Raw genomic sequence first — 72,089 nt, forward strand, 5'->3', positions numbered from 1 at the left:
CAATTTGTATTAACGCTCATATATTTAACAGGGGGTACAGGTCGGATATGAGTTTTATAAATAATGAACTCGAGTATAGTTTTGGTGTGTTGGATCAAAGTGGTCCATCCGGGAGCTATCACCTACATGAAAATGTCCATCATGGAATTTCATCACATTACGACTTGTAAGTGAAGTGATACGGCTATATGAAAAGTATTTTATAAATTTAGCATCTTATTAATTTGTTAATTGTGCAGTGAAAAGGAGCAAGTTGAAGCAAATGTACTCACTCAATTGCCCGAAGACGATGTATTAAATCGGGATCTGGAAAATGCACAGAGTGGGGAAGAGAACAGTGATTACGACAACAATGCTGATGAATCTGGAGACGATACACCCTTTCATCGTGAGGATGGTGATGAGGAGGATGAGAAGGAAGGACCTGATTTGACGAGAGAGTATGCTCCACCGCCCAGACGAAGAGTGCATGAGTCCCAAGTGTCGTTTCATTCAAGAGAGGTTCCTTACCTTGATAACTTGCCAAACATGCCGGATGTGGAAGCTCTAACAAGGGATTTTGATGAAATTCGGACAGCAATGTGGGATGAGTCTAGACCAACGGTGCTGACAAAGGGCATGCTTTTTCCTGATAAAGCGCGCCTAAGCAGGGCTTGTAAAATGCACAACGTAAAAGAGTGTCGTGAGATGACAATATGGGAGTCAAGTCCGGTTGTATACAAGGTTGTTTGTTGTAGGTGGTTTGGCCATGTCATTGGATGTTGCATGCGATGAAGAAGAAGACAGGTCTTTGGAAAGTGGGTAAATACATTCCCACCACACATGCGAAATGGACACATTCAACGGGAATCATTTCAACTTGGATATTGACTTGATTTCTCTTGTTCTTATTCCACACATCAAAGCAACCATAAGGTATAAAATCAAAGAGTGCATTACAGTAGTCCACCAGGAACATGGCCATACAATTACTAAAAGAAAGGCATATCTCGGGCGGAAAAGAGCGTATGAAATAGTCTATTGTAACTGGGATAGGTCATTTGCAGATCTCCCTAGGTACATGGCTGCACTGCAGCAGTTTAACCCCGGGACAGTTATTGAATGGAAGCTTGAGCGTATTCCAGGTAAACCAGAATATATGTTCAATTACATTTGTTAGGCGTTTAAACCAGCAGTTGATGGTTTTTCGCATTGTCAGCCCTTAATATCCATAGATGACACTCATGTATATGAAAAGTACGATATCAAACCGTTGATAGTCGTGGCAGTAGATGCTAATGGACATATATTTCCTCTATCTTTTGCTATTTATGCCAATGAAAGCCAAGAGACGTGGACGCTGTTTTTGAACCACTTGAAAGAGCACGTTGTGAAACAGCGTTTCGGTATTTGTCTAATATCCGATCGGCACGGTGGTATCTTAAGTTCTATGGAGAACTTGCCTGCATGGCAAGAACCTAATGCCTATCATCTTTATTATGTTAGGCACTTTAAAGCTAATTTTCAGAAGGCATATCCCAACAAGGATCTCCATGATTTGATGTGGATGGCAGCAACAGACCACCAACAACATAAATTCCGGAGGCATATGGATTCTATCAGGCAAGAAGACGAGGCAGCCTATCGTTGGTTAATGCGACATGACCCTGAAAAGTGGACGTTGCATGCGGATGGTGGCAGACGATGGGGAACTCTGACTACAAATGTGTCAGAGTCTTTCAACGGGTTATTGAAGTCTGCAAGAGGATTGCCTGTCAAAGCCATGGTGCGGTTGTCGTTCAAGCAAATGGCGAAGAGGTTTGTTGAAAGGTCTGCAGCTGCAACATCATTGATGGAAAAGGGTGTTGAATTTATGTCAGTGCCTATGAAAAGATTTGAGAAATATAGACAGTGAGCGCATTGGCATTCATTTTGCAGTATGATAACGAAAGAAATATTTTTGAAGTTGGCACCGCTATCCATCAAAATCGAGGTAATAATGTACATACTGTAAATGAATCTTCAAGGTTATGCTCTTGTGGAAAATGGTCCATCTACCACATGCCTTGCTCACATGCCATCAAGTGCTTTCAACAAGTTGGTTTGGGTGTAACCAACTATGTTGATCAACAATATAGTGTTGCGAAGTACCTAAACACATATAGTGGGCAGTTGCAGCCAGTGGGTGCTGAGCATTATTGGCCGTCTGAACCATTTAAAATGGTGTGTAACAAGTCCTATTTGCGTCGAATACAGGTGTAGAAGAGAACGCGTATACGGAACCAAATGGATGTTAGTGGAATCGTGTATGCGGCAAATGTGGTATATGCTCACAAACAGGATACGACCATAGAAAATGTCCTTTGGGTGGCAACAGTAATCAAGCTCGGGGTGGGTGTTCTTCTAGTGTACCTAACTATCCATGAGTTGATGTTGTAATAATTAGTTGTTATGCCCATGTTGCAAGATTTATGAAATAAAATTATGCTTGTTAATTATGATTTGTATTTTTCTATTTTACCTATTTAAATAATAATTTAATTTAAAATTGTCTTGTCAACATCATGACATAAAGTTGACAAGACATAAAGTTGTCTGAAATAAAGTTAACGAGACATAAAGTTGTCTGAAATAAAGTTAACGAGACATAAAGTTGTCTGAAATAAAGTTGACGAGACATAAAGTTGTCTGAAATAAAGTTGACAAGATATAAAGTTGTTTTGTCAATATCATGATATTTAACACGCAAAATATAGTGCTATTACATAGTACGTTATGTATTTAGCACGGTTGAACACTACGTTATGTGTGTGTTGTCTCGCCTATAAATAACGGGTTCATTGTAGCTATTTTGTGTGCTCAAAATTTACTAAAAGCAAAAACTTCATTAAAAGTAAGGTTTTTTTTTTTTTTTACTAAAAGCAAATATTTCCCAAATGGCTCAACCTCTTCGTCCACCAAAGTGCAATTGTGAAAAAGCATGCTTGATGCAAAACTGTTGGGACGGTGGTGAGGTTGGACGCCGCTACTGGCACTATATGAATCAGTTTTACAAGGTCCCCGGCGAACCTATTTGTGATTTTGAGGAATGGGTTGATGAACCATGTTATCAGGATTGTTACAGACAACAACTGCAGTTTCTTCATAATATGTGTTTAAGACAACGGGAAGTACAAAAAGAAAGCGATAGAATTATTGCAGACTTGAGGGCGAAACTGAAGGAGGTGGGAGAAGAAAAATGGAAAACACAATGGAATTGTGATGCACAAAAGGAGCATAAAGAAAAATATAAACGGGAACTTGCGGAGGTGAAGGCGAAACTAAAAGAGGTAGAAGAAGAAAAAGAACAACTAGAAGAACGATTTAAGTGGTTGGAGCGGAGAATAAATGGCAACCAGGTGTAAACATTGGCATGTATGTATTTAGTGTAATTTTCATATTTCTTGTATTTTTATTATATTGGCCGGCTATGTTTGCGTTTGTGCTAGTATTTGTGCTATGTGTTTAGTAATGAACTTTTCTTTCAGCCATTGTAATGGAATTTTACTTCTTTACGACTTGTGTTTTTATTGCAGTACGAAACTAGCTACTTAACGGAGAAATCAAAAAGTAATTCACATATTATATAAAAGTTGTTTTAAATATACATATAATGCCAAATAAAAATGAATAAAATCAGTATGTCCCGCATCCCGTGCCTCAATGCAGCCGCTGGCCTGAGGCGCATCGCATCCCGCCTGGGGATGCTATCAGGATCGTCCTCATCAAATCGCCGCCTTATAGCCGGATGCGCCGCTACATGATCATCAGTGGTGCTGACAGGATCAGTAGAAGAGGCCGTCAGTCCAGTAGAAACCTACATAAGAGTCAAAAGCTCAGAATAGTAAAGTATATAATTCGTCAGAATAATTTGAATTGTCATACCACTATTTCCTCGGGCTCCTGAATGTAATCATCAGTGGCAACCATGTCAACATCACGTTCAGCCTTAAAAAGGAAATTAACAAAGTTATGGAAAAAAAAAGACAAATTATAATTCAATACGCTATGAAAATCATACCTGCGAACGTGATGATGAACCATAACTCAGTCGGCGCCTACCACTTAAATCTTGGGTCGGCCGGTTCTCAGCAATGGTAAAAGGGCCTAGAAAGTATGTATCCCAATCCACTCCAGAAAGCTGCGTGCCCATGATCAATAATTGACCTGACGGGGTCACCTGCGAAGTACCTAGAGTGAGATCCGTCCCAAGGCCACCCGGCATATCGGTAGGAACATAATCAGCAGGGGCCTCAACTCCCCCTTGCTGGGGACCACCTCCTCTCCGCCCACCACCACGTCATCCGGCACCCCCGCCTTGTCGGACACCACCACCTCGTGCCACACCAGGACCTCGCTCGTACTGATCTGGCTCCATATAATCAGGCATGTGAGCCAAACGCTGATCCTTCCGGGCTCGCTGCAGTGTTCGGGCAGCCAACTCTACAAATTGACGGCTATAATCCTGCAAGGCATCCGCAAGATCTCCGATATAATCCTGCATCTGCAGTCCCATCTGGTAGACTGTGTGTAGTCCAATAGCCTGCACAATGTATAAAATATAAACTACGTATATTGCACTAAAATACTGTTATATGATGAATAATAATAGAAAACATACCAGGGCCTCATGTCGCCCGGCATATGGAACGTACCGACTGCGAGCCTGATGAATAGGGTTCCCGATAAAAAGTCGGGTGACGTGCTGGTACCAGGACATATACCTCTGAATATCGACCTCCTGGTCCCAAGTATGTGGGGCTGGAATCATCTCCTCTCGATGGTCCCAACTCTGGATCTGCCCGGCTAACAATGCCATAAATGCATCATCCACCCGGCTACGATCATCCCTCTGATAATGCGTAGGCTCCCATATAGGCCCCCTCGGTATATACTGTGGGCGGCCAAACTGCCGAAGTACCCGCTCCGAGGCATGATGCTCCACAATATCAAGACATATGAGTGGGGCAGAAGTGCTCCAAATATGTCGACCAGCCGAGCAATAAGGTGGCAGAGAAGCTATCAAATCCTCGTTGTATGGCGTCTAGATGAACTATCAAATAAGAACATGAAACGTGAGTATGCGCAACACTAAGTTAATCCACACAAAGTAAGTTTAGGTACATATTTTCCTGTGCGCCCTCCAGCATATCCAACACATCCCTGCAGAGGGGGAGATTATGATGAGCATCATACTCTCGTAATAGTCTACGATGGAGAACCCACCTCCTGGCTAGAGGGAGAAATGGAGGTGCTACGGTAGGAGGTAATTGTGGTCGTGGTGGCTGAAACTGCAAGAACCACTCCCAGGACCAAACCTAACATACAAAGTTGACGTAATGGTTAAGATAAAGTCTAACTAAGTAGAGTTGGAAATGATGAACACTTTATTGGAATATGTTGTCATCTGTAGAAGCGGCATAAAACCACAAAAATCTCTCTAAGTGGCCATGCTCGCCCGGCACATCTGCCTATACATGTAGCCGAGAACAGTAACACCCCAGTTGTAATAGGGTAACTCATCCAGTAGCTAAAGATGATGCAAAAATCTAAGGCTGACGAGGTTTCCCGAAGTATCAGGGAACAAGACCCCTCCAAATAGAAGAAGCAACAACAACCTTGTATAATGGGTGATATGTTCCTCCTCTTTATCGTCAGTGATATGGGGGTGGAGTAGCTCCAGGTGCTGTCTAATAGGGGTCAAAGCCAACCGACTAGCACCAGACGATGCAACCTCATCCTGAGGCCTGAAACCAGTGAGCTGATGCAGCATGTCCAAATAATGATCACGCGACATATATCTCATAGCAATAGGCAGTGAAACGGCCATGCCATCAGCGGGCAGGCCATATAAAACCTCAACGTCCTTTAGCATGACGGTAGCCTCACCAATGGGCAAATGAAAAGTTTGTGTCTCTGGTCGCCACCGCTCAATCAACGTCGTGATCAACGCCCAGTCAACCTGTATCCGGTCGATCTCAATAATCCTATAAAATCTCGTAGCCTGGAGGCGATGGACTACACGCTCGTGGAGAACTCTGTCATGAAGAAAATCCCACAGGTCATCCACTCTCCTAGCGCGGAGAGTTTGGGAAAGTAACTCTTCATCCCATATATGGGCGGACCTATGATCGCCCTGAAGCACTAATAGCTCACGAGGGTAAGGGCCGGGATGTATAGGCGCGTCCATGTCGTCAACTGTATATTAAACAACATTAATTGTATGTTAATTATTAAATTGTACAAAGTATATGTAACAATTTGGGTCCAGGCTCGATATTTTAGGCCCAGTAGCACCAAATTTTCATGAATATTTATGTGTGTCAATTTCAATTTTTTTATAATTTTGTGTGTGTTTGTTTTATAATTTAAATTCTATATTTTTTAGAGATTTAATTGTACAAAGTATATGTAACAATTTGGGTCCATGCTCGATATTTTAGGCCCAGTAGCACCAAATTTACATGAATATTTATGTGTGTCAAATTCAATTTTTTGATAATTTTATGTGTGTTGTTTTATAATTTAAATTCTAAATTTTTATTTATTAAATTGTACAAAGTATATGTAACAATTTGGATCCAGGCTCGATATTTTAGGCCCAGTAGCACCAAATTTTCATGAATAATTATGTGTGTCAATTTCAATTTTTTAATAATTTTGTGTGTGTTTATTTTATAATTTAAATTCTAAATTTTTTTAGAGATTTAATTGTACAAAGTGTATGTAACAATTGGGTTCCATGCTCGATATTTAGGGCCTAGTAGCACCAAATTATCGTGAATATTTATGTATGTCAAATTTAATTTTTCGATTATTTTGTGTGTGTTTGTTTTATAATTTAAATTCTAAATTTGTACAAAGTATATATTTTCATCTACCATTCTAAAATTACTTAAACTAGAAGGATTCTACGCTAAAATACTATACAGTTTACTACGCTAAAAGTTTCTACATTTTACTACGCTAATAAATAAACTAAATATAAACAACATATATATTTTAATCACGTAACATTAAAAATATAGCTACAACAATACTAGTTTCGCAAATAAAAAATACATAATGACATAGAAATACTAATATTTAAATACTTATATTAACATAAAAAATAAATCTAAATTTTACACTAATATCTAAGTCCAGATAAATATAACATACTAGTTTTGCAAATACAACACAAAAGGACATGGAAACACATTCAATAGGCAGTGATATACATTATTATACAAGTTTGGACATAAAATAAATTGAAATACCTCGATGTTGTGTGTGTATTGCGTGAAAATTTGAAGACGAAGGAGATAAACCACGAGTCCAGAATGCTCTACTACGATGGAGGACCTACGTTCCTGACCTTTTGTGTGACGAGAGGGGCCCACAATTTTTTTTTAAATGGTCGAGTAGTTGGGGTGGGGGACCAGAAGGAGAAGGGAGGGTTTGTAAAAAATTGGGGGAGGGTTCTGTCGAGGAAGAAAACGATTTCAAATTAAACGCTATATATAGCGTATGATTTGAAAACGCTATATATAGCGTTTAATTTGAACACGCTATATGAGAAGTCAAATCGTCTGACACATATAGCGTGTAACAACAACACGCTATACTTAACGGCAGACGTTACCGTTAATATATAGCATGTTGTTGTTGCATGCTATATATAGAAATGTCGTTTATTTAATGCACTTATTTGTGTGTTTTGAGTCCAAACACACATTATTTAGGTTCCGGACTCTACCTCAGGACGAGGCTCCCAAATTAGGACGCGATTTACATTCTTGCACTATGTATTTAAATATCGCAACACTTTCTTCACTGACTTGTTACCTTTTTATTTTTAATTTTTGTTTATTTACTCCCCTCCCCAAAGGTTAGTTCGTGCACTCTGGTATCGTCATCATATTCCACAAGATCAAAGGGCCCTCCACCCACTCCTCCTCCTAGTCCTATCAGAAGCAGGAACAAAGGAAAGATGGAAGATTTGAACAATACCAGAAAGGAAAACTCAACTGAACGGGTAGAGGTCACTCATGGTGCTTAGGTCTCCAAAGAAAGTGTGTCCCAACTCAAGCAGAAACTGGTAAAATTTCAGGAGGAACTTGATCAGGTTCGGAATCTGGCAAAATTTTCATTTTCCCTCACCACTCCAGATATCAATTTTCTAAACGCTCAGAACCCCACGCCTCCACAAAACATCCCAAAACTACAAAATCATCCCGCTCCTCACCACCACTACAATACTTGCCACACTCCACTACTCATCCCAGAACCTCTGAATTCCACAAATGACCATTTCCACCATAATAACCCATCTATGTGGAAACCATGCCACCCTCCACCCAACTTGTCTCAAGCACACCCGAGTCTGATGATAAAGACTCACTCGTCAGGAACATGGCTGCGGAACTCAAGAGATTGACTAGTCGAATTCAGGGTGTCGAAGGAAGTAGGGGGATTGAAGGGTTGAACTACGAAGATCTTTGCATACAACCGGATGTCGAACTGCCCAAGGGGTACAAACATCCTAAGTTCGAGATGTTTGATGGTACAAGGGATCCGAGAGTGCACTTGAGAACATACTACGACAAGCTGGTCGGAGTAGGAAAAGACAAAAGGATTCGCATGAAGCTTTTCATGAGGAGTCTGAAGGGAGATGCTCTATCTTGGTACATTAGCCAAGACCCGAAGAAATGGTCGAACTGGGTGAGTATGGTGTCCGACTTTATGGACAGGTTCAGGTTCAACACAGAAAATGCACTAGATGTGTTCTACATCCAAAACTTAAATAAGAAGCCCGTGGAAACATTTCGCGAGTATGCCACTCGCTGAAGATTAGAAGCTACTAAGGTTAGACCTGCTTTAGAAGAAGAACAAATGAACAAGTTTTTCGTCCGGGCTCAAGACCCGCAGTACTATGAAAGACTGATGTTGATTGAGAGCCAGAAATTTTTCGACATTATCAAGCTGGGAGAAAGGATTGAAAAGGGCATCAAAAGTGGTATGGTTACAAACGTTGAAGCTTTGTAAGCTACCAATAAGGCTTTATAGTCTGGTGGTACGTCCAAGAAAAGGGACGTAGGTGCTGTAATGGTTGCACAAAGAGCCAAATCCCCTATCAAATACCAAGCCTATATGATACCTCTACTCACATATCAGCCTACCCCGAATTACCAAGCACCCTCACCCTCTTACCAAGCTCTGTCACCTACTTACCAATAACCCCCACCTCCTACATATCAACCTACTTCACCTAGATATTCCCAACCCGCACATGTCTACCAAGCTTACAATGCTCAGCCATCCCACTATCAATCACCTCCCACACATCAAAACTTTCCTAGACCTCGACCAAATTTTGACCGCAGACCCCCCAAACAGTATACTGCCATTGCTGAACCGATTGACCAACTGTACGAAAGGCTCAAAGCTGCTGGTTATGTTACCCCTATCCCTGCTATAACCCCTGAAAACCCTTCTCAGTGGGTCAATCCAAATAAATCTTGTGCATACCATTCCGGCATGAAGGGACATATCATTGATGAATGTTTCTCTCTAAAAGATAAGATCCAGACTTTGATCGATAACAAGATCATTGTAGCAAAGGAGCCTACTCTAAATGTCTGCAACAACCCTCTGCCAGACCATAAGGGTGGAGGTGTTCACATGATTGAAATAGAAGATGATTGGGATCCCAAAGGATCGATCAGTTTAATCATAGAAGGTGACGAACCAAAGAAGTCGATAGTCACCCTCAATCCGATCGTAGTCCAGACTCATCCTTCTGGGGATGCCGAGGTAAACAGGTTTGTACCACTTGAACTTGAAGTACCACCCCCTACAAAGATGCCAACACCAATTAAAGTCGAGTTTGGGTCTCCGGTAAACGCACCCGCACCATTTGAAGTTGCAGTTTTACTCTCCAAAATGCATGCTTCGTTCGGAGTAAAGGTGCCCATCCCAGTAACAATGTCGGCCGTAACACTGTTCCATACAAATACCATACCTTGGGGTTACACAGCCGAGGCGAGAAGGAAAGGGAAAGCTAAATTTGGGGAAACAGTTACGGCATAGGGTATGACAAGAACCGGTAGGGTTTATACTCCAGAGCATTTAGCTTAGTCGAGTAAGCAGGCTGAAACCGAGCCCGATGATCTCTGGAGAAAGATACAAGCCAAGGAATACTCAGTCATTGATCAGCTGAACAAAACACCAGCACAAATTTGTATCCTAGCTTTGTTGCAAAGTTCCGACAGACATAAGAATGCCTTGTTGAAGGTGCTGAGTGAGGCATATGTACCAAGAAAAATCACCAGATGAGAAATGGAAAACATGGTAGGTCACGTATTGGAAAGTCACAAGATCACTTTTCATGAAGATGAGTTGCCACCAGAAGGGTTGAGTCACAACAAGGCGTTACACATCACCGTGCAATGCGAAGATTATTTTATCACCAAAATCCTGATTGATGTAGGATTCAGCCTCAACATTTGTCCGTTGGTAACACTCAGGACATTAGGAAAGGGTCTGCATGAGATCAAGGATGGGGCCATCAATGTCAAAGCTTTCGACGGTTCCCAAAGGTCCACCATTGGGGAAATCAGCCTGTGTTTGCAAATGGGGCCTACTTGGTTCGATGTGGATTTTCAAGTTATAGATGTGCCGACACCCTACAATTTGTTGTTGGGACGACCGTGGAGTCATGCCGCTGGGGCCCTAGCGTCAACACCGCATCAGGCGGTAAAATTTGAGTGGAACCACCAGGAGGTGATCATTCACGACGACGGTAGCAATCCCATATACAGTCGCCAGACCATCCCAACAATCGGAGGCATAAGAAAGATAGGTGGAGAGACCTATCACCACATCAAGTGAGTCAATGCCATCGACAAAGACAAGTTGTGGGACTAAATTGGTGCGTATATGAACCTGGCAAGGGACTTGGCAAGAACCTCCAAGGAATTGCCAAGCCTATCAAACTGAAGAAACATGGCACCACTTTTGGTCTGGGATATGATTATACTTGGGAGGAATTCAACAACTGGTCGCCACTATGGCGCGGTCCATACTACCCGCTGGAGCAGCCAATACCATATTTGGAGCAGACTTTCCAGCCGGCCGATGTTATCTATGTGTCGGAAGAAGAGGAAGTACTGGTAGCAGTAAGGAATTTGTTCTTAAAAGATAATGACATGGATTGTTGTGTCATTTTCCAGGAGAAGGGGGAGGAAGGCCCTTCCATACAGGCCGTAAGCCGAGGAGCATGCCTCAATAATTGGACCATCAGAACCACCAGAGCTCGGAAAGCCTCGGGGTAGCAAGGCTGAACAAAGCATCATGCACTTTCTTTTATTTTACTAGTTGATTTTCCTTTCACATTTTTGAGTTTTCGCAATAAGAACTTCCAATGTTCAAAACAGTTATGAAATTTATCAAAGCATTTCGGTTTCCTTATAAATCTTACTCTTATTATTTTCTCTCATTACTTTACTTATACAGCATTACTATTACCTATCTTGATGAACCAATGGTTGTGACATGCAACGAGACAACGCAACAAACAGACATAGATTCAGAGAAAGATTATATACCGGAAGAGATTGTTAAAGAGGTTGAAAATTTTGAGAATAGAACTAAGTCCAACCTAGACGAGACCGAGATTGTTAACCTGGGATATGCAAAAAATATCAAAGAAACTCGGATCAGCGTTCATTTGTCACCGTCAGAAAAGGAAGAATACACAGAATTTCTGAAGAAATATGAGGACATATTTGCCTGGTCATATGATGACATGACTGGTTTGAGCATATCTATTATGGCCCACAAACTGCCAACTGATCTGACATGTCCACCGGTAAAACAGAAGCTCAGAAAGTTTAAACCCGACTTGAGTCTGAAAATCAAGGAAGAAGTCGTTAAGCAGGTCAAAGCTAAGGTCCTCAGGGTAGTAGTATATCTGACATGGTTAGCCAATATTGTGCCGATGCCGAAGAAGGATGGGAAGGTCAGAGTCTGTATCGACTACCGGGATCTCAATCGGGCCATTCCAAAGGACGACTTCCCCTTGCCGAACATACACATCCTGATCGACAATTGCGCTAAGCATGAGTTGCAATCATTTGTAGATTGCTTTGCTAGATATCATCAGATCTGGTTGGACGAAGAAGATGCTGAGAAAATGGATTTCATTACGCCGTGGGGGATGTACTGCTACAAGATGATGTCATTCGGGTTAAAGAATGCAGGGGTCACCTACATGAGGGACATGACTACTATCTTCCATGATATGATACACAAGGAGATTGAGGTATATGTAGATGATGTCATCATAAAGTCCAAGAAAGCCAATGACCACATGGAAGATTTGAGGAAGTTCTTCAACAGACTGAGAAGATACAATCTGAAACTGAATCCCGCAAAATGTGCATTTGGGTTCCTACCGGAAAACTACTTGGGTTCATTGTGAGTCGCCGAGGGATAAAAATGGATCCATCTAAGGTCAAAGCTATTCAAGAACTGCCACCGCCAAAGAACAAGAAGGACGTAATGAGCTTCTTGGGAAGACTTAATTACATCAGCCGGTTCATAGCACAATCTACGGTCATATGTGAACCGCTCTTTAAGATGTTAAAGAAGGACGCTACTACCACATGGACTAATGATTGCCAAAATGCTTTCGACAAAATCAAGGAGTACCTATCAACACTACCAGTCTTAGTTTCGCCTGAGCCGGGTAGACCTTTATTACTCTACCTTACAGTATTGGATGGAGCGTTCGGTTATGTTCTAGGGCAGCGTGATGAAACAGGGAGGAAGGAGCATGCCTTCTATTACCTCAGTAAGAAGTTCACCCCGTACGAGGCTCGGTATTCTCTGTTAGAGCGCACCTATTGTGCTTTGACTTAGGTAGCTCAGAAGTTGAGGCACTACTTATGTGCCTATACTACATATCTCATATCAAGAATGGATCCCTTGAAGTACATCTTTCAGAAGCCCATGCCCACCGAAAAGCTAGCCAAGTGGCAAATCCTGTTGAGTGAATTTGACATTGTCTATGTAACTCAGAAGGCAATCAAAGGACAGGCACTAGCAGATCACCTTGCTGAAAATCCCGTAGACGGAGAATACGAACCCCTGAAAATGTATTTTCCTGACGAAGAGGTATCATTCATAGGAGAAGACATTGCAGAATCCTATGACGGTTGGAGAATGTTTTTCGATGGAGCATCAAATTTCAAAGGAGTTGGCATAAGAGCAGTCCTAGTATCAGAAACCAGTCAACATTATCCAGTATCTGCCAAGCTCAGGTTCCCGTGCACCAAGAACATGGCCGAGTACGAAGCCTACATCTTAGGGCTTAAGATGGTCATTGACATGAACATCCAAGAGTTGCTAGTAATTGGGGATTCAGACTTGCTTATACATCAGGTCCGAGAAGAATGGGCAACCAAGAATGCCAATATACTCCCTTATCTGCATCATGTACAGGAGTTGAGAAAGAGGTTCACAAAGACAGAATTCCAGCATGTTCCCAGGGTCCAGAATGAATTCACCGATGCACTGGCTACCCTATCATCCATGATATAACATCCAGACAAGAATTTCATTGATCCCGGTAAAGATACATGATCAGCCCGCTTACTTTGCTTATGTCGAAGAAGAAACGGACGGAAAGCCTTGGTTTCATGATATCAAGGATACTTGGCAAAAGGAGAATACCCAGAACTCGCAAACACTACTCAGAAGCGCACACTTCGGAGGTTATCCAACAATTTCTTTCACAGCGTAGGAATCCTGTATAGGACTCCTGATTTGGGATTACTAAGGTGTGTCAACGCAAAGGAAGCATCCAGGTTATTAGAGGAAGTTCATGCGGGGACCTGTGGGCCACATATGAATAGCTTTATTTTAGAAAAGAAAATACTCCGAGCTGGTTACTTTTGGATGACTATGGAAACAGACTGCATCCAGTATGTCCGAAAGTGCCACCGCTTCCAGATACATGCAGACATGATAAAGGTGCCTCCAAATGAGCTTAATGCAACAAGCTCGTCGTGGTCGTTCGTCGCCTGGGGAATGGATATTATCGGACCAATCAAACCTGTTGCATCAAACGGGCACGGGTTTATCCTAGTAGCAATTGATTATTTCACCAAATGGGTTGAAGCAGCATCTTACAAGGCAGTGACTAAGAAAGTCATGGCGGATTTTGTCCGCGACCGTATCATGTGTCGGTTCGGAATTCCAGAGTGAATCATTACTGATAATGGCTCCAACCTCAACAGTGATTTGATGAAATCCATGTGTGAAACCTTCAAGATCAAACACAAGAATTCTACAACCTACAGACCTCAGATAAACGGAGTCGTAGAGGCTGACAACAAGAATATCAAGAAGATACTAAGGAAAATTATAGAAAAGCATAAGCAGTGGCACGAGAAGCTATCGTTTGCTTTATTGGGATACCGCACCATAGTCCGCACATCGATAGGAGCAACCCCCTATATGCTGGTGTATGGTACAGAGGCAGTCATTCCCGCCGAGGTAGAAATTCCCTCATTAAGAATCATACAGGAAGCAAAGCTAGACGATGCAGAATGGGTGAAGAATTGTTACGAGCAGCTAACTCTTATAGATGGAAAGAGAATGAATGCAGTTTGCCATGGTCAACTTTATCAGAACAGGATGTCCAGAGCCTTCAACAAAAGAGTCAAGCCGAGATAGTTCACACCGGGGCAGTTGGTGTTAAAGAAAATCTTTCCACATCAAGGTGAAGCCAAAGGGAAATTCTCTCCCAACTGGCAAGGTCCGTACATGGTTCACCGGGTTCTAACAAGAGGAGCCCTCATACTTGCAGAAATGGACGGAGAAGTCTGGCCAAAGCCAATCAATTCAAACGCAGTCAAGTGATACTATGTGTAACCTTTATGCTTTCTTTTATGATGTAATTTGAACTACGCCTGACTTGATTCCCGTTTAAGAGGGGACATGTAGGCAGCCCTATGGGCTCGGTTACAATCCAATAAAAATTTCATTTCCCCCGCTATTAGAAACTGGGGCAGAATTTTGAGGAGGACCCTTAAAATTTCGAAGTCGATTCCAGCCATTTATCATTAACAGCCGTCAGAAGCAATAGCCCAGTAAACTAGGGCAGAATTTTGAGGAGGTCCCTCAAAATTTCGGAGCAAGAAAAGTTGCAATGTCTTGAACCACGTCGCAGTCGTCAGTGCATCTAAAGAGAATTATTCTTAATTATGCACTTATGTTATGCTTTTACTAAATCATGCATGTTTATTACTAAAATTTCCTTGTTTAGCAATGCTACCCCAGTGATATATACGGTATCACCGAATCAAAGCCGAGCAGGTCAAGCAAAGCCAGCGGGGATACGAACTAACCTTTTCCCCTTTACAAACTCACGATTTTTCTTTGGATGCAGGCACTTGAGTTGCAAAATCATCAAATATACTATACGCTCACTCACAAAGCTCAGGAATACAACTCTCCGAACCGTTGCACTTGCTCGCAACTGCTATCCGCACAACAGTGTCCCCAGCAGGCACAATATCCCCAGCAATCACGATACCGCAATCCGCTATCAGCTAAGAAAACTCTATTGTCATTTGCCATTTTTACTTCCAGTATAAGGCTACCATTCTGCCTTCTGAGGTTAAGCTCTACCTCCATCTGCATTCTCTGCATTGCATAAGGCTACCATTCTGCCCTCCGAGGTTAAGCTCTACCTCCATCTGCATTCTCTGCATTGCATAAGGCTACCATTTTGTCTTCCGAGGTTAAGCTCTACCTCCATCTGCATTCTATGCATTGCATAAGGCTACCATTCTGCCTTCTGAAACTAAGCTCTGTCTCTATTTTCATTCTCTGCATTGCATAAGGCTACCATTCTGCCTTCCAAGGTTAAGCTTTACCTCCATCTTGCATGGCTGAAAGATCGCCACTTCATTTATATCTTGCATGCTGAAAGATCGCCACTTTATTTATATCTTGCATGGCTGAAAGATCGCCACTTCATCTACACCCTGCATCAGCTGGAAGATCGCCATCTTATTTATATTTGCACTGGCTGAAAGATCACCACCTTATTTACATATGTATTGGCTGAAAGATCGCCACCTTATTTACATTTGGATTGGCTGAAAGATCTCCACCTACTGCATCTCATAGGCTAAAAGATCGCCAAATCATCCGAAGGCATCATTGTTCGGAGGCACCATTTTCATAGCCCGAGAACGCCATGTCATGGCCTGAGGACCCCTTTTATCTTTTGCATATCATTATTCAAAGGCGTCATAGTTCGGAGGCATCATTTTCATAGCTCAAGAGCACTATTTCATGGCCTGCGAATCCTTATTATACGCTTCATGGCCCAGGACGTCATGGTCTGAGGACGTCATCCTAACCGTCCAAAGACAACATTTCATGGTCCGACGGGAACTTACATCATGTTTAAATTTTGGCACAACATATGCTTCATTTGCAGGTAAACCGGCGAGCAAAGGCCATCTCAGCAGGAGCAATCCTGCTCTAGTTCCCGCATCCCTATTAGACTTTAACCATCCATCCTAACCCAAATATCACGTCCGTCTTGAAAAATCTCCATTGTCATATTCCGCCGACGGATCTTGGACTACATATGGCCTGATTCCTGTAAGAACAGGGATATGTAGGCATCTCAAGAGCCAAATCTCGGTCAAATTCTTCAAACCATTCCGTTCGGTCAAAATTGGCCATCATATCTTTACCCGATAACTCTTTCATCCTTCCCGGGTAAAGAGGGGCAGCTGTTGATACCCAATTTTTTTCTGTATATTTTTATATACAAAAAACTTTCAAAATAGCAGGTATATGCATATATAAGTATGTCCCAAGGTTTTACTAATTTTTCTCTTAATTTTTATAGATTTTTAAATCTATTTATTGCCCTATTTTATCAAAAAAAAACAATAATTATCCCCAAAATTACCATTTTGGGTGATTCACTTATTCAATTCTCATATTTATATTAAAATGTAGTTGGCATAATTTTTGCATATTTTTTGAAAATTATTAGTATTTTTAAAGCTAAATTGCGTATAATTGCGATATTAGCCTATTTTAAGATTTAATTATTTTCATAATTATAAAATTGACTAAAGTATTTTTAATTTGATAATTACGTATTATTAATCATTTTAGTATCCTTAATTTATTTCCAGAAATTATTTTACTATTTTTATAAAATAAATAAGGGAAAATGGCTATTTAAATGCTAGCCCCGTTTATTTCAATTTTAGCCTTATTTGAACCTCCAATTGAACCCAATTACCCTAAACCAATCCCTGTTTGAACCGGCCCAATTCCTAAACTACCCGCCCCTGATCCAATTAAGTTCAACCCGCCCGGCCCCCAATTAAATCCAGGCTGTTGATCAAAATGATCAATGACCACAAACCATCCTTTCCCTTTTTAATCTACCAATACCCCTTAACCCTAAATCAATTCACCTAACCAGCCGCCTCTGAACTCTCAAACTCTCTCAAATGTTCCTAAACCCTAACCGCCTCTTACCACCACCTCCACCTTGAAACCTATCGGAATCCATGGCTTCTTAGGCTATGGGAGTCTTATACTCACCTTCTCTTGCTCCCATGCGTCTGATACCTGAAGATTCGAGGCCTGACCTTGAAGGTTTGCACATAGACCTCTGTCGATATGAGGTTCCAGGGTCATCTCCGGCTTTGTTGCGGCGTACCAAGGTTATCTGAGCCCGTTTCTGACCTCTCCGACTCAGATCGGTGGCCTTTCAAAGCCTTTCTCATTTCTAGGGTTCTTCTGAAGCCCTAATCCTTCGAGGTTTTTCTCCGATTCCTTTAGATCCGTTGTGTATCTCTGCTCTCCTTGAGTTTTCAAACGATTTCCCTAACTTTTCTTTCGAAAATTACTTTTTTTAAAAAAAATCTTTCTTTCCGATCTAGGGTTTTCTGAAAAAATATTTAAGTGCTTCTCTGACTTTCTTTCCCTTTTCTTTTGTGTATTTGCCTCTACTGTGCTCCTATGTTTTTATCTACCACGTTCTCGTATGTTCTCCTACTGTGTTCTGTTCTTGTATATTCTTCTACTGAGTTTTTATACTCCGTTCTTGTATGTTCTTTTACTATATTTTATATACTCCATGCTTGTATATTCTTCTACCATGTTTTCCATACTGTGTTCTCATATGCCTTTCTATTATGTTCTTGTATTTTTCTTCTACTATGTTCCAGTATGTTTCTCCTACTGTACTTTCCTGCTAAGTTCTTAAGCTTCCTTACTTTCCTTCTACTAAGCCCTGTTTAAGTTTCTTCTCAAAAACTTCTTAAGCATGTTCACTGTTCCTATCAGTGTTTCTCCTCTATTTTTTCTTTGAGTGTTTCTACTGTGTTCTGCCTGTTACCTTGATATCATGATTTCTCATGAGTTTTGTTGTTGATAGAAGCATGCAAGAGGCTTCAGTTCTTCTCCGAAACCTCTGAGCCTGCTTCGACTACTTGTCTTCTCATCTCTGTACTTGATTCAAGGTGGAAACCCTAGAATTTAGGGGTTCTGCCGAGGTTTGATTGAACTGGGGTTTGATTTTAGAACCCTTAACTCTTTCAGACTAACTTTGAGTCTCTGAACTGAGTTTGGACATCTTTGTTTTCATACAATACTGAAATTTTTGCTAAACTCTTCCACACCAGATTTTTTCTACAGATTTACACGACAGTCTTCTTTCATGCTCACATGCTCCTTATATATGATGAATTTTCCTCTAAATGGTTTTCAAATTTGCAATTAGTGCAAACTTCTTTCTGAATATGGCTTAATTGATTTCTTTCCATTGTTTGCTAATTCTCCATGTTACTCGGCTTAAGTAAAACCCCTCTTCATCTTTTCTGACTCGGTTCATTCATACCAAATCTCAGACCTTGTGATTTACTAGCTATTAATTGACTCTCTTACCTTATTTGCACAAATCGTGTACTGTCATAACCCTGTCCTTCAATAACCTTTATGTATTTGCCCTCAATTGCATGTTTTACACAAAGTGTTTAATCAATTTCTTTCCTTAATTGGTTTATACATGTTTCAAACTATTTTCTTACCTTATTTCTGCCTGCTTTCTACACAATAAAAGGCACGACACTTCACACTTCACAATCTCTTCTGAACTCTTACTCACATAATAGAACTCTCTCTTCTTGTCTGCACTGAGGTTTTTACCAGACTACTACATTTTTCTCTACTTGTTTCTTTGAAACTAGTATGTCCTAATTTCAAATTTCAGCATCCCCATAATGTGTTTACTTACAGCTTTCTGCATATATGTCTACTTTACTACTTCTGCAAAGCTAAATACTTAAAGTAGCATGTTGATTCCCTTTTGCTTGTTTCCGCTATGAATCCCTATTCCTTATTTCCCTTTATGTGCTTTGAGTTACAGTTTAAAACATGGCAATATACAAGTTATTGTCTATGGATTGAACTTGATCCCTTAGGGGATCCTAACCTCTAAACAATGTGTTCCAGTAGGCTTATGGGTGTGCCAGCATCTCCCATTGTTGGGTTATGCCCACTAGCCTGCTTTTTACCTCTTGCAACTCCCCATTCCCTATATCCCTATGTGTGATGTTTCCCTTTCCTTTTCTCCCTTTCAGAATTCTGCACTTACACTCTCTCTTATTTCCTAAGTTCTACCCCCTCTTGTAAGCCTTGCCTTGGGACCTTGAGTTCCCTCTGAACTTGGACACCTGAGGGTTGGCCCTTCCACACTGCACTTTGGCTTAATATGGTGATACATTTGGGTGTAAGCACTGCCCGGAGTTCTTATGAAACTCTTAGGGAACTCTGACACACCCAAGTGGGATAAAGGCTTTGAAACATGATCTTTGGAGTTGGTTTACTTCATACTTCAGACAGGAAGTCTGAATCAGGCTCTCCTTGGTTATACTTTTTAATTTTTGATGTGTTTTTCCTTTACTTTACTTTTTCTGGGTTGTAATAACTTTTGGGGATGGTTAGTGAAAAGGGAAGGGTAACCATGCATGTAAAAAAGGGTAGATAACTTGCCTATAAGATTCCTGCATTTTTCATATAGCTACCATGCCTATAAGATTTTTGCATTTTTCATATAGCTACCATGCCTATAAGATTTCTGCATTCTCATTTAGTTACCACGTCTATAGGAACTTCAGCATTCTCATTTAGATACCATGACTATAGGGACCCTGCACTTTCATGTAGATATCGTGACTTCTGCATATGCATGTAAAGAATATGTCTATAGGTTCTGAAAATCAACTACAATTAGATGTCATGCCTATAGGGTTTCTATATTCTTATTATGTCCAAAAGGTTGTTTTTTTTAAATCAGCAACGCATAGAAAGCATGCCTATAGGAACTATCAACCAAGTCTGAACGTTCCACTCGCTTATAAGTCTAAAATCGGTAACAACAATGTCTAATGTCTGCAGAATTTATGATCTTTTGTCAAAACTCATCTTTCCTGAATAACTGACAACCTTTTCTAAAATCAGTATACTTCATCTTTTCTGAAATCAGTAGATATCATGCCTATAGGTTTTTGTCTAACACTTAGGCAAGCCATAGGGTGAAAGTTTATAAACTGAATCAGACTTTTTATCAGCTACAACCAGCAGGCAGGCCTGATTCGGGTTTCTTATCTGAACTATGTAATAAATCAATCTGCCTCCACCGTTTAATTTTAATCAGACCCTAAATAGTACATGCAAGTCATACTACATTATGTGCTTTCTTTGGTTTAAAGGAGGTCTGTTTGAGCCCTTTTATTTGTTTATATGCTTCCCCAAACTTGTTATATGTGTTTTATTTGTCGCCTTAGTATTTTACCTTTTGAAACCACAAATAATCCCAATACCTCCTCCCTCTAGGATTAGTAGTCCCAAGTGCCTCCGGAGGCTGATAGGATTGGGGGCGGGTAATAGCATGCAATAAGTAAGCGAGACCATTCCGCGCTTTAATACCTCAACGGGGCGGGAAAGGGTAGATATAGATATGATGACCATGCGATAACATCATGTGTAGCCCCTCACTGAGGAGTGATTACCGGATATTGTATGGGGTGATCCATATTATTAATAAACCTAAAAATCCCCTTCCCTTTGTTTTCTTTGTTTCTTTTAAATCTTTTTAAACCATTTTTTTTAAAGAAAATCAGCTCTTTTTAGTTCCTTTTTCTTACTTTTGTTTATTTGTAACCATTACGTGAAAATCCTCTCTTATTTGAAGCCTTTATTTACCTATGTGTTATTTGCACTTAAGTCACAACAATAGTTTGGCCGGGAACCACACTAGTGGATTCTGAGGGGTGCCTAACACCTTCCCCTTGGGATAATTTCAAGCTCTTACTCAATCTCTGGTTACTCAAAACAAACCCCTCCTAGTGTCCTAATGCACTTTAATCATTAGGTGGCGACTCTTCAATTCAAAACCCAATTCCCGAACAGGAACGAGTTATCCTCCCAAATGTCACAACCCCGATTTTTGCGAGAAAAAGGGGGACACGACAGAGATAAGCTTAAGTGGCTATATTTGATATCTCTTGATCGAAAAGATTGCATAACTGATAAGGAGAAGGACTCCTTACACGAAGAGAATACTATCCAAGATAAGGAAGGAGTTAGAAGTTGAAGATAACTAGAACTCTTCCACCAATGAAGAGTATAGCATTGGGACTCTAGTTATTTCCTATTCTACTAACTCTATAAATTGCAGGATGTTCTCACTTTACAGGCATGCACAAAAGCTGAAGTTAAAAGTGAGTTGAGAGCAAAATAACAATGCATTTTCAAGCAATTCTCACTTTACAGGCATGCACAAAAGCTTAAGTTAAACATGAGTTGAGAGCAAAATAGCAACGCATTTTCAAACAATTCTTGTATGATTCAAGTGTGCGAACCTGAAGCTATATGAACCAAATATAAGAACTAGTTCCAAGTGTCTGTCTCTTATTCTAGTTTCATTGTAGTAGGTGGTTTTCAAATTGTACCTTTCAGCTTTATCTAGAAGCAATTGTATTAGGTACTTAGAGTATTCAAGTTAGAGTTAACTTGAAGTTGTCGCAATAGTTAGAGGCTGGTTGCCACAATGAGATTAGAGGTAATCCTTAGGTTTACAAAGAATTTTTGTAAATGTTGTTTTGGCTTAGTGATTTAATAAAGTGTTGGAAAAAATCCTACTGAGTAATAGGTCGTGATTTTTTCACCTTTTGAGCCGGGTATTTTCCACATAAAAAACTTGTGCTCTTTACTTTTCGCATTTATTATTTTCACAATAATCATTTAAGGAACACATAGAAGAACCATGTCCTTTTATAATTTGTGCACGCAAAAACTGGACACTACACAAATCACCCCTCCCCCTCTTGTGTGACATTGAAGTACAAAATACCAATTAATATCAGAGCGGGTTATCCTTAAAGAGACTTACACCTTAGGAGAAAATCAACATGAGTGCACCACCTGGAAACTAGGAAGGGCAATCCACTGCTGTGAGCACATGATTTTTGCCCTATATGAAATACTCCTATAAAATCAAAGAAAATAGATTTTTTCCGATTATTTGCCATTTTATATGATTTTATTAATTGCTTGCATTTTTGTGCACGTTTAACTTTTATTAAAATCATGAAAAATGTCAAAAATACCATGCATTGTATTTAGGTTTTGTTTTTACATTTTTAGGATTAATTAGTTAATTATTTATTTTATTAAAAAATAAAAATCACAAAAATGGCTCATTGTTACATTTTACCTCATAATTTTTAGATTAGTGATTTTTCTATTTTAATTTAGGATTAAGTAATTTTTATAATTATTGTAATTAGATAATTAGTTTAATTTTACAATTTAGACTAATTTAGGAATTTGATTTAGGTTTTTTCTTAAATAAAAAAATAATTGGAGAAAAGGAAATAAGAAAAAGAAATTGAAGGAAAGGTTTAATTGGATATTGGGCTAGTTCTTGTACCCAAATCAGGTCCAAATTTTCCTACCCAGCCCAAAAACCAAACTGACCCGTCTGCCCGACCCATTTTCCCCTCACACTAAATAAACCCTAGATCTAGATTTTAGACCTAAGGGATAGAGATAGACCCTACCCTCTCTGAACAAGAGAAACGGTGCCCCCTGAACTTCATTTTTTCTTCTTGGAGCACCCATTTATTCTTCATTAAAATTAAAACAACAGACCCCTCCCATAGAAACACCCCCCCCCCCCAAAAAAAAAATTTGAAGTCATGTATGGGTGCTGGTGGCTGTCAAATACCATTACCAAAAGGCTTGAAATATTTCAACATATCAACGCAAAGCTCGAAATTAAATCACACTGTTGCTTGGTCGTTTAACATATGTGGCTATGCATTTCTTGGTAAGGCAAGTAAATTAGAATTTAAGGGTTTGCCGGATCTTGGTGATCTTAATTTTGCAAATAAGATTATGGATAATGTTCCAATTGTGGTAGATTGGACCATCGGAAATCTTAGTTGTGTTGAAGCACAGAAACACCTCCTTCACTCTCATTATTAGAAACAAAATTATATTGAGATCAATTTCCTATATACACCAAAAGGGTCCGGAAATCTGAAGATTTTGGTAGCTTGTTATTTTTTTTTTGATTAAACAAAACTGGAAGGAATTGCCATCTAAGGAAATAGGTGCACAACATTGTGGATGTTCAACAATTTGCTTATCATTCATATGCGTTTCTGGATTTTCCTCACGAGTGTTTCAAGATAACTTCGTTGTTGTTGTTCCCTCCTTTACTGATTGAGCTACATCGCCCAATTCCAGATCTGGATTTGCTTTTGTTTAGCTGGTCGTCCCTGTAATTAGGTACGTAAACGCTCGCCTGAGATATTTCGCTGGTTATGAATGGAAATTCAAGTTGTTATCTTGCTAAGTTTCTGCCTAATTTCATGGGTCAAGGGTATTCGAATTACTTGCAGTTATTTTCATATTAAATTTGGATTCTGATTTTTTTAGGCTAAAAACTCTGCTGAAATTATGTGATTCACATTTAATTAGTTCTTAGGCAAATTAAGATTCAACCTCATCATGAGTTAGATCTGAGAAGTAAGAGATGAATGTTGAAAGATTGATTCGAATATTGGTTTATAATCACTAATAGCTTTTGTTTGTTTCTGGACGGATTCATTGGCTAAAAAATGTAAAGAAGAAGGAATTGTTTATTTGGTTCAAAGAAACATAATTTTCTATTGACTCATTCTGTAGAAATTAGCCAAACTCAATTTGACGTGTTAAATTCTTGGGCAGTATAAAATGACTAATCCTTTACTTCAATAATTCTTTTTTTCATAATTCATGGCATTGCAATAGGCCAAAGTAGTTTTAGGAAGAAACAATCCAATTGTGAACTCTCGTAGTATGCCTTAGACGCGATTAATAAAATTATCGTGGCCATGGGTATAGCTCATGTGGCATGGTCACGATAAATAAATCCCAATTCGGGTGTGCATTTCATGTAACTCGATCATAACAACTTCGAATTTTAATAAAAATAAAATATGCCGCGAATCGCGGGTGTATTTCATGTAGCGTGGTTTGCGGCGTGTCCCAAAACGGCAAGTGTACGACAATCGTCACTTGTTCAAGAAATAATTCCATAAATCCTAAAAGGTTTTTTTAAAAATAAATAAAAGTGGTTATAAAGTTAAAAATACACACTAGGTTTAAAACATGTAATAAATCAGATAATAGGTCAATTTTAATAGTTTAAGCGACCGTGTTTGAACCACGGAACCCGGAAATGCCTAACACCTTCTCTCGGGTTAACAGAATTTCTTACTTAGAATTTCTGATTTCGCAGACTTTTAAATAAAGTCGATTTTTCTCGATTTGGGATTTTAAAAATAAACCGGTGACTTGGGACACCATAAATTATTCCAAGTGGCGATTCTAAATTAAAAAAAAATAATCTCATTTCGAATAATGTCACTTAAAATGGAAAAACTTCTTTTCCCTTTTCGGGTAAAAAGGAGGTGTGACAGCTCTGGAGACTCTTCTGGGGATAAGAACCCAGAACCTCTGGTTCATGATTCAGAATTTGAGCTTAGAATAACTGTTATAGATGGCTTTTATTTATTATCTGATTTTTATGTGTTTGAGCCAAATGTGCTAAATGCCGCTTTTAACCACTTTGATATTGCTTGAACTGTATACAAATTGTTACGAAACTCTCTTCTCTCTGAGTCTTCTAAATCAAATGGGAAGTGTGCACTTCGTGTGACTTCTTTTTTGTTAGAGTCATATCCCAATTTTAGAACTAGGTTCGGATAAATTGCAAAGCCGGTGAACCTTCTGTATTCCTGGTACGCTGCACCCCCTCCCCCCCTGTTGTCCGCTCGGGTAAGCCAGGTCTAGAACAATACACCCAGATCTTAAACCTAGAATAACATAGCCTCATGTCGGATCCCTAGTAGGTACGTTTGTTTGCATCACGTGCATTTGACTTTGGGGACTCAAAACAGGGTTTGGGTCCATCTAGGACAGGTGTACCCAAATTAAAATGACCATCCTAATGCATCTTACATGCTACTTGCACATTTATTTGTTTCGGCTTGCATGTTGACCAGCTTCTAGAATAGGAAAAGAAAATCAAAAAAAAAGAAGAAAAAAAAAAGAAAATCAAAGGGAAAAAATCGAGAGTGAGAAGCAGGTATTTGAATTATCCTGAAATTCTGCTGAAATTTTGAAAAAAAGAGAAAAAATCATTTGAAAATAAGTCATGTTTCCTCTGTTCCGTCAAAACTGGACGAACTATGCAGGTCTGATTCTCACCGGATGTGAGATACGTAGGCAAACCTCATCGGTTCCGGCCGATAATTTTCAAAAAATCCAAAAAAAAAATTCTTTACTTCCTTCTATAGAAAGTCTTTCTTTTAAGACGCCAACTTTCAAAAATTCAAAAAAATAATCTTTTAATTTCTTCTTTAGAAAGTCCCAAATGATAAAAAAATTTAACCAAAAATATTTTTTTTTCATTTTAGAAGTCTTTCATTCGAAAAGGAAATCAAATCAAAATCCAAAAATTATTTTCTACGTTTTTTTACAAGTCTTTTTCCCCAAAAAATAAAAAAAATAAAAAATAAAATAAAAAATCCAAAAAATATATTTTCTTTCTTCTTTAGAAGGCTTTGTTTCAAAATTTTGAAAAACAAATAAAAAAATCCAAAAATATTTTCATTCTTCTTTCATTGAAAAGAAATTCAAGAAATAAAAAAATATTTTCTTTTTCTTTAGAAGTAGTTCTTTCATAAATTGAAAATAAAAGTCAAAAATCCAAAAATATTTCCTTTCTTCTTTAAAAGTTTTTCTTTCGAAATTTCAAAAAAAAAAAAGTGAAAATTCAAAATAAAAATATTTTCTTTCTTCTTTAGAAGTCTTTCTTTTCAAAAATTCTCAACAAAAACAAACAAACAAACAAATCGAAATCCAAAAATATTTTCTTTCTTTATAAATCTTTCTTCAGAAATTAAAAAAAATTAAAATTCAAAAAGAGAGTTAGTTTATTTCTTTTATTCCTAATCTTCCCGAACTACGCAAGATCTGATTCATGTTCCCACATGATACGTAGGCAACCCACATCAGGTTCGATCAACCATTAAAAAAATGAAAATAGAGTGATAATAATAAGGACCAACTGAGCCAATTCTAACATGTTTTTGTTTTGAATTGTGAAGAAAATTTGAGGTGGTCGGTTTGTGGTAAGCTGACAACACAAGATCCAAGGAAAAATGACAACTGACATCGAAGCTGTTACTAGTGCTCAAGAGACTCAAGGTCAGTGGGTTCAACAAGAGTCTACTGTGGTTGAGGAAAATAGAGTTCTGAAACAGAAAATGACTGAAATGTGTCAAGCATGGGCCAATGGCCAAGGACTGCCCTTTTCTTCTCATGGTTTCCCAGAGTTCACACCCATCTCGACTACTGCCATTCCGGTCTCATTGTCTGATCAATCCTATCCACCTGGGTTCAGTCATTATCCCAATTGTACAACTACAGCTGGAACTTCTGTTTCATTCTCTCAAAGTTTGTCATTGACAACCAATCAGACAACCACTACTTTTATGCCCGTCTTCACCATCCCACAACCGACGGTGGTGCAAATGAAAACTCATGAGTCACAATTTGCTACCCAGCTAGAACAGTCTCACTCTCCTGAGTACCACTCGTACCTATTTTATCTTCCTGCAAAGATTGAGAAACCTGCCCGAAAGATGGCACAAGAAGAAATGACCCAAAGAAATGAAGAATTGCTAATAGCTTATTTTGGGGAAAGCCTTACGGGAGCAGCCTCCAAATGGTTTATGGATCAAGATACCTCTCACTGGCATGGCTGGGATGACATGGCTCGGGCTTTGTCAAACATTTCCAATACAACATTGACATTGCCCAAACCGCAATTCCCTTTCAAACCTGAAGAAGAAACCAAGTGAAAGTTTCAGGGAATATGTCATTAAATGGAGAGAGCAAGCATCTAGAGTTAAGCCACCCATAGATGACCACGAGTTAATCACTGTCTTCCTTCAGGCTCAAGAGCCAGATTATTTTCAAAACATGATGTCCACAATGGGTAAATCCTTCTCGAAAGCAATCAAAATGGGGGAAATGGTTGAGAATGGTCTTAAGATAGGCAGAATTATAAGTCAAGCAGTTCTCAAAGTCGCGACTCAGGCTGTCCAGATTGAATCTGATAATTTTAGTGATACAAATGAGAAGGACGAAGAAATAATGATGACATCGGGGTCGAGAAGAGGTCCTAGGAGAGCATCTCAAAGGTATGACTAGCCTCGTCTATTTTCCGATAATGCTCCTGAGCACTACTATCCACCTCAGGACCCGCAACACTCTGTTGCTCCACCTCAGTATGTTGTCCAGCCACCAAAACACCTCAGAAGGCGAGCACGAGCATCACAAAATCTCTACCAGCCTCCACAAAATTTTCAAGTATCTTATAACCCATATCCAAGCTAGGGGTATAGATGGGGGCAAAGGTTGAAAGATAATTTTACACCAATAGGAGAGTCCTATGCAAGCTTGTTTGAGAAATTAAAGCATTATAACATGATTGCACCTATTCCTCCAAATCATGTAGACCCACGTGCAAGAAGCTTTGACCCTTCTAAAAGGTGTGAATACCATTCCAATGCTTAGGGGCACAATGTTGAAAGCTATCGGGATTTGAAAAGAGAAATAGAAAAGATGATCTAAGAAAACCTGATTGTGATCCAAGACAGTGACACCCAGAATATCGCGCAGAATTCTTTACCTGCACATGATGATGCACACTTTGTGGGGATGATTCATGGTGACAGGGAGTATGAGAATCATCTCGGGAACTTGCTAACTGAAGTTAATGATTTTGAAATTAGAGAAGGCTCTACTGATTCTGATGAGCAAATTTGTGGCTAAATGTCAAGCCTAGCAATTGAAAAGTCATTCCCTCCTCACTAGGAAGGAATCTTGGTAGCTTGTTTTGATGTTTTTTCTATTATCTGGGTTATTTCAGGGTTGTGATCCAGATTTTATTTGGTTTATTGAGTCAAACCCTTCTAACCCTACATTCTGTTTGTGTGTCTTGTCTGTCTGTTCTGTTGCTATTTTCATTATCCAGGTTATTTTAGGGTTGTAACTCGGATTTTAGGTTGTTTTTCTTGTGTTCAAACCCTTCCATCCTTTACTTAATGAAATACAGTTTATCCTTTTGTGTCATTCTTTTCTTAGTTCTTTTCTCGTTAGTTCTAATGACATGATATGCATGCGGAAATTTTGGCCAGATCTTAGAAAACTGATTTAATTTGGAATTGGATAATTGAGAAAAAGACAATTTTTGAGACTGAATAAAGAGTGGAAACACTTTGGAGTTAAGCTCGGTTCAAATTCATGTAGAACTAGAATAGTCATACCCATGGATGTTAATGATCTTTACCTTCAAATCATTGTGAAGGACGGGCTTGAGGAAACATCAATTGACGTTTGTTGGAAAGTTTGACATTAAAGGATGGAAAGTGTCTTGTGATCACAACACACCAAGAAGTCAGACATGCTCATCAATAATATGATCGCGAAAAGATACTATTTTTGGCGTTCTCGAGGTTGGGAGATCCTTTTTCTACTACCGAAATATTTTATACCATTTGTTACCCCTTTTGAGCTTGTGTTATTTTTCTTTGACCACCCTCTTTTGGAATCAAGTTTAGAGTCAAAAGTCCAAATATATATATATTATATTTGAAATAACAATAAAAGTCCATGCCCCAAGAATAAAAGTCCATGCCCTCAAAAAATAGAAGCTGGGGCAACTTGTTTTGAAAGCAAAAGGAAAAAAATAGAAAGAAAGAAGAAAAATTATAGTTAGGTCAGATTTTTGAACTACGTTCGATCTGATTCCTTAAAACAAGGATACGTAGGAAGCCTCACGGTTCGGTCCAACCAAATAAGAATTCAAAGAAAAAGAAAAAAATAGAAGAATCCAAAAATACCTAGTATCTGAAACTGGGGAAAAGATTTTATTTCACTTTGGAAAGAGTCGATTCCAAGAGTTGTAAGTCCACAACCCCTCATTTTGAGCCTACTTTGAGCCTTCATGCCGTCATTTCTTTCCAATCCTATCCAAAAAACTTCCAAATAAAGATCTACTGATTAGCCTTCAAGAATGCCAAGAGACGCATGCAATGAGCAACAGTTGTCACACGACGTAGAACACCGTCGAGTTGCTCACAAAAAAAAGGAAAGAAAAAGAAAAAGAAAAATGAGAGAGTCTTATCAGTGAAAACTCTCGTGGGCACTGTAAGACGACGGTAAGCAGAGATAAATAAATAAGAGAGACTTGTTGGTGAAAATCCCTCGAGGCACCACTAGTCGAAAGTGAGACATGAAGGTGATGCAAAGAATTGGTACAAGCAAGCCCGACTTCAAAGGTCAAAAGAATGGTAAAAGAAAAGATTGGATTAGTTGGATAGATCATGTTGTTAAGTCCAAAATGCATATCATGATCATTAAGGCTAGTTAGTGCAAAACAAAAAAAATGAAAAAAGAAAAAACTCTTCCCTCTTTCCTTCCCGACAGGGGCATTTTTGTTGATAATGTTTCTTTGCATCATTGTGTCCCTTCACTCTGAGTTCGGTCCTTGTTAAAACAAGCAAGAAAAGATTTCAAAATCTGCTACCAGCTTTTAGTTGCACAAAGTAAATTTGGCCAGCACACTCAGTTGTTACTGTCAACATGCCTTGAAGATTCGTGCAAAGGCTCCCCCAAAAGACTCTTGTCAGCCAACTTGGCGCAAGCAAAGATAACTTGTGATTCTCTCTGATAGACAAATTGCTCAAAAAGCAGGAAGTCATTCAAGATATCAGAAAAGGTCACCTAAGCAAAGATCTCCAGTTGGGATAAGGTTGTTTGAGCTGCAAATACAAATGGTACTGGGTGTGAAACAATCAGAGTTGGTGCAGAACAAAAGTCTCTTGAGACCGATTCAGGCTGATCGAGCAAAATCCAAGCTGCTCAAGACTCAAGGCCACAAACCAACCACCAGTTTCAAAACTGACAAATTTTTGTTTGTTTGAAACAGGAACAAACCAGTGCAAGGATAGTGGATCAAAAAAGAAGAAGAGAAGAGCCGACAAAGGGAAGTTTCTCAAATCTTTGCCTTTATTTGTCTTGCTATTGTGCATAAAATCTTGCCATTGATCTTCACATTTTTCTTCCTAGGATAAAAAGTCCTAGTCTGATGGATTTTTCTCCTAATAAAAATCTTAGCCTGATGAATCTTTCTCCTAAGATAGAAAACCTAGTCTGATGAATTTTTTCCTAGGATAAATATCTTAGTTTGATGAATCTTTCTCCTAAGATAACAAAAAAATCTTAGTTTGATGAATTTTCTCCTAGGATCGAAATCTTAGTCTGTTGAATCTTTCTCCTAAGATAAGAAACCTAGTCTGATGAATTTTCTCCTAGGATAAAAATCTTAGTCTGATGAATCTTTCTCCTAAGATACCAAAAAAAGAAAAGAAAAGAGACCTAGTCTGATGAACTTTCTCCTAGGATTGAAATCTTAGTCTGATGAATTTTTCTCCTAAGATAGAAAATCTTAGTCTGATGAATTTTTCTCCTATGATAACAAAAAAAAAACCTAGTCTGATGAACTTTCTCCTGGGATAAATGTCTTAGTCTGATGAATATTTCTCATAAGATAACAAAAAATCCTAGTCTGATGAATTTTCTCCTAGGATAGAAATCTTAGTCTGATGAGTCTTTCTCCTAAGATACCAAAAAAAAGAGACCTAGTCTAATGAATTTTCTCTTATGATCGAAATCTTAGTGTGATGAATCTTTCTCCTAAGATAGAAGACCTAGTCTGATGAACTTTCTCCTATGATAGAAATCTTAGTCTGGTGAATTTTCTCCTAGGATAGAAATCTTAGTCTGATGAATCTTTCTCCTATGATAACGAAAAAAAACCTAGTCTGATGAACTTTCTCCCAGGATAAATGTCTTAGTCTGATGAATCTTTCTCCTAAGATAACAAAAAAACCCTATTCTGATGAATTTTCTCCTAGGATAGAAATCTTAGTCTCATGAATCTTTCTCCTAAGATACCAAAAAAAAAAGACCTAGTCTGATGAATTTTCTCCTAGGATCGAAATCTTAGTCTGATGAATCTTTCTCCTAAGATAGAAGACCTAGTCTGATGAACTTTCTCCTAGGATAGAAATCTTAGTCTGATGAATATTTCTCTTAAGAATAAAACATAGTCTGATGAATTTTCTCCTAGGATAATTTGAAGAAAAAAAAGGAAGTATAGATTTGAAAAAAAAAAAGAGGCCAATTTTAGTTTTCTTAAGTTATCAATCTTTAGTTGTCTTGAAATCAGGACCCACTTGGATAATGGAATTTAATTTTAAAGTTTTTCAGGACCCTCCTGGATAATGGGATTTAGTTTCAAGTTTGCAGGACCCTCCTAGATAATGAATTTAATTTTAAAGTTTTTCAGGACCCTCCTGGATAATAGGATGTAGTTTTAAATTTTCAGGACCCTCATAGATAATGAGATTTAGCGTAAGTTTTACCTTTAGGAAATAGAATTTAGCTTTCAAATTTTCACTCTTAAGATGTGATCTAATTTTAGTTTTCAGTACCCTCCTAGATAATAGGATTTAGCTTTTAAATTCATAGAACTCTTTTGGATAACAGGATTCGATTAACACTCACAGATGTTTCCGATGCAAACTGGGGCAGAAACATTTCTTTTGTTTTGTTTGTTGTAGTAGCAGGCGCCCACCTAGAGAACAAAGGAACTCATTTAAGAATTCATTTCAGAGTCATTTGAAGTTTCAAGTCAGTAGCAGGTGCCACCTTGAGAACAAGGGAATTCATTTCAAGTTCTAGTCAGAGACAACAGGATCCCTCCCGAAGAATAAGGGCAACCTCCAGTCCTGTTCAAGTTAGAAGTAGCAGAAGCTCGCCTTAAAAATGCGGGTCGACAGGGGTCCGAGATAACAAAAAAGAAGTCTCAATCAAGAATAAAAGAAAAAAAGTGAATCCAAAGTGGAGAAAAGATGTGGTTTGCTCAAGACATAATTGAAGTCACAAACTCTGCATGTCCCGTCTTAATCTAAAAAAGCTGAAGAAGATTGAACCAACACCTGCAGCTAACAAGCATCAAGATTCAGATCAGAGTCCACATGAAGAACCAACCAAGACTCAAGATCAAGCTTCAGAAGACTCATAAATAGGAATCTTGTAACTCGTAGTTGATAGACTTAGCTAGTTTAACTTTTTATTTTTGATTTTGGTGTAATAAGGAGCTCAGCAAACAGAAATAGCAGCAACAGCAGTGAAACCACAGTTTCCTGATAGTCCCAACTACCAAAACTTCCTGAACTACACTGACCTAATTCCTTCATAGCCAAGGATATATAGGCAACCTCCATGTAACGACCTGACTGGTCGTTTTGCCTTTTAGAACCCCGTTCCCTTAAATAAAACTTCCCGCAATTACTTTAACTAATTTACAATTTGCGGGGATTGTGGGTTCGGGATTTGGAAGAGCTTAGAGTGAAATATGACCATTTGATTCCTTAGGATTTTCTTAAAAGGCTAAGTTTGGCTTTGATCAACATTTTGAGCAAACGGACTCGGATTCGTGATTTGATGGTCCCGGAGGGTCCGTAGAAAAATATGGGACTTGGGCGTATGCTCGGAATTGAATTCCGAGATCCCTAGCCCGAGTAATGATTTTTTATCAGAAATTGTTAATTTGAAGTTTTAAAGATTTAATTAATGATTGATTCCATGGGTATCGGGCTCGTATATTGGTTGTAAAGCCCGGTACAGGTCCGATATATCATTTAAGACTTTCCCGCAAAATTTGATGTCAATCTGAGTAGTTTTAGGGCATTTCGGCTCGTTAGAGGAAAATTAAGAACTTGAAGTTCATAAGTTTGATTCATTTGGTTTTAGGGGGTGACTTTTAGATTTAGCATTGTTTCGTGCATTCCGAAGGTTCGAGTAGGTCTGTATCGTGATATTAGACTTATCGGTATGTTTGGGCGGGGCCCGGGAGCCCCGAGCGTCAAACGGACAAGGCTCGAGTGAAGTTGAGAATTTGGAGAAGTGCTGAAGCATCTGCTTCTGTCATAATCGCACCTGCGGTTGGTCGACCGCAGGTGCGAGACCGTAGAAGCGGTCGCAGCCTCGCAAATGCAGCCTAGATCTAGCCAAACCAAACTGCATAAGCGGCTCCTTAGCCACAGAAGAGGCTTCGCAGATGCGACTTCAAGATTGCAGAAGTGGTCCCAACCCTTTTAGCCAATTCTGTGGATGCGGTATCCTCTAGCAGATGCGGGATCGCAGATGCGGTCCGCTGACCGCAGATGCGGAAACTGCTGAAGCAGTGAGCTTCATTTAAGTCGAGCTCCAGCCATTTTGACCATTTTGGCACTCAGGTATTGAGCGATTTTGGAGCTCTTGAGAAGGGATCTCCACATAGCATCGTGAGTTTTGGATCATTCTGCTCCAAATTGAGAGTTTGGGCTCGTTCTTGGTATTGGAAGTGCACTTTGGAGCGAGGTGAGACTCCTTTCTAACTTTGTAAGAGGGAATTGTCCCCATAGGTGTAATAATTGAGTAATTTGCTGCTAAATGCGGGGGCTACGTATGCACTAGGTGACGAGAGTCCGTGCGTAGCTACTATTATGTTAATTGTCCGGGTAGTTTAGGACTCGTATCATGTTATATTTGTGAATGTCTCTATATTTTCTTGCTAATGTGATCACTTAGGGCATGCTAGAGACTTGGAAAGGAATATAGGCAAAGGTATACACTCGTTGGACACTTGTATGAATTTACTTGGGATTAAATGTGCATTCATGTGTTTTCTTGATATTAATTGATATTTGTGGATCAAGCCGATCGCCTCGGTAGAAATGGATGCATCTATGGTTCGCGTCATTCGACCCTCTGGCAGTGCACAGTTTTTTCCTATTGGATCGGGTCGTCGACCTCGGCATAGTGTGCGCATGATATCTATGTGAAATCTTATCCATGACTTGACCTGTTAAATATTTGAAATGTAAATGGCTAATTGTAAAATTGTTAAGAACATGACATATTACCTCTTGCTACAAACTGTTGATTATTTGTGACTCCCATGCTTAGTGTAACACTTCATTATATTATTTGACCTTAGTAAGTATCAAGTCGACCTTTCGTCTCTACTTCTTCGAGATTAGACGGGATACTTACGGGGTACATATTATTTATGTACTCATACTACACTTTTATACTTAATTGTACAGGATCTGAGGCAGGTACATCTGGCTATCAGTCTGGTGTGTGCCCCTGATTCTTAGTCCGAAACTTCCACGATGAGCTGCCTCTTCCTGTGTCGTTCAGCAGCTTGATGGAGTCTCTCTCTATTTATTTTTGTTGTCTATTCTATTTCGGACAACAGAATGGATTTATTCTTTTGTATATTCTACTAGTTGCCTATAACTTGTGACACTAGGTCTTGGCACACACATTAGTAGACGTTTCTTTGGGTTATATAATTATTATCGAATGTTGCATGTTATCATCTGTTTTAACTGCAAATTAAGAAATGTTGTAACCGTTTTGGGTAAGTAAAAAATAACAATTTACTAATACTTCCGCGTTGGCTTGCCTAACAACGGTATTGAGCGCCATCACGATCTGTTATGGAAATGGGTTGTGACACTCCAAAGCAAGGTTCGGTCAGATCATTCAAAAAATGCTTCCCACGGAGTATTCAAACGGGCAAAAATCACTCGTGTTCGCTCACTTTATCTTTGTCCGAAAATCCTTCATGTTTCCGAGCAAAGATGGGCAGCTGTGAGCATGTGATTTTGGCCCTATATGAAATACTCCTATAAAATCAAAGGAAATAGATTTTTTCCGATTATTTGCCATTTTATAGGATTTTTGTAGGATTTTATTAATTGCTTGCATTTTTGTGCACGTTTAATTTTTATTAAAATCATGAAAAATATCAAAAATACCATGCATAGCATATAGGTTTTGTTTTTATATTTTTAGGATTAATTAGTTAAGTAATTGTTTTATTAAAAAATAAAAATCACAAAAAATGGCTCATTGTTAAATTTTACCTCTTAATTTTTAGATTAATGATTTTTCTCTTTTAATTTAGGATTAAGTGATCTTTATAATTTTTTTAATTAGATAATTAATTAAATTTTACAATTTATACTAATTTAGGAATTTGATTTAGGTTTTTTCTTAAATAAAAAAAATAATTAGAGAAAAGGAAATAAGAAAAAGAAATTGAAGGAAAGGTTTAATTGAATATTGGGCTAGTTCTTGTACCCAAATCAGGCCCAAATTTTCCTACCCAAACCAAAAACCAAATCGACCCGTCTGCCCGACCCATTTTACCCTCACACTAAATAAATCTTAGACATAGATTTTAGACCTAAGGGATAGATATAGACCCTCCCCTCTCTGAACAAGAGAAACGGCGCCCCCTAAACTTCATTTTTCTTCTTGGAGCACCCCTTTCTTCTTCATTAAAATTAAAACAATAGACCCCTCCCTTAGAAACCCCCCCCCCCCCCCCCCAAAAAAAAACTTGAAGTCGTGTATGGGTGCTGGTTGCCGTCAAATACCAATACCAAAGGGCTTGAAATATTTCAACACATCGACGCAAAGTTCGAAATTAAATCACACTGCTGTTTGGTCGTTTAATAGATGTGGCTATGCATTTCTTGATAAGGCAAGTAAACTAGAATTTAAGGGTTTGCCGGATCTTTGTGATCTTAATTTTGCAAATAAGATTCTGGATAATGTTCCAATTGTGGTAGATTGGGCCATCAGAAATCTTAGCTGTGTTGAAGCACAGAAACGCCTCCTTCACTCCCATTTTTAGAAACAAAATTATATTGAGAGCAATTTCCTATATAACCCAAAAGGGTCCGGAAATCTGAAGATTTTGGTAGCTTGTTATTTTTTTTAATTAAACAAAACTTGAAGGAATTTCCATCTAAGCAAATAGGTGCACAACATTGTGGATGTTCAGTAATTTGTGTATCATTCATACGCGTTTCTGGATTTTCCTCACGAGTGGTTCAAGCTGACTTCGCTGCTGTTGTTTCCTCCTTCACTAACTGAGCTACATCGCCCAATTCCAGATCTGGATTTGGTTTTGTTTAGCTGGTCGTCCCTGTAATTAGGTACGTAAATACTCGCCTGAGATATTTCGCTGGTTATGAATGAAAATTCAAGTTGTTATCTTGCTAAGTTTCTGCCTAATTTCATGGGTCCATGGTATTCGAATTACTTGCAGCTATTTTCATATTAAACTTGGATTCTGATTTTTTTAGGCTAAAAATTGTGCTGAAATTATGTGATTCGCATTTAATTAATTCTTAGGCAAATTAAGATTCAACCTCATCATGAGTTAGATCTGAGAAGTAAGAGATGAATGTTGAAAGATTGATTCGAATATTAGTTTATAATCACTAATAGCTTCTGTTTGTTTCTGGATGGATTCATTGGCCAAAAAATGTAAAGAAGAAGGAATTGTTTATTTGGTTCAAAGAAGCATAATTTTCTGTTGATTCATTCTGTAGAAATTAGCCAAACTCAATTTGACGTGTTGCATTCTTGGGCAGTATAAAATGACTAACCCTTTACTTCAATAATTATTTTTTCATAATTCATGGCCTTGCAATAGGCCAAAGTAGTTTAAGGAAGAAACAATCCAATTGTGAACTCTCGTAGTATGCTTTAGGCGCGATTAATAAAATTATCGTGGCCATGGGTATGGCTCCCGTGGCATGGTCACTATACATAAATTCCAATTCGAGTGTGCATTTCATGTAATCCGATCAGAACAACTTCGAATGTTAATAAAAATAAAACATGCCGCGAACCGTGGGTGCATTTCATGTAGCGTGATTTGCGGCGTGTTCTAAAACGGCAAGTGTACGACAATCATAATTTGTTCAAGAAATAATTCCATAAATCCTAAAAGGTTTTTTAAAAAATAAATAAAAGCGGTTATAAAGTTAAAATGCACACTAGGTTTAAAACATGTAATAAATAAGATAATAGGCCAATTTTAATAGTTTAAGCGACCATACTCGAACCACGAAACCCGGAAATGCCTAACACCTTCTCCCGAGTTAACAAAATTCTTTACTTAGAATTTCTGATTTCGTAGACTTTTAAATAAAGTCGATTTTTCTCGATTTGGGATTTTAAAATAAAACGGTGATTTGGGACATCATAAATTATTCCAAGTGGCCACTCTAAATTAAATAAAATAATCTCATTTCGAATAAAGTCACTTAAAATGGAAAAACTTCCTATCCCTTTTCGGGTAAAAAGGAGGTGTGACAACTGCTAGGCCATCATTCTTTAATGGCTGATCGGGTCCAACCCTACACCAGTATAGAGTGGCAAGAGCGGTCGATGCAGCTTTTACCCGAGAAGGTCGGGATCGAATCCACAAGGAGCTAATACAATGTTTGGAGTTGGATTCCTATCTAATTTAGCAGTGTGTAGTGCTCTTGATTATACTTCCAATCATTCTTGTTTGTTTGTTACTTCTAATATTTATACTAATGATGCACAAAATTAAACTAAGTAGATATTTTTGTAGGCTTTTCAAAATGGGTAAAGAGGCACTAAGGAAGTGACTTACTTCTAGGTGAGTATCCAACGGGATCTAGAACTTAGGGAAATAATGTTATAGTCGGGATCGTGATATAGCCAATGCATGAAGCTACTCACTCTACACCTCTCGGTAGTAAGAGTGACTTTGCCCTAATTAACTTTCTCAAGCCCAATTGGGTGTTCAATTTGTGCAAGCAATGTTGGCTCAGGTCGGGTATTACTATCTCTAGATTTAAACCTTTAATTGACGCTATCAATCTCTTGAATACACCCTAATTCCTTGTTGACCTGAATTTCCTAAACTTAAGCTCTCTTTCTCAAGAAGAGTCTAAGTCAAAAAGGCACTAATTAGTGTTTGCAACCACTAATTCAACATAGAAAGCATAAATTAGGCCAAATATCCATCACCCATAAATATCTAAGCCCTAAAATAAGAGATCCATTAAATACTCATACTAGGGTTGAGCCACAACCCTAGCTAATGGGTTTAGCTACTCATAATTGAAGAAGAATCCATAGATTAAGATGAAGAATAACCAATAAAATGTAATTACAAGATAAGAAACTAAGATTAATTGCTAAGCTAGCTACAAAATTACTCAAATAGGTAAAACTCGTTGTTTACATGCTCAGCTAACACAAGATGATCTAAAAATCTGAAAAAGTAGTATTTATACACAGCTAAATTTTTCGGGAAAAAATGCCCCTGACGGAGGTACTGCTGATAGCGGAAAATGGACCGCTGCAGCGGTGAGGTTACCACGGCCGCGTAAAATCAACTGCGGACCTCGGTCTTCAACTTTAGCTCAATCTCCAAGATCTCTAAATCCCTTCTCCACGGACCGTGGTAAAAGGATCTCTGTCGCGGTAGAGGTACCGCGGTCGCATAAAATCACTGCGGATTGCGGTAGCTTACAATCCCAAAAAATGCATCTCTCTGAACCTTGCCACCGCGTATCGTGATAAAAAGACCGCTGTCACGGTGGGTCTTCTGCGTCCGTGGTGGATTTTCTGATGTAGCGCTACTTTGACTTGGCTTTGAACTTGTGCAAGTTTCACTCCTTTTTGAGCTGGTTATGACATCCTTGTCTCTTCTTGACCAAACACTGCAAACAAGCATAACAAGTTAGCTTTTGGGAATACTTGTATACATTTTTAATCCAAAACTTAAGCAAAAAAGAGCGTAAAATAGACTAGAATCCCTCTCAGGCATGTCAGCATCGCACAAAGTGGCCTCCGTGACGGGCGAGGATGATGCCTTAAAAACGCTTTAGATATTTATGACTAATCAATGAGATAAAAACAAATATAAAGAATAGTAATACAAAAACCAAATCCTGTGAAAGATCCTCAGCATCCCTCAATGATAAGCCATAACTCAGTCGGCGCCCACTATGCACATCTCATGTCGGATAATCATCAGCAACCGTCGATGGCTTTAGAGGACCAAGAAAATACAGATTACACTCCTGTCGCGTAATGGCCATGCCCGTGAACAACAATGGAGCTGACGGGGTCACCTACGAAGTCCCTGGTGTCAGCTGAAGGCTGAATGGTAGCATATCACCAGGAGCATGGTCTGGCTCAGGGTGGTCACTCGGCTGATCAACTCCAACAACCTCAATGGGTGCCTCAACACCCCCCTGCCGGAGACCACGTCCTCGCCGACCCCCACGACCTCGTGGGACACCCCTACCTCTCTGGGTACGCTTGCCATGTCGACCACGTTTAGGATCTACTGCTGGCCTATGATGGTACTACTCAGGTGGCACATAATCAGCCTCGTATCCTAAACGCTCATTATCTCGGGCTCGCCTCAATGAATGAGAAGCTAGATTTGTAACCTATCGGCCATACTTGTGCAAAGTTGCCACTCCCTCGCCAATAGCCTACATAACATGTAAAATATTAATTACGGAAGGATAATTTAACATTATAAGTAAGTATAACAAATAACATACCAGTGCCTCATGCCTCCCGACGTATGAAATGTACCGACCACCAGTGTGATTCCCGACGGAAAGTTAGGTAACACTACGGTACCAGCCCATATACTCATGCTCACAATTCGTACGCTCAGGTGGAGGGGGTGGCAGAATCAGGTCATGCTGACGGTCCCAAATCTCAATCTGCGCCTTTAGCCAGGCCACGTATGTCTGGTCAACCCTGGAATTATCATCCCACTGGTAATGTATCCTAAGCCAAGCGGGCGGAGTAGGTACAAGCTGCGGTCGACCAAACTGGCGAAGGACTCGCTCGGTGGCATGATGCTCGACAATATCAAGACATATCAACGGGATGGAAGAGCTCCACATAAATCGGCCCATCGAGCAATAATCGGGAAAACTAGTTATTAGCTCGTTGTTGTATGGACTCCATATGAACTATTAAGTAAAAATAGGAATCGTAGATATACGCAACACATATAAATCCAAACCCAAGTAAACTTAAGTATACATGAACCTACGCACCCTCACGCAAATCCAACAAATCCGTGTAATAGGGGAGATTATGTCGAGTCTCAACCTCACATCCATAACCTCGCCTATCAACCCACCTCCTAGCTAAAGGGAGTAAAGTTGGAGGTGGTACATCCTTAGCGATGGGTGGTAGAGGTGGCTGGAACTGCAGGAACCGCTCCTAAGCCCAAACCTAATATACATTATGGATGTAAAATGTAAGGTATATTTTTAATGTGTATGTCATAATCATGAAAATAATTGACTATGTTTTCACCTACAGCAACGGCAAAAATCCAGCAATCTCTCGCTAGGTGACCATGCTCGCCCGACACATCTGCCTATACAAGTAACCTATAACAGTTGCACCCCAGTGTAACCCGGTAAATCATCTAGCTGCTCAAGATAATGAAGAAATCTCAAGCTGACTAGGTTTCACGAAGTGTTCGGGAACAATACCCCTCCAAACATAAGCAACATCAATAATCTCATGTACCGGTTAATATGAAGATCTGGTGTATCATCCGTAATGTCTGCATCCATCGCCTCCAGATGCAGCCGGACGGACGTCAACTGAAAACGACTGGCCCCACTCAATGCAGCCTCATCCGCTGGCTGGAAATTGGTGAGTCGTTGCAACATCTCCAGGTACTGCAATCCCGTATAGTCTCTAAGAGCATGCGGGTAAGCTACATGTATATCCATCAACCGGCAACCCATACAGAACCTCCACATCATGAAGCGTGATAGTGGCCTCGCCAATTGGTAAATGAAACGGTGTGTCTACGGTCGCCACCGCTTTATTAAAGCCGTTATCAACGACCAGTCCAACTGCAACCGACCGATCTCTATGATCCTATAGAAACCCGTATCCTGGAGGCGTCTAACTATACATGGATGGAGTGGGTGGGCCCTAAGAAAGACTCACATATCGTCTACTCGTCTAGCACGAAATGTCTGGGCCAAAGACTGCGCCTGCCATATGTACGAAGACCTATGCTCGGCCTGTAGCAACAGTAACTCTAGCGATGCAGGTCTGGAATGCACAGGCGGAACCTCCATGATGACTACTATAAATTGAACAATATTAATTAAAGTATTTTTCTTTTTTATTGCTTAACATCTTTAAATATATTGCAATATCTTTAATATTAAAATTTATTCGATATTTTTACTATGTTATTAATTAGGTCGATACATTTTCTATATAATAATTTTATATTTTATTTGTTACTTTATTATTTTACATGTCACTGTAACATTTTATACGTTAGTTTACTATTTTATATGTTTTTTTATTATTTAATATGTTTGTTTCTTATTTTATATGTAAGTTTATTATTTTTATGTTAGTTTATTATTTTAGATGTTTTTTTATTACTCACCTATTTTTTACTATAATAAAATTATATAATTAATTTTCATAACTGTACAAGATTTAATTATTAAATATTCATGTAATAATACTAAGTTTGACAAATATTGTTGTTTTCTAATGTTATTTTCTTACGTTTGTTGACTAGAATTCGAGAGAATTTGTGTTTGAACTATCAACTTTTTCAGATATTTTTGGATTTAACGGATAATTAAATGATTAATTTCAATAACTACAAAGATACTACGCTAAAGGGAACTACATTTTACGACGCTAAAAGGGGCACTACATTACAAATACGAGCATTGCATTAAAATTACGGGTACAAGATACCACTATAGGGAACTAAAGTCACATATTCATATATGTACAATAATAACATCTAAATAATATTAATTATTCCTAAAATAACAATTTAACTATTTTACAAAATCTTTTAGCAAATAACTAATCTAAACCGGATAAAAATCATAAATTAATTTAATCACAAAATAATCATGAAAAAAGATATACCAAAGTAAAAATTAACTAATTAAGGTATTTTTAACAACTAATAATAATTTCTCTCTTTTACTAATTTTTTATCACACTAATAATATAGTCCAGATAAAAAATAATAAATTAATTAAATCGCAAAAACAATCACGAAATAACATAGAACACAGTAAAAACAACTAATAGGCAAATTTTATACATGAGTTTTAACAAAAAATAAGTCGGAATACCTTGATTTAAAGTTTTTGGAAAGTTGAAGATTTGATGATTTGGAGCCGAAACAAGCAACCCACAACGAGATAACGCCTTAGATACGATGTGGGATCAAGAATCTACACTTTTTGTGGGACCGGTGGGCTTCACCCGAGTTTTTTTCCTTTAAAAATGGGGGGAGGGGACCGTTATGATTATTTTAAGGGGGGAGGATATTCTGGTTTGGTAGGGAGGGAGAAGTCACAGTTATTTATATAAGTATGGCGCCCTTATGTACCGCGCTATAGTATAGCGCGTTATATAAGGGCGCTATACCTTCCTGCCCATTTAAGTTCAAATACCGCGCTGTAAAATACCGCACTATACATATTTATGGTACCCAATTTTTTCCCCACACATTTTGGTTCTTTAAATCTAAATAAACCACACTTTGGTTCTGAACTCTATAAATACCTCCTAAACTTAGTTTTCAGAGGGGGAGACATTATTTGGGACAATGCCTCCTAAATTTATGATGTGCATTAGGAACAATGCACAATTTTAAGTGTGAGGTGGGGAGATTGTCTGCGTAACTTTCTATGCTATTTTATAAGTTGTGTTAGTTTAATTGATGATTAATTTTTTTTTGGATTTTTCCGACGATAGATCTCCTAGACAGTTTTCTTGAGGGACTAAATTCTAAACTAAAAATAGAAAAAAAAATAGAAAATACAAAAATACAAAAAAATGTCTTTTTATTTTCCTTATGTAGTAATAATCCCCTATAATTTTTCTTTGTGCACCGGTTCTTTTCCATGGGATGTAACTTGAATTGGATAAAAGTATTCTTTTTATTAGAGTAGAGTAGTACTTAGGAAATAAAGGAGAAGAAATGATGTGATTCACACCTTTTGACTTGTTTGATGGTTGCATGCTTAGGTTCTGGCATGTGTTTCTCCTTCCCTTAGCTTTAAATATATGATGATGCCTTGATAAAACATTGATAGCATGTGGTATGACTCCTTTGCCTCGGTTGCTTGACTTGTGTTCACTTTATGCTTTATGCTTAATATATCTCTTGGCTTTGTGAATGTCACACCTCCTTTTTCTGAGAAATAGAGAGTTTTTCCAATTAAAGTGACATTATTCGAAATGGAATTATTTATTTAATTCAGAGTCGCCACTTGAAATATTTATGGTGTCCCAAGTCATCAGTTTATTTTTGTAACAACCCGACCGGTTATTTTAAGCATTTGCAGTTCGCTCGGTTGTTTGAGGGCTTGAGTAGCTTCGTATGATGTATTATGACTTATGTGAATCGTCGGTTTTGGTTTTCAGATTATTCGGATTGATTTGGAAGAATGATTCTCAGCTTGAAGCTTTAAATTTGAAAAGTTTGACCAAGTTTGACCTTTTAGTATTTGACCTTAGATTGGATTTCTGATGATTCTGTTAGCTCCGTTGGGTGATTTTGGACTTAGGAACGCGTCCGGATTATTTTTTGGAGGTCTGTGGTAGAATTTGGCTTGAAATGGCGAAAGTTGGAATTTTTGAAAAGTTTGATCGGGAGTGGACTTTTTGATATCGGGGTCGGATTCCGATTCCAGAAGTTGGAGCAGGCTCGTAATGTCAAATGTGACTTGTGTGCAAAATTTGAGGTTAATCGGACGTGATTTGATAGGTTTCGGCATCAGTTTTGGAAGTTGAAGTTTCAAAGTTTAATGATTTCAAATTGGGGTGTGATTCATCGTTTTGATGTTGTTATGTGTGTTTTGAGGCCTCGAGTAGATCCGCGTTATGTTATGGGACTTTTCGGTATGTTTGAACGGGGTCCCGAATGACTCGGGTGAGTTTTAGACGTGGTTTGGATCATTTTCATTTCATGTTGCATTGCTCAAGATTTCTGGTTCTAGTAGCGATGGTCGGAGAAGAGTTCATGGAGTCACAGAAGCGAGAAGAGGTTAGGTGAGGAAGACCGCAGAAGCGGATTTTGTAGCGCACCTGCTGCGCGCAGATGCGGGATTTGGAATCGCAGGTGTGAGCACGTGATTTTTGCCTTACGAAAAACTACTCCAAAATAAATCAAAAGATAAAATAAATTTCTTTTACTGTGTAATTTTTTGAATTTGCGTGGTGTTAAATACTTGTGTCATGTCCGTAAGTGTTTACATTGTCATAATAAAATGAAAAAATAAAATAAAATACATATTGCATGCATATAGGATTTAATTATGCATTTAAAAGATAATTTAAATAAATCACAAAAAAAATATGCAATCGTTCTATTTTAAATATTCCACTGTGTGATTGATGTTTTGTCTATGTGTTAAATAATTGTTATAGAGTAATTAATATATTTTTGTGAAGTTAAAATTATTTTATAGTTAATATTAAAAATTTAAATTAGAAAAAATGAAAAATATATATATATATACAAAATCGGACCTGGATTAAAATCCAGGCCCAAAACATTTACCCCCCCCACAGCCCAATCCAAACAACCCAGGCATCCGGTCCAAATCAAACGAGTCAAAACGACATCGTTTGATTGTGGTGTATCAGGGATCGTTGGATCAAAGCCAACCAACGGCTGAGATCCCACGAACTTTAACCCATGCCCATTACCCGACCCAGTGCCCCGATTCAGCCCGACCCCAGCAGGAAACCAAACGACACCGTTTGGTTAAGTGAATAAATCCTGACCACTCATCCTACTTGATCTAACGGATAGTATCAATCCACCCCACCCCTATATAAGTCCCAAGCCCCTACCCCGGCCCCTAACTGAACACCCCCCCTCCTCTCACTGTTCATCATCTTCCTCACCCCCCCTAACCCTAGCCGCCCTAGGATCCCACCGCCTGAAACCCGGCGACATCAACGTCGCCGGTCACCAAAATAACACCCTAGAATCCCCTGAACATCCTCTACACAAATCTAACATTGGTTTCCTTCGAATCAGGTCCCAACTCTTCGAATCTTAAATCGAAGGTTGGCCTGAAAAACTTACCTTCTCCGATGACTTCCAAAATAACACCACAACTTCCCCTAGATACCCTCATCACGGATCTGTTAGTTGCATGGCTCGAATCCTACTGGAACTGCTCGAGTCTTCATTTGAAGATTCGAGTAAAACCTGAACCTACCCCAACCTACCTCAAACTAACACCAAATGACCCCTAGGCCTCCCTCACCCTTGTGTCACCTTTGGTTCCCTTCGAATCTACCCAAAAGTGTTCGGATTTAAGATCCAGGAATTTGAAACCCTAAAAATTTTCCAATCTTGGAATTTTTCCGATTCGAGTGAAGGACTGAGGTCTAAGAGACTTTAATCGAGGTATTCTCAACTGAGAATACTTCGAGTAAAGTCTGTTCAGCCTCAAAAATGTCCGAATCCAAGTTGAGTTGAATTCGGTTGAATTCGAAGGTTTAGAGGTAATTTCTGTTTCTTTTATGTGCATTCTGCGTGTATTCCATGTTCATTTCATTAGTTTGTTTGATTTTTTATAATTTTTCTAGTCAATTTTGTTATACTGTCCCCTACCCGTCTACTTGATTCCAAATGAATTGTTTTTGTTGATTTTGTTTGTTTACAATGTGTGTAATCGACTCGATTAAGTTCGTCGATTAGTTATATTACGAATTTTCATTTCTGAAAATGCTGACTGAAACAGTCTGCTTCTATTGTTTTAGACTGATTATGGACAAATGTTGTAAATAGCCAACTGATTAATACTCGTCAATTAAATCATGTTTGCTTGTGAATCAGTGAATTCAAATGTATGCTGTATATGTTGTTTTCTGAACAGGGCATTGTCAGTATATTGACAATGCTCCTGTGTATGTTTGATCTTAGTTCAATTTGAAGATCAGTTTGAATTATTATGTTGAACTCAGTGTAATATTGTTGTAATGTCAAGTTTGAATTCAAGTTTACAAATGTTGATTGGATATAATTGTGTTAGGGGGTTACATTCTTAGTCAGGATTCAGTCCAAACTTTAGGATTGGTTTGTAGCTGTTGTAAATCAGATTAATAATCAGGCTTATACAGATTTTAAAATCTGTATTGTTAAGATGCTGAATTTAAGGCAGTAATACCAGTATAAAACAGTAGGTCAGGGACATTTCTGGGATAGAACAATGAGGATAATATGTTAATAGCAATGTGCTGAAAGTGGAAGTTAATGGTTATAATTTAAGATGCTAATGGGGAACAAGGGATAATGGGCTGCTGAAAAACAGGATAAAAAGCACTCAATAGGATTTAAAGTATTCAAAAGTAGTTTTAATGGAACTTTTCTGATTATTTAAAAAAGAGAAAGGGTCCAGGCAGCATTTAAGAGAGCTGGACAGACCTGTATAAGATAGAGGGGAATGGGGACTGATTTAGGAGGGTGATCAGTTAGACAGAGAAGAGAGTTTAGAGAGACTTCATAACAGATTTTGAAAGAGAATTTAAGAAAAATACACCTAGAGTGAGATAAAAGAGAAAAATCCAGCAGAAAAATCAGATTCTTCTTGGAATCTAAAGAGGAATAGGAAAAAGAAAAACAGAAACAGATATAGAAACAGAAAAGAAAATCAGAAACATACATTTCTTTGGATCTGTCCGGGTCTATTTGTTTGATATTACTTGGATTAAATCTGAAAGTTTTCCCAAAAATCCTGTTACTGTGCATCTGGGTTCCTCGGATCCTATTATTGTTCAAACTTGCTGTGTTATCGGTACATTCTACTGATTTTGTTATTGCTGCTACTGCTGAAATTTACTCCTTCTACCTTCATTTTCAGGTACATGTTTTTTAAATTTTATGTTGGAAAGAGATTCAACATGACTAATCAATGAAGTTCGAATTGTAATTCTGTTTTTCATTTGTCCACGTTCATCAGTTTAAATTTCATTTTTTGTTTCATGTTAGTTAATTAGTAGTGAATTCAATTTGATAGCTATGAGTTAATTGTCTTACTTTGAAATTCGTATAAAGCTTTGTAATAATGTTAGCCCTTCATCTCATTAGTTTAGTCATGTTTGAACTGTCAAGGTAGGAAACATGACATAAAGATTGGCCATTAACTAGGCCTTGTGACGTTGTTAGTTGAATAAAGAATAGCGTGAAAATGTCAAAACCATATAGCTAGTTTATTCTGATAATCTGATTTAGTTGTGGAAGGAATGATATAAGTTGTACGTTCTTATGTGGCGTTATAACAGGTATCTATAGAACCCTTAGTGGATGGTAAGTGGAGTTGTTATGGCTCATTATGATGTTAAAGTGTTATGAATGTTTTAGACACATAAACTATGTCACATGTAAGGCAATATTATTAATCAATTTATAATTCCCTTTCTTATCAATTTGATGCCTATTTACCATCTTAAATAAGTAATTAGGCCTATTAGATTAAAAGCGAGTGTATGAGAATGAAACGAGATGTACAAGCATAAATTGCCATGCTTTATATCAATGGTAATTAGAAATAGAATTCGCACTAAGTAAATAATGAAAATTCTTGGAAAATATTTCCTTCCTTTATGAATCATTCCTTTTCAGTTTCATATGCAATTTATTCTTTGGCATATATATATATATATATGTCATATTTGTTAAAAAAAAATATAGTATTAATCATATTTTTATTCTGTTCTTTGAATTTGAATAGTTGGAATGAATATAATTTATACTCGGAAATTATAATCGACGGGCAACCTTTAATAGATTGCGAATTCTTTTCAAAGAATTTATAGGCCTCTAAAATGGGAGTTTTTCATGATTTTCACATAAAAAATATATGAATATATTAAACAATTTGTGGAAAGTCCCTAATACCATTACAAATATTTTGTGCAATTAGGGATGCGTTCGCGTACCCTGATTATATTTTAAAAAATATATTTTGTGGAAAGGATTTTTTTAAAAGCAATTTCGAGCGAATATTTAAGAAAATGATTTTTCTAAAGGCGTTAAATTAATTTCATAAAAAACCGAGATGTGCGGTTCATTATTTAAGAAAAACAAAAATTCTTGATTCAACACAATTTCGAAAAAATGATTGTTTAATAAATATATTATCAAAAGTTATTGTGTACACGTACGCGTGACACAATTTCGCATTTTTTTTAACACGAATATACGTACGCGTAATTCGATTCAAAGAAGGGTCCTTAATCACAATAAGTAAAAGCGGTAGAAAAATCACGTAACAAAAAAAAGTATTTAATAAAAGTCAAGATAATTAAGCCAATAATAAAAACAGTTAAGCGACCGTGCTAGAACCACGGAATTCGAAAATGCCTAACACCTTCTTCCGGATTAACAGAATTCCTTACTCAGGATTTCTGGTTCGCAGAATAATAAACAGAGTCATATTCTCCTCGATTCAGGGATTAAAATTGGTGACTTGGGACGCCTTAAAATTCTCAGGTGGCGACTCTGAAACAAATAAACAAATCCCGTTTCGACTGTCCTTCAATTGGAGAAAACTCCCCACGCGCCCCGCGGGAGCGGTAAAAAGGAGGTGCGACAGCTCTGGCGACTCTGCTGGGGACAAAAACCAGTGTTATTGTAACCCAGAACCATTGGTTCAGGGATTAAAGAATTCGAGCTTAAAATATCTGTGTTAATTGGCTTTATGATTTTCAACTGTTTACATGCTAATATGCTAAATGTTTTTTTTACCGCTTTAATATTATTTGAATTGTGAATATATACAACTGCTATGAAACCCCCTTCTTTCTGAGTCTTCTGAATTTATGGTGTACACGTGCGCGTGACCCACCTTTCTGTTAAAGTCATACCAAATAAGACGGAGTTGGGACAAGTAACTAGGCCGGGCAGACTTTCGTGCTCCCGGTACGTTGCCCCGCTTCGGCTCAAACTGTCCGTTTGGGTAAGCCAGGTTTAGAACAATCAACCTAAGGTTTTACACTTAGAATAACTCAGCCATATACCGGATCCCTAGTAGGAACGTCTATTTGCATCATACACATTTGGCCTTGGAGACTCAACACAGGGGTTGGGTCTGTCTAGGACAGGTGAACCCAAAATAAAAAGACCATCATGATGCATCCTACTTGTTACTTGTGCATTCATTTGCCTCGAACATGCTTGTTGACCAGCTTAAATAAAATCATGGTGAGAAGAAGGGAATAAAATGGGTTGTTTTAAAAAAAAAATCGAAAAAAAAATAGTTTTAAATTTTGAAATAAAGGTATTTAATAAATAAAAAAAATTCGAAAATGATTTTTTTTTAGTATAAATTTTCAAAAATGAATTTTGACTTTATCAAAATTAAATTTCAGATACAAAATGAGCACCACACAAAGCCCCTCATCCACAAGTACGGAAGAATTTCTATGTCAGCTTCAAATGTGGTGGTATGATTTAGGCGAAGACGGTCAAAAGTGGGTCGTCAAGCATTTGGGAAATCTCACGGACATTATGAAAGTTAAACCCCGTGATGATCTGATTGCGGCGTTAGTAACTTTTTGGGACCCTGCTCACAATGTTTTTCGTTTCTCTGACTTCGAGCTTACTCCTACATTAGAGGAGATAGCTGGATATGCTGGTTTTGACGGAAGTTTAAGAAATCAAAGCTTGATATTCACAAAGGCTCCTTCGGTACATCGATTCTTCGGTCTTCTGAACATCAGCAGTCAAATCAGGAAAAGCAATGTCATCAATGGATGTTGTTCCTTCAACTTTTTGTATTCAAGGTTCGGAAAGTCAAATGGGTTCGAAATTCATGAGAAAGGCCTTACTAATAAGCAAAACAAAGACACTTGGCATATGCACCGTCGATTTGCTTTCATGGTGGCTTTTCTAGGAGTCATGGTCTTCCCAAATAAAGAGCGAACAATTGATATTCGCACCGCAAAAATTGTGCAAATCCTCACCACCAAAGAAAATCACACCTTTGTCCCCATCATTCTATCAGACATTTATCGGGCTTTGACTTTATGCAAATCAGGAGCAAAAGTCTTCGAAGGATGCAAAATTTTGTTGCAAATGTGGGTGATGGAGCATCTCCAACAACAGCCCAAGATCATACAGTATGGGTCAAACAATGATAATTGCATCGAAAGCTATGAGGAAAGAACAAAAAATTATCAGGTTCCAGAAGGGATAGAAGCATGGGTATCTCATCTAAAGGCTTTAACGGCAAATCAAATTGAATGGACTCTGGGATGGCTCCCGATGAGGGAAGTAATACACATGTCAGCCTCAAATAGTTATCTACTACTATTGGGATTGAGAAGCATTCAGCCGTATGCACCACTGAGAGTCCTAAGGCAATTAGGGAGATATCAAATAGTTCCTGATGATGAAGATTTGAGTGTGCAAGTAATCGAATTACACCCAGAAGCCACTATTCCCGAGGCTCTACTTCAGCAGATGTGGAATGGGTGCCGATACTTGAAAAGTGATACTCAAGTCCCAGACGCTACAAAGGGTGAGATAAATCCTGGATATGCAAGGTGGTTTGAAAAACGGTCTCGCGTAGATGATGTACCAGAGCCTGAACTAAGAAGGCCAACAAAAAGACCCCATTTTCAAAACTTCAATGATAAAATCCAAGAACGGTTGATCTGGGGAGAAAAGGAAAAAGGGTACAAAGCAATTATCCATGCCCTAAAAGAAAATCTGAGAAGCCTCAGTTTGGAAAAAGATTTACAAGCACAAGAAGCCGAAGGCGAGAAGAAGAGTCTAGCTTGTGAGAATGAAAATCTTCATGCTCGATTCCAAAAAATGAAAAGAGTTTCTGAAACGCCAAAGAGGAGCTGGAAGGATCAAAAAACCATCGCCAATCTCTTTGAAAGAATGCAAGATTATGATTCCATTCTTGCGGAAAACGAAAGGGAATTGAGCAAGGCAAAAGAAAGGATCCAACAATTAAACGAAGAAGCCAGATCTAACAAGGAACGCCAGGATAGGCAATCCGAAAAAGACAAGGCACAATTCAAGAAGGAAAAGGACTGTTGGATGCAATCAGAAGACCAGCTTCGTGCACAACTAGAAGAGGCAAGAAGATGCAACAGAAAACACCAACAAGCAGACCTCGATAGGGAAAGAGCGCAAGCAAGATTAGAGCAGGCCAGACTCCGAGCTCTGTTAGAATCAGCTCTAGATCGTGAGAACCGTGTCAGAGATATAGCCACCACTCGTCAGCAGCAATTGCAAGACCAAGACCAACGTCTCCAAGGTTTCAGGGCACAAATCCACGACCTGGCAGTATTCACATCTCAAAGTTATGTAAACTGCCAAGGAATGGATTATGAAAGGTTTACAGAGCATGCGCTCACTTTTGCTCGTCATCTAGCAATGGAGTTGGAAAGGATGTATCGAACGCTGGGAGGCCATCCGAGTCAAGCCCCACATTGAGCAGATAATCCAATATTTGACAGCAAAAGTGGAAAGTGGGGCGCGTTGTGAGATGTTAAGAATTGTATCTTTTATTTTGATTTAAGTGTGTGTGTTTTCAAGCCATTTTCTTAAAGTTTTCAAATGTAATTCCATCTTTGTGTAATGAATAAAAGTGATTGCCTTTGGTCCAAACTACGCATGGTCTGATTCATGTGGGGGCATGATACGTAGGCAATCTCTAAGATTCGACCACCACGATAAAAGATATATATAATAAATAAAAGTGAATAACAATAAAAAAATTTCAAGAAAGCTGGGACGACACAAGCAGCCGAGCAAATGCATAATAGAAAGGGATTATTTGTCTAGGAGCATTGCATCTCAACGTGTGATTATATATGTGTTAAACTCTCAAAGCTAACAAGATTGTTCATTTTCAGAATTCAAGCAGTTAGTTTCTCTAAAGAGTATACTGGCATATTATCACTATCACACAAGATCAAAAGGACCAATACCCGAAAGTATGTCTATCCCAGATGTTGACACAGGTATGGAGATAGAGGAGATGGATGTCGAGAAAATGAAAGAAGAGATGTTTAAGCTCAAGCAGCAAATGGCTGAGATGTACCAAGCCTGGTCTACAGGACAGTTACCCCCATCTTACCCAAATAACCCTGCTCCATCAATGACCCAAACTCAGGATAATATCACCACTGAATTGTCCCCAAACTTCCCCATTTACCAGCACTACCGAGGCACCACCTCTCAGACACCGCAGTCTCCACCTCCGAAACCCGTTCCATATTTTCCTCCACCTATGACTCCTGTTTTCGTAGCACCTCCCCTTGCTACATTCCACAAATATCCTAATGAGCCTACATTCCAGGCCCAAGACAACCAATATTACCCCCCGGAGCCCACCCTCAAAGCCTCCAAAATTAATTCAACTGCTCCTCGTTTTGATCTCCCAACCGAAATTGACAAGCCAACTAAAAATGTTGAACAAGAAGAGATGTTCAGGAAGGTCAAGAGTCTAGAGCAATCGTTCAGAGACATGCGAGGATTAGGCGGGCAAGTTAGTGTAGCATACAAAGATTTATGCTTATTCCCCAATGTACAATTGCCAGTTGGCTTCAAGATGCCCAAATTTGACCTATACAGCGGGCACGGCGACCCAGTATCTCACTTAAGGGGTTTCTGTAGCAAGATGCGAGGAGCTGGGGGAAAGGATGAATTATTGATGGCTTACTTCAGTCAAAGTCTAAGCGGATCAACTTTGGAGTGGTATTCACGCCAGGACCATGGAAGATGGTACACCTGGGATGACCTGGCACAGGCATTCGCATACCATTTCCAATACAATCTGGAAATCATCCCAGATCGATTATCTTTGACCAAATTTGAGAAGAAACACAATGAAAGTTTCAGAGAGTATGGTTTTCGGTGGAGAGAACAGGCAGCAAGAGTGGATCCTCCTATGAAGGAGAGCGAAATGGTAGACTACTTCCTCCAAGCCTTGGAACCAACTTACTATGCCCACTTGGTTTTAGCGGTTGGGAAATCATTCAACGAAGTAGTGAAGATGGGAGGTATGGTGGAAGAAGGCCTCAAGACAAATAAAATCATGAGCTATTCAGCAATTAAGGCAACTACTCAAGCTATTCAAGGCGGGGTAGGAGGAATTGGAAGAAAGAAGAGGGAGGAAGCAGCGGTAGTTGATTCAGGAATTTGGCCGGGACCCAGAGGGTCACCGCTTTACTATAATCAACAACGACCTCGCCCATCAGCTTACCACCATGATTCATCCCAACACTACTATCACCCTTCAGAGCCTCATTTTTCCATTAACCATGCTCAAGCATACAATCAGCCACCTGTTCACACCAATTGGCATGCTCCCGTCACACCAAATACTTACCCACGAGCCTATCCCGGACCAAGTTTCAGGCCTAGGCCAGCATTCAGGGGAGAAAGGGAACAGAAAAAGAAAACTTACACTCCATTGGGAGAGTCTTACACTAGTTCTGTTCCATAGGCTGAGACAGCTAGACATGCTGAGACCAATACAATCCAAGCTACCCAATCCTCCTCCAAAGAATCTGGATTACACCATTAGCTGTGAATATTGCTCCGGTGCACCAGGCCATGATACGGAGAAATGCTGGCATTTGAAAAATGCAATACAAGAGCTGATTGATACTAATAAAATCGAGGTTCAAACCCCCGAAGCCCCAAATATCAATAGAAATCCAATGCCAGCCCATCAAGAGGCTAATATGATAGAAATCATACAAGCTGATGGGAAGACAAAGAAGCCGTCACAAACTGTCATGATGATCAAGTCTCATGAAACCAAGCCAGATAAGCAGTTAATAGAGGAGAAGCCGGTGTCTAAGCAGAACAAAAATGTTGATGAACCATCTATGATAGTCGATGAGGGATCATCGAGCAAAGTTGCTGCAAAACAAGAAAGGCCGAAAGTGATAGTACCAGGGGTTGCTAACAAACCCATTGTATTTGTGGAAGGAGCCCGTATAGATCGGGTTATTATTGCACCTGTAATCCAGCTACCGGTCATCAACAACAAAGCCATCCCATGGAGCTATGAACGGGTGACTGTAATGTATAAAGGCAAAGAAATCAAGGAAGAAGTGTGTGAGGTGCAAGGCTTGACTCGTTCGGGAAGATGTTTTACTCCCGAAGAGCTGAGAAAAACTAAAAACAATCCAATGCCAACAAAGAGAGCTGTGACGGAAGAAGAGGCGGAGGAGTTTTTAAGAAAAATGAAACTCCATGATTATTCTATTGTGGATCAATTAAAGAAGACCCCCGCTCAAATTTCACTGTTGTCATTACTGATCCATTCAGAGGAACACCGTTTGGCGTTGATGAAAATCCTGAATGAAGCTCATGTTCCTGAAAAGATCTCTGTAAATCATTTGGGAAAAATAGCCAACAGAATCTTTGAGACAAACAGAATTACATTTGTTGATGATGAATTACCTGTGGAAGGTACCGAGCACAACAGAGCTCTTTACCTCACCGTAAAATGTGAAAACTCCATAGTAGCCCGGGTATTGGTTGACAATGGGTCAAGTGCAAACATATGCCCTCTCTCCACTTTAAACAAATTAAAAATTAAAGAGGAGAGGATCCAGAAGAATAGTATCTGCGTACGGGGGTTTGACGGTGGAAGCAGAGATTCATTTGGCGACATAGTGTTGGAACTAACAATAGGGCCAGTTGAATTCACAATGGAATTCCAAGTGTTGGACATAACTGTTTCTTACAACTTGTTGTTGGGTCGACCATGGATCCATGCTGCTAAAGCAGTCCCGTCAACACTACATCAGGCTGTCAAGTTTGAATGGGATCATCAAGAAGTAGTCGTGTATGGAGAAGAAAGTTTAAATGCTCACAGCAGTACCATTGTACCGGTCGAGGGAACAGAAAATGACCAGGGACCATGGGTATACCAAGTAACTGACACAGTGTCGATAGAGAAAATTCTAGAGAGGAAATATCTTCCAAATCCAAAGATATCCTCTGCATCAGTCATGGTATCTTATGAAATGTTAAAGAATTGCTTTATACCCGGCAAAGGTCTGGGTTTATCTTTGCAAGGAATTATACAACCAGTATCTCTCCCCGAGAACTGGGGAACATTCGGTTTGGGGTTCATACCCACTGCCAATGACGTGATAAGGGCTAGGAAGCTGAAACACCAAGCATGGGTTCTTCCAAAACCAGTCCCACATCTGTCAAAGTCTTTTGTCAAGACCGGCGCTAAAAATCGCCCGATAACAACAATTCCTAAATCCCGGGTCAATCCTGAGAAGGAATTAATTGAAAGGTTCGAGAAATTGTTTAGTGATGTGAATATGTTGGAAAGCGGAGAAGGGTGTAGCAACGCAGAAGTTCAATTCGTTGGACCGGAAACAAAGCTCAATAATTGGAAAGCCACTCCTCTCCCAATTCGAAAGGAGTCTTGGTAGTTTATTTTGATTTTCTTTCAGTTTGTTTGGGTTATTTCAAGGTTGTAATCCCAAAGTTTATCTTACAGTTGGTTTGAAGTGTGCAAAACCTTGTTATCTTTCATCATCCAATAAAAAGCAGTTTCCTTTTTATTATCATTCCTGATAGTTTTCTTTTCTTTTTCTTCTTTCCTATACAGTTCCTTTTATGCTGGCTCTAGTGATATGGCATGCATGAGGAATCATCAGTCCAGTCTTAAAAATCAATCTGGTTCCGAAGTAATAATTCAAGAAATATATTGTGATTATGAATCAGAATATGAGGAAGATGAGGTTTTTGAAGAGATTAGTAAAGAGTTAATTCACTTTGAGGAAAAAATCAAACCTAACTTGAGTGATACCGAGGACGTCAATATAGGGGACACGAGTAATGTCTGGGAAACTAAAATAAGTGTCCATCTCGAACCAAAGATCCGAGAGGAATTAATTAAAGCACTCATAGAATTCAAAGATGTTTTTGCATGGTCGTATGACGACATGCCGGGCTTGAGCACTGATTTAGTGGTCCACAAATTGCCCACCGATCCAACGGTGCCTCCTGTCAAGCAGAAGCTGAGAAAATTCAAGCCTGATATGAGTGTGAGAATTAAGGAAGAAATCACCAAACAATTGGAAGCAAAGGTCATTCGAGTCACTCGATATCCTGTTTGGTTAGCTAATGTCGTTCCTGTGCCAAAGAAAGACGGCAAAATTAGAGTATGCGTCGACTATCGCAATCTCAACAAAGCAAGTCCAAAGGATAATTTCCCATTACCCAATATCCATATTTTGATCGACAATTGTGCCAAGCATGATATAGGGTCTTTCGTGGATTGTTATGCCGGGTATCATCAAATTCTAATGGATGAAGAAGATGCAGAAAAGACGGCATTCATCACACCATGGGGAACTTATTGCTACCGGGTAATGCCATTCGGTTTAAAGAACGCCGGAGCAACCTATATGAGAGCAATGACCACAATGTTTCATGATATGATACACAAGGAGATTGAGGTATACGTGGACGATGTGATCATAAAATCAAAGCATCAGGCCGACCACGTTGGGGATTTGAGGAAGTTCTTCTTAAGACTTCGCAGGTACAACCTCAAGCTTAACCCTTCCAAATGCGCATTTGGAGTTCCATCCGGAAAGTTGCTGGGATTCATAGTAAGTCGACGAGGCATCGAGCTAGACCCATCAAAAATTAAAGCCATCCAAGAATTGCCACCTCCCAGGAACAAAACTGAAGTAATGAGTTTGTTGGGAAGGTTAAATTACAACAGCAGGTTTATTGCTCAGCTCACAACAACCTGTGAGCCAATTTTCAAATTGTTAAAAAAGGATGCTGCGATCAAATGGACCGATGAGTGTCAAGAAGCATTCGATAAAATAAAAGGGTACTTGTCGCACCCACCCGTGTTGGTCCCGCCAGAGCCAGGAAGACCTTTGATTCTTTACTTAACGGTTTTGGAAAATTCATTTGGTTGCATATTGGGGCAACATGACCTCACTGGCAGAAAAGAACAGGCCATCTACTACCTTAGCAAGAAGTTCACAGCTTATGAGGTTAAGTATACTCATCTGGAAAAGACATGTTGCGCCCTAACATGGGTAGCTCAAAAATTGAAACACTATTTGTCATCCTACACTACTTACCTCATTTCTCGGTTGGATCCATTGAAATACATTTTTCAAAAGCCTATGCCAACGGGAAGACTTGCAAAGTGGCAGATATTGCTCACGGAATTCGACATCATCTATGTGACTCGAACTGCAATGAAGGCTCAAGCACTGGCTGATCATTTAGCCGAAAACCCGGTCGATGAGGAATATGAGCCGTTGAAGACTTATTTTCTTGATGAAGAAACAATGCATATCGACGAGGTGGAGCAAATTGAAAAGCCTGGCTGGAAACTTTTCTTTGATGGAGCCGCTAACATGAAAGGAGTCGGAATAGGAGCTGTAATCATTTCTGAAACAGGGCATCACTATCCTGTTACGGCTCAATTGCGATTTTATTGCACCAATAATATGGCTGAATATGAAGCTTGCATTTTGGGGTTAAGGCTAGCTGCAGACATGGGTATCCGAGAAATCTTAGTCATGGGAGATTCGGATCTTTTGGTACATCAAATTCAAGGAGAATGGGAAACCCGAGACTTGAAGCTCATCCCATACCGACAATGTCTACATGATCTTTGTCAGCGGTTTCAATCAGTGGAATTCCAACATATTCCAAGAATCCATAATGAGGTTGCCGATGCATTGGCTACCCTAGCATCAATGTTGCACCATCCGGACAAAGCTTATGTAGATCCAATACATATTCAAGTCCACGATCAGCACGCTTATTGCAATATGGTTGAAGAAGAAATTGATGGTGAACCATGGTTCCACGATATCAAGGAGTATATCAGGATGGGGATATATCCCGCACAAGCCATAGGAGATCAAAAGAGGACCATTAGGCGATTGGCAAATGGATTCTTCTTAAGCGGAGGAGTTTTGTATAAAAGAATACCAGATCTTGGATTATTGAGATGCATAGATGCCAGACAAGCTGCAGCTGCCATGTCTGAAGTATATTCAGGAGTTTGCGGACCCCACATGAGTGGATATGTGTTGGCAAAGAAAATCCTCCGAGCCGGTTACTATTGGCTTACCATGGAGCGAGATTGTATCAGTTTTGTGCGCAAGTGTCATCTATGCCAAATACACGGAGATTTTATTCATTCTCCACCATCCGAGTTGCACACAATGTCGGCACCATGGCCCTTCGTTGCCTGGGGCATGGATGTGATTGGACCAATTGAGCCGGCAGCATCCAATGGGCACAGGTTCATTCTGGTAGCTATCGATTATTTTACCAAATGGGTTGAGGCCAAGACATTCAAATCAGTGACCAAGAAAGCTGTGGTCGATTTTGTCCATTCAAATATCATATGTCGATTCGGAATCCCGAAGGTGATCATCACAGATAACGGTGCTAATCTTAATAGCAACTTAATGAAGGAAGTATGTCAACAGTTTAAGATTACACATCGTAACTCTACCCCATATCGGCCCAAGGCGAATGGAGCAGTAGAAGCAGCCAACAAAAACATAAAGAAGATACTTCGGAAAATGATAGAAGGTTCAAAACAATGGCATGAAAAATTACCATTTGCATTATTGGGATACCGCACTACTGTTCGCACTTCAGTAGGAGCAACTCCTTATTTGTTGGTATATGGCACTGAAGCAGTAATTCCTGCAGAAGTTGAGATTCATTCCCTTCGGATCATCGCCGAAGCAAAGATTGATGATGATGAATGGGTCAAAACCCGTCTGGAACAGTTAAACTTGATTGATGAAAAACGATTGACCGCAGTATGCCATGGTCAATTATATCAAAGAAGAATAGAAAGAGCATACAACAAAAAGGTGCGTCCTCGGAAGTTTGAAGTAGGTCAGCATGTGCTGAAACGTATTCTTCCACATCAGGTTGAAGCAAAAGGCAAATTTGCCCCGAATTGGCAAGGACCATTCATTGTGACCAGAGTATTATCAAATGGTGCACTATGCTTAACAGACATTGAAGGCAAATGCATAGATATGGCGATCAATTCTGACGCGGTAAAGAGATATTATGCATAACTTTTTGAGTGTTTGTATTTAGCATTATTTCGAAGATTGGAATGACAAAGGCAATTTATTCTGCTATCCAAACACTATACCATTTGCTTCCCCTTTGAGCCATACTGGTTTCTTTCCTACCCTCTCTTGGAATCAATAAAAAATCAAGTATGAAATAAGTAATAAAAAAAATCACTATTATTTAGTGAACTACGTTTGACCTGATTCCTCAAAGAAGGATATGTAGGCGCCTCACGGCTCGGTCATAGGGTGCACAATATACATGATGTGCACAAAAAGAAACATCAGGTGACCCCAATCAAGAAACTGGGGCAAGAATTGTATTAAAGAAAAAGATTCCAAGAGTTGTAATTCTAAACACATACCAAAACTGTTTAGCTTTTAATACCTTTTCCATTTCTAACCCCATACCAGAAAGACCTTTCGACCAATCTTAGAAAAATGTTGAGTCAAGCAAATGAAGATGGTTCATAACACTCTGATACAAACAAGAAAAGAAAGTAAAAATGAGAGAGTCTTATAGGTGAAAACCCACACGGGCACCATAAGGCGACGGAAGTTGAGAGAAAAGTAAAATGAAAGAGTCTTATTGGTGAAAACCTTCATAGGCACCCTAAGGCGAAAAGGAAGTGAGAAATAAACAAATGAGGAAGGTTTATCGGTGAAAACTCTTTGAGATATTGCAAGTCCAACAGGTCTGTGAAATGAAAAATGAAGTTGGATTACGGAAATTTTGGGGAAAACCAAAATGAGACAATTGAAAGGAGATTGATTAAAAGACTGGGTTGATTAATCCAAAATGCATACCCTGATCATTGGTGCCGGTAATTCCAATCAGATAAGTCCTTTATTCCTTTTCCAACAGTCATCCAAAACTTGGATTTTTATTTTCATTCTATAATTGTCGAAATCAAGCGTATTTCGTCACTAATAATCTTACTTTTCTAAAAGCTTTGAGATAAGTTTATTTCCAAACAAATAAGAAGGAATGTCAAGGTATACTACCAAGATTCAAGGTTACAAAATACAACCACGAAAGGTGGGAGATAAAGGATATGGGTGTAAAAAAAAAGGTGAAATCAAAAGTGGATCAGCAAAGTCAGAAGGAACATATGATTACAGTTAAAAGGGTTTGAAGGAAAACATACAGAGGGGAATCCTATAGTCAAGGATCAATTACAAGGACAAAACAGTCTTTTCAACCATTCCAAGGCAATAAAGAGAGACGAAGAGAAGCCTCACCATCGGCAAGAATACCCCAGTTAACCACCCTGCTTTAAACTAACGAAGTTTTCTTTGATTTAAAACAGGGGCAAATACAACATTTGTGTCAGGAAATACCTGGTAAAGAAAAGAAGAAGTCAGGCGTCCACCTGGAGAATGAGGATAAGAATTGAAGAAATCAGGCGTCCACCTGGAGAATGAGGATGAAAATCGAAGAAGTCAGGCGTCCACCTGGAGAATGAGGATGAGAATTAAAGAAATCAGGTGTCCACCTGGAGAATGAGGATGAGAATCAAAGAAGTCAGGCGTCCACCTGGAGAATGAGGATGAGAATTAAAGAAGTCAGGCGTCCACCTGGAGAATGAGGATGAGAATTAAAGAAATCAGGCGTCCATCTGGAGAATGAGGATAAGAATTGAAGAAATCAGGCGTCCACCTGGAGAATGAGGATGAAAATCGAAGAAGTCAGGCGTCCACCTGGAGAATGAGGATGAGAATTAAAGAAATCAGGCGTCCACCTGGAGAATGAGGATGAAAATCAAAGAAGTCAGGCGTCCACCTGGAGAATGAGGATAAGAAAAGAAGAAGTCAGGCGTCCACCTGGAGAATGAGGATAGAAATTGAAGAAGTCAGGCGTCCACCTGGAGAATGAGGATGAAAATCAAAGAAGTCAGGCGTCCACCTGGAGAATGAGGATGAAAATCAAAGAAGTCAGGCGTCCACCTGGAGAATGAGGATAAGAAAAGAAGAAGTCAGGCGTCCACCTGGAGAATGAGGATGAGAATTGAAGAAGTCAGGCATCCACCTGGAGAATGAGGATGAGAATTAAAGAAGTCAGGTGTCCACCTGGAGAATGAGGATGAAGAATTGAAGAAGTCAGGCGTCCACCTGGAGAATGAGGATGAGAATTGAAGAAGTCAGGCATCCACCTGGAGAATGAGGATGAAGAAGTTAAAAAGAAGTCAGGCGTCCACCTGGAGAACGAGGATGAAGAAGTTAAAAAGAAGTCAGGCGTCCACCTGGATAATGAGGATGAGAATTAAAGAAGTCAGGCGTCCACCTGGAGAATGAGGACAAAGAAAAGAAGAAGTCAGGCGTCCACCTGGAGAATGAGGATAAGAATTAGAGAAGTCAGGCGTCCACCTGGAGAATGAGGATGAAGAAAAAGAGAAGTCAGGCGTCCACCTGGAGAATGAGGATGAGAATTGAAGAAGTCAGGCGTCCACCTGGAGAATGAGGATGAGAATTAAAGAAGTCAGGCGTCCACCTGGAGAATGAGGATGAAGAAGTTAAAAAGAAGTCAGGCGTCCACCTGGAGAATGAGGATGAAGAAGTTAAAAAGAAGTCAGTCAGGCGTCCACCTGGAGAATGAGGACAAAGAATAGAAGAATGTCAGGCGTCCACCTGGAGAACGAGGATGAAGAAGTTAAAAGAAGTCAGGCATCCACCTGGAGAATGAGGATGAAGAAAGAAAAGAAGCAGTCAGACACCCACCTGGAGAACGAGGGAATACAATTGAAGTGTTGAAATCAAAAGCCCGCTCATATGATAAAGGAGCACATTTAGAATGAGGATGAAGAATTTAAAAAAAAAGTCAGGCGTCCACCTGGAGAATGAGGATGAAGAAGTTAAAAAGAAGTCAGGCGTCTACCTGGAGAATGAGGATGAAGAAAGAAAAGAAGCAGCCAAGGCACCCACCTGGGGAACGAGGGAATACAATTGAAGTGTTGAAATCAAAAGCCCGCTCATATGATAAAGGAGCACACTTAGAATCAATAAAGCAGAGGAGTCCAACAAAATCCCCAGCAAGAAACAACAAGAGTTCCAAAAGGAATACGGAATAAGCCAAATGCCCAAGAGTCACCAAGATATCAAGACAACAAGAAACGCAAGGGCATGATCTAGATAAGATTTTTATAATTCATGTACCATAGTCTAGTTTAGCTTTTTGTATTTCCTTTAAAGTAAGGTGTAATAAGGAGGTCAGCAAGCAGTAAAAACAGCACGAAGCAGCAGTAACATCACAGTCCCACGGTAGTCCCAGCTACCCAAAATTCCCGAACTACATTGACCTGATTCCTTTATAGCCAAGGATATGTAGGAAACCTTTGAAGCAGAGGTTCGGTCAAATCTTTCTAAAAATGCTTCCCACGGAGTATTCGAACGGGCAAAAATCGCTCGTATCCACTCACTTTATCTTTGCACGAAAACTCTTCGAGTTTCCGCACAAAGAGGGGCAGCTGTGAGCATGTGATTTTTGCCTTACGAAAAACTACTCCAAAATAAATCAAAAGATAAAATAAATTTCTTTTACTGTGTAATTTTTTGAATTTGCGTGGTGTTAAATACTTGTGTTATGTTCGTAAGTGTTTACATTGTCATAATAAAATGAAAAAATAAAATAAAATACATATTGCATGCATATAGGATTTAATTATGCATTTAAAAGATAATTTAAATAAAATCACAAAAAAAATATGCAATCGTTCTATTTTAAATATTCCACTGTGTGATTGATGTTTTGTCTATTTGAAAGTGGAAGTTAATGGTTATAATTTAAGATACTAATGGGGAACAAGGGATAATGGGCTGCTGAAAAACAAGATAAAAAGCACTCAATAGGATTTAAAGTATTCAAAAGTAGTTTTAATGGAACTTTTCTGATTATTTAAAAAAGAGAAAGGGTCCAGGCAGCATTTAAGAGAGCTGGACAGACCTGTATAAGATAGAGGGGAATGGGGACTGATTTAGGGGGTGATCAGTTAGACAGAGAAGAGAGTTTAGAGAGACTTCATAACAGATTTTGAAAGAGAATTTAAGAAAAATACACCTAGAGTGAGATAAAAGAGAAAAATCCAGCAGAAAAATCAGATTCTTCTTGGAATCTGAAGAGGAAGAGGAAAAAGAAAAACAGAAACAGATATAGAAACAGAAAAGAAAATCAGAAACATACTTTTCTTTGGATCTGTCCGGGTCTATTTGTTTGATATTACTTGGATTAAATCTGAAAGTTTTCCCAAAAATCCTGTTACTGTGCATCTGGGTTCCTCGGATCCTATTCTTGTTCAAACTTGCTGTGTTATCGGTACATTCTACTGATTTTGTTATTGCTGCTACTGCTGAAATTTACTCCTTCTACCTTCATTTTCAGGTACATGTTTTTTAAATTTTATGTTGGAAAGAGATTCAACATGACTAATCAATGAAGTTCGAATTGTAATTCTGTTTTTCATTTGTCCACGTTCATCAGTTTAAATTTCATTTTTTGTTTCATGTTAGTTAATTAGTAGTGAATTCAATTTGATAGCTATGAGTTAATTGTCTTACTTTGAAATTCGTATAAAGCTTTGTAATAATGTTAGCCCTTCATCTCATTAGTTTAGTCATGTTTGAACTGTCAAGGTAGGAAACATGACATAAAGATTGGCCATTAACTAGGCCTTGTGACGTTGTTAGTTGAATAAAGAATAGCGTGAAAATGTCAAAACCATATAGCTAGTTTATTCTGATAATCTGATTTAGTTGTGGAAAAAATGATATAAGTTGTACGTTCTTATTTGGCGTTATAACAGGTATCTATAGAACCCTTAGTGGATGGTAAGTGGAGTTGTTATGGCTCATTATGATGTTAAAGTGTTATGAATGTTTTAGACACATAAACTATGTCACATGTAAGGCAATATTATTAATCAATTTATAATTCCCTTTCTTATCAATTTGATGTCTATTTACCATCTTAAATAAGTAATTAGGCTTATTAGATTAAAAGCGAGTATATGAGAATGAAACGAGATGTACAAGCATAAATTGCCATGCTTTATATCAATGGTAATTAGAAATAGAATTCGCACTAAGTAAATAATGAAAATTCTTGGAAAATATTTCCTTCCTTTATGAATCATTCCTTTTCAGTTTCATATGCAATTTATTCTTTGGCATATATATATATGTCATATTTGTTAAAAAAATATAGTATTAATCATATTTTTATTCTGTTCTTTGAATTTGAATAGTTGGAATGAATATAATTTATACTCGGAAATTATAATAGACGGGCAACCTTTAATAGATTGCGAATTCTTTTCAAAGAATTTATAGGCCTCTAAAATGGGAGTTTTTCATGATTTTCACATAAAAAATATATGAATATATTAAACAATTTGTGGAAAGTCCCTAATACCATTACAAATATTTTGTGCAATTAGGGATGCGTTCGCGTACCCTGATTATATTTTAAAAGCAAATTCGGATTATGCGTACGCGCAATTTCGAGCGAATATTTAAGAAAAGGATTTTTCTAAAGGCGTTAAATTAATTTCATAAAAAACCGAGATGTGCGGTTCATTATTTAAGAAAAACAAAAATTCTTGATTCGATACAATTTCGAAAAAATGATTGTTTAATAAATATATTATCAAAAGTTATTGTGTACACGTACGCGTGACACAATTTCGCATTTTTTTTAACACGAATATACGTACGCGTAATTCGATTCAAAGAAGGGTCCTTAATCACAATAAGTAAAAGCGGTAGAAAAATCACGTAACAAAAAAAAGTATTTAATAAAAGTCAAGATAATTAAGCCAATAATAAAAACAGTTAAGCGACCGTGCTAGAACCACGGAATTCGGAAATGCCTAACACCTTCTTCCGGATTAACAGAATTCCTTACTCAGGATTTCTGGTTCGCAGAATAATAAACAGAGTCATATTCTCCTCGATTCAGGGATTAAAATTGGTGACTTGGGACGCCTTAAAATTCTCAGGTGGCGACTCTGAAACAAATAAACAAATTCCGTTTCGACTGTCCTTCAATTGGAGAAAACTCCCCACGCGCCCCGCGGGAGCGGTAAAAAGGAGGTGCGACAGCAGGTGCGTAAGGCTTCATAGAAGCGGAATTTGACATCCGCAGGTGCGGGGATTTCTGGGCAAGGCTATTTTCGCAGAAGTGAAGTTTTTACCGCAGATGCGACAATTTCACCGCAAATGCGGAAAGTGCTGGGCAGAAGCTATAAAAATCGTGGGTTTTGTTCTTTCTTCATATTTTGAGATGTGGGACTCGAATTGAGGCAATTTTTGAAGCAAATTTCATCACAAGGATTAGGGTAAGTGTTCTCCGGTCAGTTTTGATTTCATTCCATGAATCAATCTTCATTTTTGGCAATTGGATGGTGAATTTTAAAGAGAAAATTGGGGGTTTTGGCCTAAAGCGTCATAATAAGAATATTTGAGTTTTGAACACCGATTTGGAGTCGTATTTGAGTGAAACTAGTATGGTTGGACTCGTAATTGAATGGGTGTTGGATTTTGTGAGTTTTATCGAGTTTTGAGGTGTGGGCCCGGGAGTATTTTTGGCCGGATTTGGGATTTGACTTAGGGTTCATCTTTATCATTTGTAATTCTTTCCTTGGGTTTTATCTGATGTAATTGAGTTGTTTTGGCTAGTTTTGAGCCTTTCGGATGTTGCAACGCACGTGATGGCATTCTTGGAGCATCGCTTGGCTTGTTCGGTGTTGGAATTGGCTTGTTTAAGATAAGTAACTCTTCTAAACTTAGTACTGAGGATATAAAACCCCGAATTACGTGCTATGTGATTGATGTTAAGGTGACGCACATGCTAGGTGACGGGTGTGTGGGCGTGCACTCTGTGAATTGTGACTCCATTGTCTTTAGGGCACTATATAGTGGCCCTACATTGTTGATATCTGTGTTTTTCACCATGTGATAAAGTAATTGAGATGTACATCATGCTATATATCCTATTTAGGCTTTATGATGATATTGCCGGGGCCCATAGTGGTCGTTTCTTACTGTCATCTCACCGATTTTATTGATATTTCATACTCAGTCATATTCATGCATTCTATATCTCAGTCTCAGTTGTTATTTATTGATACATCATATCATTGTTGACAGGCTAGTTTCATGACCTTAAGAGCCCGAGAAACTGGAGAGATTGATGATTGAGTGAGACCGAAGGCCTGATGGTGAGGATGTTTATGGGATCGGGTTGCACGCCGCAACATGTTTTATTGATTTATGCTTGAGTGAGGCCGATGGCCTAATTGATTTATGCCATGATTGGCTTGTTATAGAGCTTGGGCTGAAGGAGCCCCTCCGGAGTCTGCACACCCCCAGTGAGTGCAGATACCTACTGAGTGCGAGTACTGAGTGCCGAGAGCCGGTGATTGGGAGGATTGAGTGACTGTGAGGACTGAGTGATTGGGAAGACTGAGTGAATTGGTACTCTGAGAGGATGCATATGGTTTTATTGCTGAGTCGCATCGCATTTGACATGCACATGACATACAACATAGAGATGCATTTTCCTTATATTGTACGGTATCACGCCATTCATGACTTTTTACACATATTGATATGTGGTTATAGAGAGGTATTTCACACTTGTTATTTGGAAAGGAAATGAAACACTTTTATTTATTATGGAAAGGACTTTTCAGGAAAATTACAGTTTTCAAACTATCTCATAAATTTTTTGATGATTTCAATAAGGGATTTGGGTTTTCATTGATATTCTTGAAAAGTGGAACTATTTTTTGGAAAACTGTGAAAAGGCTGAGCACTTTATCTCCCAGCTATTTCTTTATTTATTTGCTTTACATTATTATGGACTGCTATTGGTTGTTGGTGTTGGACCCGACCTATGTTTTAGCTCGTCACTGCCTTCAACCTGAGGTTAGGTTTGTTACTTTTTCAGTACATGGGGTCGGTTGTACTCATACTGCACTTCCTGCACATTGCGTGCAGATCCCAGATGTCGATGTTGTTGTGTTCGATGGTTGGTGGATTTGAAGGCGTACCTGCGTTCCTGCTGTAGCTGCCTCTTGTTCATAGTAGCCTTAGATTATAAAATTCTGTTTATATACTTTTCAAACAGAAGATGTATTTTCTTCATATCAACTTTATAAACTCTATTCTTAGAAGCTCATGATTTGTACTACCAGTCCTTGAAAAATGTAATAGATCTAGATAATTTATTTTGTTTAATTGACTTGTCAATATTATTGAAATTGGATAGTTATTAGTTGGCTTACCTAGCGGGTTGGGTTAGGTTCCATCACGACCAGTGAATTTTGGGGTCGTGACAATTTTAGAATCCCAAATCTAGGAAATTTTACTCTATTTAAAAGTCCGTGATACCAGAAAACCAGGTAAGAAATTCTGTTAACTCAGAAGAAGGTGTTAGGCATTCCCGGGTTCCATGGTTTTAGCGCGGTCCCTTTTAATCATACCTGGCTTAATTAAATTATTTAATTACGTGTTTTAAAACCTATGTGTATTTTACATTTTACCGCTTTTAATAATGGCATTATGGATTTATCTTTGAAACTGGTTACATGTGCATAAATCCATTTTATTTAGTACGCTAAAATCATGTCAAGCATATGTGTACACAATTAATTACGCTTTATTAATTTAAGATTGTTCGGCCCAAAGTCGAGTGAACGTGTACTTTGGTTTATTTGGGGAAAATCATAATCATGTCATGCGAATGTGTACACAATCATGATAAACAGCTTCATACCCATAATGGATCACATTCGACAAATCCTCCATCTCTAGTCCTAAAGTTACTTGGGGTTCAAGAAATATAAAGTTCTACGCTGAGAGCTTCTAAAGATTTCAAAGCCCCAATCCCTTCAAAATTTAACAAAGAACTATATCATCAATTAAGATTATCACCTTTCAACTTTTTCTATGTAGACCTTTCCTTTTCCTGGAGTGATACTTGGTATACGATCGTGCTATCTAGAAGATGGTATAAGAAATAGGATAAATTATATGCTAAGAGTAATTCTGAAACAAAATACATTTTTAATACCAATTAACATTACGATAATCTGCTTTATCATCCCCTTCAGAACAACAAACAAAGGACACTCAGAACTTTTTCTTTTTTGCATTGGTATGAGATTTCTGAACATCAAGATACTCTTACTACTGAAATGCTTTTCAAATATATTACACTTTTAAAATTCAATACGGTAAGATAATCAGAATTTATACATAAGACAGAACTAAAATGTGCAAGAACCAAATGAAAGAGTTTCCCAAACAAAGTCCAAAGAAGTCTAACATACCCAAACGATGCTCCTCCCATATCACTTACTATAGTATTAAGAACACCCCAAGAACTCTGAGAAACAAGCCATCGAGCAAAAAGGGCAGCATTGGCTTGGGTCGTGAAAGAAGCAGCAGCCGAAATGGAGTAATCCTCAAGCTCAGCTAAATTGTGGGAGTCCCGAGAAAGTATTTCAAATAGCAGAAGTTGAAATCTCTATAGAAAATCCTCTTAATCCATTTTTTGAAGCTTTTATTTCATTTATTTTTCAACTTTTAAACCTCGAATTTGTTTCCTGATATTCTTTGTGCTTGTTTTTTCTTCAAATATGTGTGTGAATGGACCAGAGAGGTTAGAATGAGAGGTGATAACAAGAGAGGTGAGATGAGTGAGGTTAGCAGCTTGGTTCTGGTTGTAGAAGGGAAAGGGTCTAGTTTCTATGGGAATTGGGGATGGGGGTGATGGCTAGGGTCCCAAAATGGGGGTTAGGTTTTCATTCTCAGAGAGGAGAGAGTGCTAGAGTTGTTCTCTAGAGGGTGAGAGATCCGTCTCTGTTCCTAGAATGAAAGGGATTAGGGTTTTTATTAGAGATGAGGGGGAAGGGGCGACGAAACGGGGTCATTTGGTTAATGGGAGAAGCTGGACCGGTTGGGGAGATGGGTTGGGGCGGATTAATGGGAAATTTGGGCCAATTGGAATTGACTTTGGCCCAAAATCGAAATAGGACTACACAAAACCTTTTCTTTTTTTTCTTTTCATTTCACTTTTATCCATTAATTAAACTAAACATAATATGTAAACTAAAAATTGTAAAACTAATCCCTTACTACTTTATCTATCAATTTGTTAATTAATTACCTTAACAATATTAACTAATAAAATAAAATTATTAATTTTAAAACCAAAAGCTAAAAGATGTAAAATGACTAAGGTATTTTTGTGATTTTTGTTTAATAATGCAACTAATAAACGTAATTAAATCCTAAAATGCAAATAAAATCCTAAAATTCTATGCAATGAAGAATTTGGTGATTTCTTATAATTTTACGATATTAAATATGCAACTAAATACAAACAATAATTAACAAGAAATTCCTAGAAATTTTGTAAAATTAAAAATGATTAGGAAAATTTATTTTTTTGTGGATTTTGGAGGATTATTTTTTATCGAGAAAAAATTACATGCTCACAACTACCCCTCTTTGCTCGGAAATATGAAAGTTTTCGGGCAAAGATAAAGTGAGTAATTACGAGTAATTTTTGCCCGTTTGACAACTCCATTCTGAAGCATTTTGAAAACGTTTGACTGAACCTTGCTTTGGAGGTTGTCTACATATCCTTGGCTATAAAGGAATCAGGTCAGTGTAGTTCTGGGAATTTTAGTAGTTGGGACTACCAAAAAAGCTGTGATTTTACTATTGTTGCTACTGTTACTACTTGCTGAACTCCTTATTACACCAAAATCAAAATGAAAAGAAACTAAACAAATCTATCAGCTATGAGTTACAAGGTTCCTATCTCTAAGTCTTCTGAAACTTGATCTTGAGTCTTGGCTGGTTCTTTATGCGACCCTGATTTGAACCTTGATGTTTGCTAGCTGCAGGTGCTAGTTCATTCTTCTTTGGCTTTTTTGGATCAAGACGGGACATGCAAAGCTTGTGACTTCAGTCATGTCTTGAGCAGTACACATCTTTTCTCCACTTCTGCATTTTGGATTCGCTTCTTTTCTTTTCTTTTCTTTATATTAGGTCGAGACTTCTTCTTTTGGTTATCTCAAACTTTGTGCCTCAAGGTAAAAAAAACCTGCTCAGACACCAGGACAAACAAAACGAACGAAATTTGTTGCCCTAATTTTCACTAGGAAAATTTCATGAGTTATTTGTAACAAAAGTCTATACTACTTCATTATTGAAAGCAATAAAAGGTCGGGATGAGTGTACACTGGGAAAATAGAGACTAGGGAGTGGAAACACTTTGTCTAAAATGAAAGCAACTAGAGAGTGGAGACCTTATGTCTAAAACAAAATCAACTAGAGAGTGGAGACCCTATATTGGAAAAGTGACTAAGGAATGAAGACCCTATGTCTAAAACAAAATCAACTAGGGAGTGGAGACTTAATGTTAAAAAGTGACTAGGGAGTGGGGGCCCTATGTCTAAAATAACTTCAACTAGGGAGTGAAGACCCTATGTTGGAAAAGTGACTAGGGAGTGGAGACCCTATATCTAAAATAAAATCAATTAGGGAGTGGAGATCCTATGTTGGAAAAACGACTAGGGAGTGGAGATCCAATGTCTAAAATAAAATCAACTAGGGAGTGGAGACCCTATATTGGAAAAGCGACTAGGGAGTAGAGACCTTATGCCTAAAACAAAATCAACTAGGGAGTGGAGACCCTATGTTGGAAAAGCGATTAGGGAATGGATACCCTATATGTAAAATAAATTCAACTAGGGAGTAGAGAACCTATGTTGGAAAAGCGACTAGGGAGTGAAGACACTATGTCTAAAACAAAATCAACTAGGGAGTGGAGACTCTATATTGGAAAAGCGACTTGGGAGTGGAGACCCTATGTCTAAAACAAAATCAACTAGGGAGTGAAGATCCTATATTGGAAAAGTGACTAGGGAGTGGAGACTCTATGTCTAAAATAAAATCAACTAGGTAGGGGAGACCCTATGTTAGAAAAGGGACTAGGGAGTGGAGACCCTATGTCTACAAATAAAATCAACTAGGGAGTGGAGACCCTATGTTGGAAAATGCAGCTAGGGATTGGAGATCCTATACTACCATGATTTTGAACTTTTTTTTTTAGAGAATGAGTAAAATGCGGGAAAGAATTTGGAGAAGACTTCCTTTTTGTAGTTGTTGTTGCTGTTGAGCTATTTTACTCTTCGCACGGTTTCTTTTTGGCTGCACCTACTTTGTGCAAGGTTGATTTGGATTGCACCTGTTTCCTGTTTTTCAAACATAGAACAATTTGTCTATTTGAAACGATG

The 72,089-nt window shown here is 38.6% G+C and overlaps 2 long non-coding RNA genes across 4 annotated transcripts; both read left to right on the forward strand.

Annotated features, from left to right (window-relative positions):
- The first annotated feature begins 23,158 nt into the window (after positions 1-23,158).
- LOC107799675 (uncharacterized) lies at positions 23,159-35,167 on the forward strand. 2 transcript variants are annotated; one of them, XR_001651183.2, is made up of 2 exons: positions 23,159-23,907; positions 34,893-35,167. It is a non-coding gene; the product is annotated as an uncharacterized LOC107799675 (long non-coding RNA). The 2 variants fall into 2 exon arrangements; XR_012710693.1 differs by lacking the exon at positions 34,893-35,167 and adding an exon at positions 30,665-31,940.
- A 722-nt stretch (positions 35,168-35,889) lies between these two features.
- On the forward strand, positions 35,890-47,945 carry LOC142181783 (uncharacterized). Of its 2 annotated transcripts, XR_012710694.1 has the most exons (3): positions 36,035-36,800; positions 44,107-44,803; positions 47,562-47,945. It is a non-coding gene; the product is annotated as an uncharacterized LOC142181783 (long non-coding RNA). The 2 variants fall into 2 exon arrangements; XR_012710695.1 differs by lacking the exon at positions 47,562-47,945 and having other exon boundaries at positions 35,890-36,800; positions 44,107-44,984.
- Positions 47,946-72,089: the final 24,144 nt, after the last annotated feature.

The sequence above is a fragment of the Nicotiana tabacum genome, chromosome 6, assembly GCF_000715075.1.
Source record: "Nicotiana tabacum cultivar K326 chromosome 6, ASM71507v2, whole genome shotgun sequence".
NCBI classification, from domain to species: Eukaryota; Viridiplantae; Streptophyta; class Magnoliopsida; order Solanales; family Solanaceae; genus Nicotiana; species Nicotiana tabacum.